Genomic DNA, 70,537 nt, shown 5'->3' on the forward strand with positions numbered 1-70,537 from the left:
CAGAGGCCTCGCTGGTGACAGGGGGGACAGCAGGCAGTGACAGGCCCGGGGCTGACAGGCTCCCCCTCCCCTAGCGGGCGCTCGGCTCCCACACCCAGCTGACGTAGAACCTTTGTCACAATGCCCGCTACCGTGGTGAGGATGCGGGCACTCTGCAGGTGACAGGGACCCAGCAGGACTTGCTGTCAGCTCAGCAATTGCTCAGTTCCCCAAAGAAGCTGAATTCTGCAAATTGCTGCTTTTGCTCTTGAAATGATGTCATCAGGTGGGTGTTTTGGTGTAATACACTGAAAACCAGAGCAGAAATGCTGAAATATTCCCATGATATGCATGGTCTCTGCACCAAACCACCATGTCTCAGCCTAAGTATGTCTGCCGCTTGTTCTTTTGTACTGCCAGCTGATTGTGGAAGTACAGTATAAAAACCATCTTTATGGAGAGATCTTTCTGGTTTAGGCTTAGTCTAAGTGTCTCAAGTAGCCGGGGCTTTTGTTTGGGCCTAATCCATATGGTCTGATGGCTTTCCTCTCATCTCAAGATGAATGTGGTAGAAAATATAAATCAAAGAAACGTCCTTTGGCCTAGCCTTGCCTTGCCTTGCCTTATTTCCTTCTCATCCTGTTCTCTGTCCCAGCCTCTCTCACTAACCCCTCGTCTGGCTGCATGTCTCTTCTTTCCTCTCTCCTTTTCTCAAACTCTCCTGCTTCCTGGCTTTCGTCTTTCAATTCCTCCATTTCACTCCTGCCGCCCGGCACTACTTATTTCTCTTGCCTCCCTTGGGCCTGCTCCCTTGGCTTTCTCCCTCTCTTCCATATCCTTCTTCCCGACTTGTCTCTTGGAGACTTTTGGCCACTTTGGAGCCAAGTCTGGGGATGTTTTGAAACTTTTCAGAGGCCTCGCTGGTGACAGGGGGGACAGCAGGCAGTGACAGGCCCGGGGCTGACAGGCTCCTTCTCCCCTAGCGGGCGCTCGGCTGCCACACCCAGCTGACGTAGAACCTTTGTCACAATGCCCGCTACCGTGGTGAGGATGCGGGCACTCTGCAGGTGACAGGGACCCAGCAGGACTTGCTGTCAGCTCAGCAATTGCTCAGTTCCCCAAAGAAGCTGAATTCTGCAAATTGCTGCTTTTGCTCTTGAAATGATGTCATCAGGTGGGTGTTTTGGTGTAATACACTGAAAACCAGAGCAGAAATGCTGAAATATTCCCATGATATGCATGGTCTCTGCACCAAACCACCATGTCTCAGCCTAAGTATGTCTGCCGCTTGTTCTTTTGTACTGCCACCTGATTGTGGAAGTACAGTATAAAAACCATCTTTATGGAGAGATCTTTCTGGTTTAGGCTTAGTCTAAGTGTCTCAAGTAGCCGGGGCTTTTGTTTGGGCCTAATCCATATGGTCTGATGGCTTTCCTCTCATCTCAAGATGAATGTGGTAGAAAATATAAATCAAAGAAACGTCCTTTGGCCTAGCCTTGCCTTGCCTTATTTCCTTCTCATCCTGTTCTCTGTCCCAGCCTCTCTCACTAAGCCCTCGTCTGGCTGCATGTCTCTTCTTTCCTCTCTCCTTTTCTCAAACTCTCTTGCTTCCTGGCTTTCGTCTTTCAATTCCTCCATTTCAGTCCTGCAGCCCGGCACTACTTTTTTCTCTTGCCTCCCTTTGGCCTGCTCCCTTGGCTTTCTCCCTCTCTTCCATATCCTTCTTCCCGACTTGTCTCTTGGAGACTTTTGGCCACTTTGGAGCCAAGTCTGGGCATGTTTTGGAAACTTTTCAGAGGCCTCGCTGGTGACAGGGGGGACAGCAGGCAGTGACAGGCCCGGGCCTGACAGGCTCCCCCTCCCCTAGCGGGCGCTCGGCTCCCACACCCAGCTGACGTAGAACCTTTGTCACAATGCCCGCTACCGTGGTGAGGATGCGGGCACTCTGCAGGTGACAGGGACCCAGCAGGACTTGCTGTCAGCTCAGCAATTGCTCAGTTCCCCAAAGAAGCTGAATTCTGCAAATTGCTGCTTTTGCTCTTGAAATGATGTCATCAGGTGGGTGTTTTGGTGTAATACACTGAAAACCAGAGCAGAAATGCTGAAATATTCCCATGATATGCATGGTCTCTGCACCAAACCACCATGTCTCAGCCTAAGTATGTCTGCCGCTTGTTCTTTTGTACTGCCACCTGATTGTGGAAGTACAGTATAAAAACCATCTTTATGGAGAGATCTTTCTGGTTTAGGCTTAGTCTAAGTGTCTCAAGTAGCCGGGGCTTTTGTTTGGGCCTAATCCATATGGTCTGATGGCTTTCCTCTCATCTCAAGATGAATGTGGTAGAAAATATAAATCAAAGAAACGTCCTTTGGCCTAGCCTTGCCTTACCTTATTTCCTTCTCATCCTGTTCTCTGTCCCAGCCTCTCTCACTAAGCCCTCGTCTGGCTGCATGTCTCTTCTTCCCTCTCTCCTTTTCTCAAACTCTCCTGCTTCCTGGCTTTCGTCTTTCAATTCCTCCATTTCAGTCCTGCAGCCCGGCACTACTTTTTCCTCTTGCCTCCCTTTGGCCTGCTCCCTTGGCTTTCTCCCTCTCTTCCATATCCTTCTTCCCGACTTGTCTCTTGGAGACTTTTGACCACTTTGGAGCCAAGTCTGGGGATGTTTTGAAACTTTTCAGAGGCCTCACTTGTGACAGGGGGGACAGCAGGCAGTGACAGGCCCGGGGCTGACAGGCTCCCCCTCCCCTAGCGGGCGCTCGGCTGCCACACCCAGCTGATGTAGAACCTTTGTCACAATGCCCGCTACCGTGGTGAGGATGCGGGCACTCTGCAGGTGACAGGGACCCAGCAGGACTTGCTGTCAGCTCAGCAATTGCTCAGTTCCCCAAAGAAGCTGAATTCTGCAAATTGCTGCTTTTGCTCTTGAAATGATGTCATCAGGTGGGTGTTTTGGTGTAATACACTGAAAACCAGAGCAGAAATGCTGAAATATTCCCATGATATGCATGGTCTCTGCACCAAACCACCATGTCTCAGCCTAAGTATGTCTGCCGCTTGTTCTTTTGTACTGCCAGCTGATTGTGGAAGTACAGTATAAAAACCATCTTTATGGAGAGATCTTTCTGGTTTAGGCTTAGTCTAAGTGTCTCAAGTAGCCGGGGCTTTTGTTTGGGCCTAATCCATATGGTCTGATGGCTTTCCTCTCATCTCAAGATGAATGTGGTAGAAAATATAAATCAAAGAAACGTCCTTTGGCCTAGCCTTGCCTTGCCTTATTTCCTTCTCATCCTGTTCTCTGTCCCAGCCTCTCTCACTAAGCCCTCGTCTGGCTGCATGTCTCTTCTTTCCTCTCTCCTTTTCTCAAACTCTCTTGCTTCCTGGCTTTCGTCTTTCAATTCCTCCATTTCAGTCCTGCAGCCCGGCACTACTTTTTTCTCTTGCCTCCCTTTGGCCTGCTCCCTTGGCTTTCTCCCTCTCTTCCATATCCTTCTTCCCGACTTGTCTCTTGGAGACTTTTGGCCACTTTGGACCCAAGTCTGGGCATGTTTTGGAAACTTTTCAGAGGCCTCGCTGGTGACACGGGGGACAGCAGGCAGTGACAGGCCCGGGGCTGACAGGCTCCCCCTCCCCTAGCGGGCGCTCGGCTGCCACACCCAGCTGACGTAGAACCTTTGTCACAATGCCCGCTACCGTGGTGAGGATGCGGGCACTCTGCAGGTGACAGGGACCCAGCAGGACTTGCTGTCAGCTCAGCAATTGCTCAGTTCCCCAAAGAAGCTGAATTCTGCAAATTGCTGCTTTTGCTCTTGAAATGATGTCATCAGGTGGGTGTTTTGGTGTAATACACTGAAAACCAGAGCAGAAATGCTGAAATATTCCCATGATATGCATGGTCTCTGCACCAAACCACCATGTCTCAGCCTAAGTATGTCTGCCGCTTGTTCTTTTGTACTGACAGAAGATTGTGGAAGTACAGTATAAAAACCATCTTTATGGAGAGATCTTTCTGGTTTAGGCTTAGTCTAAGTGTCTCAAGTAGCCGGGGCTTTTGTTTGGGCCTAATCCATATGGTCTGATGGCTTTCCTCTCATCTCAAGATGAATGTGGTAGAAAATATAAATCAAAGAAACGTCCTTTGGCCTAGCCTTGCCTTGCCTTATTTCCTTCTCATCCTGTTCTCTGTCCCAGCCTCTCTCACTAAGCCCTCGTCTGGCTGCATGTCTCTTCTTTCCTCTCTCCTTTTCTCAAACTCTCCTGCTTCCTGGCTTTCGTCTTTCAATTCCTCCATTTCAGTCCTGCAGCCCGGCACTACTTTTTTCTCTTGCCTCCCTTTGGCCTGCTCCCTTGGCTTTCTCCCTCTCTTCCATATCCTTCTTCCCGACTTGTCTCTTGGAGACTTTTGGCCACTTTGGACCCAAGTCTGGGCATGTTTTGGAAACTTTTCAGAGGCCTCGCTGGTGACAGGGGGGACAGCAGGCAGTGACAGGCCCGGGGCTGACAGGCTCCCCCTCCCCTAGCGGGCGCTCGGCTGCCACACCCAGCTGACGTAGAACCTTTGTCACAATGCCCGCTACCGTGGTGAGGATGCGGGCACTCTGCAGGTGACAGGGACCCAGCAGGACTTGCTGTCAGCTCAGCAATTGCTCAGTTCCCCAAAGAAGCTGAATTCTGCAAATTGCTGCTTTTGCTCTTGAAATGATGTCATCAGGTGGGTGTTTTGGTGTAATACACTGAAAACCAGAGCAGAAATGCTGAAATATTCCCATGATATGCATGGTCTCTGCACCAAACCACCATGTCTCAGCCTAAGTATGTCTGCCGCTTGTTCTTTTGTACTGACAGAAGATTGTGGAAGTACAGTATAAAAACCATCTTTATGGAGAGATCTTTCTGGTTTAGGCTTAGTCTAAGTGTCTCAAGTAGCCGGGGCTTTTGTTTGGGCCTAATCCATATGGTCTGATGGCTTTCCTCTCATCTCAAGATGAATGTGGTAGAAAATATAAATCAAAGAAACGTCCTTTGGCCTAGCCTTGCCTTGCCTTATTTCCTTCTCATCCTGTTCTCTGTCCCAGCCTCTCTCACTAAGCCCTCGTCTGGCTGCATGTCTCTTCTTTCCTCTCTCCTTTTCTCAAACTCTCCTGCTTCCTGGCTTTCGTCTTTCAATTCCTCCATTTCAGTCCTGCAGCCCGGCACTACTTTTTTCTCTTGCCTCCCTTTGGCCTGCTCCCTTGGCTTTCTCCCTCTCTTCCATATCCTTCTTCCCGACTTGTCTCTTGGAGACTTTTGGCCACTTTGGACCCAAGTCTGGGGATGTTTTGGAAACTTTTCAGAGGCCTCGCTGGTGACAGGGGGGACAGCAGGCAGTGACAGGCCCGGGGCTGACAGGCTCCCCCTCCCCTAGCGGGCGCTCGGCTGCCACACCCAGCTGACGTAGAACCTTTGTCACAATGCCCGCTACCGTGGTGAGGATGCGGGCACTCTGCAGGTGACAGGGACCCAGCAGGACTTGCTGTCAGCTCAGCAATTGCTCAGTTCCCCAAAGAAGCTGAATTCTGCAAATTGCTGCTTTTGCTCTTGAAATGATGTCATCAGGTGGGTGTTTTGGTGTAATACACTGAAAACCAGAGCAGAAATGCTGAAATATTCCCATGATATGCATGGTCTCTGCACCAAACCACCATGTCTCAGCCTAAGTATGTCTGCCGCTTGTTCTTTTGTACTGCCAGCTGATTGTGAAAGTACAGTATAAAAACCATCTTTATGGAGAAATCTTTCTGGCTTAGGCCTAGTCTAAGTGTCTCAAGTAGCCGGGGCTTTTGTTTGGGCCTAATCCATATGGTCTGATGGCTTTCCATTCATCTCAAGATGAATGTAGTAGAAAATATAAATCAAAGAAACGTCCTTTGGCCTAGCCTTGCCTTGCCTTGCCTTATTTCCTTCTCATCCTGTTCTCTGTCCCAGCCTCTCTCACTAACCCCTCGTCTGGCTGCATGTCTCTTCTTTCCTCTCTCCTTTTCTCAAACTCTCCTGCTTCCTGGCTTTCCTCTTTCAATTCCTCCATTTCAGTCCTGCAGCCCGGCACTACTTTTTCCTCTTGCCTCCCTTTGGCCTGCTCCCTTGGCATTCTCCCTCTCTTCCATATTCTTCTTCCCGACTTGTCTCTTGGAGACTTTTGGCCACTTTGGACCCAAGTCTGGGCATGTTTTGGAAACTTTTCAGAGGCCTCGCTGGTGACACGGGGGACAGCAGGCAGTGACAGGCCCGGGGCTGACAGGCTCCCCCTCCCCTAGCGGGCGCTCGGCTGCCACACCCAGCTGACGTAGAACCTTTGTCACAATGCCCGCTACCGTGGTGAGGATGCGGGCACTCTGCAGGTGACAGGGACCCAGCAGGACTTGCTGTCAGCTCAGCAATTGCTCAGTTCCCCAAAGAAGCTGAATTCTGCAAATTGCTGCTTTTGCTCTTGAAATGATGTCATCAGGTGGGTGTTTTGGTGTAATACACTGAAAACCAGAGCAGAAATGCTGAAATATTCCCATGATATGCATGGTCTCTGCACCAAACCACCATGACTCAGCCTAAGTACATCTTCCGCTTGTTCTTTTGTACTGCCAGCTGATTGTGGAAGTACAGTATAAAAAACATCTTTATGGAGAGATCTTTCTGGTTTAGGCTTAGTCTAAGTGTCTCAAGTAGCCGGGGCTTTTGTTTGGGCCTAATCCATAAGGTCTGATGGCTTTCCTCCTCATCTCAAGATGAATGTGGTAGAAAATATAAATCAAGGAAACCTTGTTTGGCCTAGCCTTGCCTTGCCTTGCCTTACCTTATTTCCTTCTCATCCTGTTCTCTGTCCCAGCCTCTCTCACTAAGCCCTCGTCTGGCTGCATGTCTCTTCTTCCCTCTCTCCTTTTCTCAAACTCTCCTGCTTCCTGGCTTTCGTCTTTCAATTCCTCCATTTCAGTCCTGCAGCCCGGCACTACTTTTTCCTCTTGCCTCCCTTTGGCCTGCTCCCTTGGCTTTCTCCCTCTCTTCCATATCCTTCTTCCCGACTTGTCTCTTGGAGACTTTTGACCACTTTGGAGCCAAGTCTGGGGATGTTTTGAAACTTTTCAGAGGCCTCACTTGTGACAGGGGGGACAGCAGGCAGTGACAGGCCCGGGGCTGACAGGCTCCCCCTCCCCTAGCGGGCGCTCGGCTGCCACACCCAGCTGATGTAGAACCTTTGTCACAATGCCCGCTACCGTGGTGAGGATGCGGGCACTCTGCAGGTGACAGGGACCCAGCAGGACTTGCTGTCAGCTCAGCAATTGCTCAGTTCCCCAAAGAAGCTGAATTCTGCAAATTGCTGCTTTTGCTCTTGAAATGATGTCATCAGGTGGGTGTTTTGGTGTAATACACTGAAAACCAGAGCAGAAATGCTGAAATATTCCCATGATATGCATGGTCTCTGCACCAAACCACCATGTCTCAGCCTAAGTATGTCTGCCGCTTGTTCTTTTGTACTGCCAGCTGATTGTGGAAGTACAGTATAAAAACCATCTTTATGGAGAGATCTTTCTGGTTTAGGCTTAGTCTAAGTGTCTCAAGTAGCCGGGGCTTTTGTTTGGGCCTAATCCATGTGGTCTGATGGCTTTCCTCTCATCTCAAGATGAATGTGGTAGAAAATATAAATCAAAGAAACGTCCTTTGGCCTAGCCTTGCCTTGCCTTATTTCCTTCTCATCCTGTTCTCTGTCCCAGCCTCTCTCACTAACCCCTCGTCTGGCTGCATGTCTCTTCTTTCCTCTCTCCTTTTCTCAAACTCTCTTGCTTCCTGGCTTTCGTCTTTCAATTCCTCCATTTCAGTCCTGCAGCCCGGCACTACTTTTTTCTCTTGCCTCCCTTTGGCCTGCTCCCTTGGCTTTCTCCCTCTCTTCCATATCCTTCTTCCCGACTTGTCTCTTGGAGACTTTTGGCCACTTTGGACCCAAGTCTGGGCATGTTTTGGAAACTTTTCAGAGGCCTCGCTGGTGACAGGGGGGACAGCAGGCAGTGACAGGCCCGGGGCTGACAGGCTCCCCCTCCCCTAGCGGGCGCTCGGCTGCCACACCCAGCTGACGTAGAACCTTTGTCACAATGCCCGCTACCGTGGTGAGGATGCGGGCACTCTGCAGGTGACAGGGACCCAGCAGGACTTGCTGTCAGCTCAGCAATTGCTCAGTTCCCCAAAGAAGCTGAATTCTGCAAATTGCTGCTTTTGCTCTTGAAATGATGTCATCAGGTGGGTGTTTTGGTGTAATACACTGAAAACCAGAGCAGAAATGCTGAAATATTCCCATGATATGCATGGTCTCTGCACCAAACCACCATGTCTCAGCCTAAGTATGTCTGCCGCTTGTTCTTTTGTACTGACAGAAGATTGTGGAAGTACAGTATAAAAACCATCTTTATGGAGAGATCTTTCTGGTTTAGGCTTAGTCTAAGTGTCTCAAGTAGCCGGGGCTTTTGTTTGGGCCTAATCCATATGGTCTGATGGCTTTCCTCTCATCTCAAGATGAATGTGGTAGAAAATATAAATCAAAGAAACGTCCTTTGGCCTAGCCTTGCCTTGCCTTATTTCCTTCTCATCCTGTTCTCTGTCCCAGCCTCTCTCACTAAGCCCTCGTCTGGCTGCATGTCTCTTCTTTCCTCTCTCCTTTTCTCAAACTCTCCTGCTTCCTGGCTTTCGTCTTTCAATTCCTCCATTTCAGTCCTGCAGACCGGCACTACTTTTTTCTCTTGCCTCCCTTTGGCCTGCTCCCTTGGCTTTCTCCCTCTCTTCCATATCCTTCTTCCCGACTTGTCTCTTGGAGACTTTTGGCCACTTTGGACCCAAGTCTGGGCATGTTTTGGAAACTTTTCAGAGGCCTCGCTGGTGACACGGGGGACAGCAGGCAGTGACAGGCCCGGGGCTGACAGGCTCCCCCTCCCCTAGCGGGCGCTCGGCTGCCACACCCAGCTGACGTAGAACCTTTGTCACAATGCCCGCTACCGTGGTGAGGATGCGGGCACTCTGCAGGTGACAGGGACCCAGCAGGACTTGCTGTCAGCTCAGCAATTGCTCAGTTCCCCAAAGAAGCTGAATTCTGCAAATTGCTGCTTTTGCTCTTGAAATGATGTCATCAGGTGGGTGTTTTGGTGTAATACACTGAAAACCAGAGCAGAAATGCTGAAATATTCCCATGATATGCGTGGTCTCTGCACCAAACCACCATGTCTCAGCCTAAGTATGTCTGCCGCTTGTTCTTTTGTACTGACAGAAGATTGTGGAAGTACAGTATAAAAACCATCTTTATGGAGAGATCTTTCTGGTTTAGGCTTAGTCTAAGTGTCTCAAGTAGCCGGGGCTTTTGTTTGGGCCTAATCCATATGGTCTGATGGCTTTCCTCTCATCTCAAGATGAATGTGGTAGAAAATATAAATCAAAGAAACGTCCTTTGGCCTAGCCTTGCCTTGCCTTATTTCCTTCTCATCCTGTTCTCTGTCCCAGCCTCTCTCACTAAGCCCTCGTCTGGCTGCATGTCTCTTCTTTCCTCTCTCCTTTTCTCAAACTCTCCTGCTTCCTGGCTTTCGTCTTTCAATTCCTCCATTTCAGTCCTGCAGCCCGGCACTACTTTTTTCTCTTGCCTCCCTTTGGCCTGCTCCCTTGGCTTTCTCCCTCTCTTCCATATTCTTCTTCCCGACTTGTCTCTTGGAGACTTTTGGCCACTTTGGACCCAAGTCTGGGGATGTTTTGGAAACTTTTCAGAGGCCTCGCTGGTGACAGGGGGGACAGCAGGCAGTGACAGGCCCGGGGCTGACAGGCTCCCCCTCCCCTAGCGGGCGCTCGGCTGCCACACCCAGCTGACGTAGAACCTTTGTCACAATGCCCGCTACCGTGGTGAGGATGCGGGCACTCTGCAGGTGACAGGGACCCAGCAGGACTTGCTGTCAGCTCAGCAATTGCTCAGTTCCCCAAAGAAGCTGAATTCTGCAAATTGCTGCTTTTGCTCTTGAAATGATGTCATCAGGTGGGTGTTTTGGTGTAATACACTGAAAACCAGAGCAGAAATGCTGAAATATTCCCATGATATGCATGGTCTCTGCACCAAACCACCATGTCTCAGCCTAAGTATGTCTGCCGCTTGTTCTTTTGTACTGCCAGCTGATTGTGAAAGTACAGTATAAAAACCATCTTTATGGAGAGATCTTTCTGGTTTAGGCTTAGTCTAAGTGTCTCAAGTAGCCGGGGCTTTTGTTTGGGCCTAATCCATATGGTCTGATGGCTTTCCATTCATCTCAAGATGAATGTAGTAGAAAATATAAATCAAAGAAACGTCCTTTGGCCTAGCCTTGCCTTGCCTTGCCTTATTTCCTTCTCATCCTGTTCTCTGTCCCAGCCTCTCTCACTAACCCCTCGTCTGGCTGCATGTCTCTTCTTTCCTCTCTCCTTTTCTCAAACTCTCCTGCTTCCTGGCTTTCCTCTTTCAATTCCTCCATTTCAGTCCTGCAGCCCGGCACTACTTTTTCCTCTTGCCTCCCTTTGGCCTGCTCCCTTGGCTTTCTCCCTCTCTTCCATATTCTTCTTCCCGACTTGTCTCTTGGAGACTTTTGGCCACTTTGGACCCAAGTCTGGGCATGTTTTGGAAACTTTTCAGAGGCCTCGCTGGTGACACGGGGGACAGCAGGCAGTGACAGGCCCGGGGCTGACAGGCTCCCCCTCCCCTAGCGGGCGCTCGGCTGCCACACCCAGCTGACGTAGAACCTTTGTCACAATGCCCGCTACCGTGGTGAGGATGCGGGCACTCTGCAGGTGACAGGGACCCAGCAGGACTTGCTGTCAGCTCAGCAATTGCTCAGTTCCCCAAAGAAGCTGAATTCTGCAAATTGCTGCTTTTGCTCTTGAAATGATGTCATCAGGTGGGTGTTTTGGTGTAATACACTGAAAACCAGAGCAGAAATGCTGAAATATTCCCATGATATGCATGGTCTCTGCACCAAACCACCATGTCTCAGCCTAAGTATGTCTGCCTCTTGTTCTTTTGTACTGACAGAAGATTGTGGAAGTACAGTATAAAAACCATCTTTATGGAGAGATCTTTCTGGTTTAGGCTTAGTCTAAGTGTCTCAAGTAGCCGGGGCTTTTGTTTGGGCCTAATCCATATGGTCTGATGGCTTTCCTCTCATCTCAAGATGAATGTGGTAGAAAATATAAATCAAAGAAACGTCCTTTGGCCTAGCCTTGCCTTGCCTTGCCTTATTTCCTTCTCATCCTGTTCTCTGTCCCAGCCTCTCTCACTAAGCCCTCGTCTGGCTGCATGTCTCTTCTTTCCTCTCTCCTTTTCTCAAACTCTCCTGCTTCCTGGCTTTCCTCTTTCAATTCCTCCATTTCAGTCCTGCAGCCCGGCACTACTTTTTCCTCTTGCCTCCCTTTGGCCTGCTCCCTTGGCATTCTCCCTCTCTTCAATATTCTTCTTCCCGACTTGTCTCTTGGAGACTTTTGGCCACTTTGGACCCAAGTCTGGGCATGTTTTGGAAACTTTTCAGAGGCCTCGCTGGTGACACGGGGGACAGCAGGCAGTGACAGGCCCGGGGCTGACAGGCTCCCCCTCCCCTAGCGGGCGCTCGGCTGCCACACCCAGCTGACGTAGAACCTTTGTCACAATGCCCGCTACCGTGGTGAGGATGCGGGCACTCTGCAGGTGACAGGGACCCAGCAGGACTTGCTGTCAGCTCAGCAATTGCTCAGTTCCCCAAAGAAGCTGAATTCTGCAAATTGCTGCTTTTGCTCTTGAAATGATGTCATCAGGTGGGTGTTTTGGTGTAATACACTGAAAACCAGAGCAGAAATGCTGAAATATTCCCATGATATGCATGGTCTCTGCACCAAACCACCATGTCTCAGCCTAAGTATGTCTGCCTCTTGTTCTTTTGTACTGCCAGCTGATTGTGGAAGTACAGTATAAAAACCATCTTTATGGAGAGATCTTTCTGGTTTAGGCTTAGTCTAAGTGTCTCAAGTAGCCGGGGCTTTTGTTTGGGCCTAATCCATATGGTCTGATGGCTTTCCTCTCATCTCAAGATGAATGTGGTAGAAAATATAAATCAAAGAAACGTCCTTTGGCCTAGCCTTGCCTTGCCTTATTTCCTTCTCATCCTGTTCTCTGTCCCAGCCTCTCTCACTAACCCCTCGTCTGGCTGCATGTCTCTTCTTTCCTCTCTCCTTTTCTCAAACTCTCCTGCTTCCTGGCTTTCGTCTTTCAATTCCTCCATTTCAGTCCTGCCGCCCGGCACTACTTTTTTCTCTTGCCTCCCTTTGGCCTGCTCCCTTGGCTTTCTCCCTCTCTTCCATATCCTTCTTCCCGACTTGTCTCTTGGAGACTTTTGGCCACTTTGGACCCAAGTCTGGGCATGTTTTGGAAACTTTTCAGAGGCCTCGCTGGTGACACGGGGGACAGCAGGCAGTGACAGGCCCGGGGCTGACAGGCTCCCCCTCCCCTAGCGGGCGCTCGGCTGCCACACCCAGCTGACGTAGAACCTTTGTCACAATGCCCGCTACCGTGGTGAGGATGCGGGCACTCTGCAGGTGACAGGGACCCAGCAGGACTTGCTGTCACCTCAGCAATTGCTCAGTTCCCCAAAGAAGCTGAATTCTGCAAATTGCTGCTTTTGCTCTTGAAATGATGTCATCAGGTGGGTGTTTTGGTGTAATACACTGAAAACCAGAGCAGAAATGCTGAAATATTCCCATGATATGCATGGTCTCTGCACCAAACCACCATGTCTCAGCCTAAGTATGTCTGCCGCTTGTTCTTTTGTACTGCCAGCTGATTGTGGAAGTACAGTATAAAAACCATCTTTATGGAGAGATCTTTCTGGTTTAGGCTTAGTCTAAGTGTCTCAAGTAGCCGGGGCTTTTGTTTGGGCCTAATCCATGTGGTCTGATGGCTTTCCTCTCATCTCAAGATGAATGTGGTAGAAAATATAAATCAAAGAAACGTCCTTTGGCCTAGCCTTGCCTTGCCTTATTTCCTTCTCATCCTGTTCTCTGTCCCAGCCTCTCTCACTAAGCCCTCGTCTGGCTGCATGTCTCTTCTTTCCTCTTTCCTTTTCTCAAACTCTCTTGCTTCCTGGCTTTCGTCTTTCAATTCCTCCATTTCAGTCCTGCAGCCCTGCACTACTTTTTTCTCTTGCCTCCCTTTGGCCTGCTCCCTTGGCTTTCTCCCTCTCTTCCATATCCTTCTTCCCGACTTGTCTCTTGGAGACTTTTGGCCACTTTGGACCCAAGTCTGGGCATGTTTTGGAAACTTTTCAGAGGCCTCGCTGGTGACACGGGGGACAGCAGGCAGTGACAGGCCCGGGGCTGACAGGCTCCCCCTCCCCTAGCGGGCGCTCGGCTGCCACACCCAGCTGACGTAGAACCTTTGTCACAATGCCCGCTACCGTGGTGAGGATGCGGGCACTCTGCAGGTGACAGGGACCCAGCAGGACTTGCTGTCAGCTCAGCAATTGCTCAGTTCCCCAAAGAAGCCGAATTCTGCAAATTGCTGCTTTTGCTCTTGAAATGATGTCATCAGGTGGGTGTTTTGGTGTAATACACTGAAAACCAGAGCAGAAATGCTGAAATATTCCCATGATATGCATGGTCTCTGCACCAAACCACCATGTCTCATCCTAAGTATGTCTGCCGCTTGTTCTTTTGTACTGCCACCTGATTGTGGAAGTACAGTATAAAAACCATCTTTATGGAGAGATCTTTCTGGTTTAGGCTTAGTCTAAGTGTCTCAAGTAGCCGGGGCTTTTGTTTGGGCCTAATCCATATGGTCTGATGGCTTTCCTCTCATCTCAAGATGAATGTGGTAGAAAATATAAATCAAAGAAACGTCCTTTGGCCTAGCCTTGCCTTGCCTTATTTCCTTCTCATCCTGTTCTCTGTCCCAGCCTCTCTCACTAACCCCTCGTCTGGCTGCATGTCTCTTCTTTCCTCTCTCCTTTTCTCAAACTCTCCTGCTTCCTGGCTTTCGTCTTTCAATTCCTCCATTTCAGTCCTGCCGCCCGGCACTACTTTTTTCTCTTGCCTCCCTTGGGCCTGCTCCCTTGGCTTTCTCCCTCTCTTCCATATCCTTCTTCCCGACTTGTCTCTTGGAGACTTTTGGCCACTTTGGACCCAAGTCTGGGGATGTTTTGGAAACTTTTCAGAGGCCTCGCTGGTGACAGGGGGGACAGCAGGCAGTGACAGGCCCGGGCCTGACAGGCTCCCCCTCCCCTAGCGGGCGCTTGGCGACCACACCCAGCTGACGTAGAACCTTTGTCACAATGCCCGCTACCGTGGTGAGGATGCGGGCACTCTGCAGGTGACAGGGACCCAGCAGGACTTGCTATCAGCTCAGCAATTGCTCAGTTCCCCAAAGAAGCTGAATTCTGCAAATTGCTGCTTTTGCTCTTGAAATGATGTCATCAGGTGGGTGTTTTGGTGTAATACACTGAAAACCAGAGCAGAAATGCTGAAATATTCCCATGATATGCATGGTCTCTGCACCAAACCACCATGTCTCAGCCTAAGTATGTCTGCCGCTTGTTCTTTTGTACTGCCAGCTGATTGTGAAAGTACAGTATAAAAACCATCTTTATGGAGAGATCTTTCTGGTTTAGGCTTAGTCTAAGTGTCTCAAGTAGCCGGGGCTTTTGTTTGGGCCTAATCCTTATGGTCTGATGGCTTTCCTCTCATCTCAAGATGAATGTAGTAGAAAATATAAATCAAAGAAACGTCCTTTGGCCTAGCCTTGCCTTGCCTTGCCTTGCCTTATTTCCTTCTCATCCTGTTCTCTGTCCCAGCCTCTCTCACTAACCCCTCGTCTGGCTGCATGTCTCTTCTTTCCTCTCTCCTTTTCTCAAACTCTCCTGTTTCCTGGCTTTCCTCTTTCAATTCCTCCATTTCAGTCCTGCAGCCCGGCACTACTTTTTCCTCTTGCCTCCCTTTGGCCTACTCCCTTGGCATTCTCCCTCTCTTCCATATTCTTCTTCCCGACTTGTCTCTTGGAGACTTTTGGCCACTTTGGACCCAAGTCTGGGCATGTTTTGGAAACTTTTCAGAGGCCTCGCTGGTGACAGGGGGGACAGCAGGCAGTGACAGGCCCGGGGCTGAGCGGCTCCCCCTCCCCTAGCGGGCGCTTGGCGACCACACCCAGCTGACGTAGAACCTTTGTCACAATGCCCGCTACCGTGGTGAGGATGCGGGCACTCTGCAGGTGACAGGGACCCAGCAGGACTTGCTGTCAGCTCAGCAATTGCTCAGTTCCCCAAAGAAGCTGAATTCTGCAAATTGCTGCTTTTGCTCTTGAAATGATGTCATCAGGTGGGTGTTTTGGTGTAATACACTGAAAACCAGAGCAGAAATGCTGAAATATTCCCATGATATGCATGGTCTCTGCACCAAACCACCATGTCTCAGCCTAAGTATGTCTGCCGCTTGTTCTTTTGTACTGCCAGCTGATTGTGAAAGTACAGTATAAAAACCATCTTTATGGAGAGATCTTTCTGGTTTAGGCCTAGTCTAAGTGTCTCAAGTAGCCGGGGCTTTTGTTTGGGCCTAATCCATATGGTCTGATGGCTTTCCTCTCATCTCAAGATGAATGTAGTAGAAAATATAAATCAAAGAAACGTCCTTTGGCCTAGCCTTGCCTTGCCTTGCCTTGCCTTATTTCCTTCTCATCCTGTTCTCTGTCCCAGCCTCTCTCACTAACCCCTCGTCTGGCTGCATGTCTCTTCTTTCCTCTCTCCTTTTCTCAAACTCTCCTGCTTCCTGGCTTTCCTCTTTCAATTCCTCCATTTCAGTCCTGCAGCCCGGCACTACTTTTTCCTCTTGCCTCCCTTTGGCCTGCTCCCTTGGCATTCTCCCTCTCTTCCATATTCTTCTTCCCGACTTGTCTCTTGGAGACTTTTGGCCACTTTGGACCCAAGTCTGGGCATGTTTTGGAAACTTTTCAGAGGCCTCGCTGGTGACAGGGGGGACAGCAGGCAGTGACAGGCCCGGGGCTGACAGGCTCCCCCTCCCCTAGCGGGCGCTCGGCTGCCACACCCAGCTGACGTAGAACCTTTGTCACAATGCCCGCTACCGTGGTGAGGATGCGGGCACTCTGCAGGTGACAGGGACCCAGCAGGACTTGCTGTCAGCTCAGCAATTGCTCAGTTCCCCAAAGAAGCTGAATTCTGCAAATTGCTGCTTTTGCTCTTGAAATGATGTCATCAGGTGGGTGTTTTGGTGTAATACACTGAAAACCAGAGCAGAAATGCTGAAATATTCCCATGATATGCATGGTCTCTGCACCAAACCACCATGTCTCAGCCTAAGTATGTCTGCCGCTTGTTCTTTTGTACTGCCACCTGATTGTGGAAGTACAGTATAAAAACCATCTTTATGGAGAGATCTTTCTGGTTTAGGCTTAGTCTAAGTGTCTCAAGTAGCCGGGGCTTTTGTTTGGGCCTAATCCATATGGTCTGATGGCTTTCCTCTCATCTCAAGATGAATGTGGTAGAAAATATAAATCAAAGAAACGTCCTTTGGCCTAGCCTTGCCTTGCCTTATTTCCTTCTCATCCTGTTCTCTGTCCCAGCCTCTCTCACTAAGCCCTCGTCTGGCTGCATGTCTCTTCTTTCCTCTCTCCTTTTCTCAAACTCTCCTGCTTCCTGGCTTTCGTCTTTCAATTCCTCCATTTCAGTCCTGCAGCCCGGCACTACTTTTTTCTCTTGCCTCCCTTTGGCCTGCTCCCGTGCCTGTCTCCCTCTGTTCCATATCCTTCTTCCCGACTTGTCTCTTGGAGACTTTTGGCCACTTTGGACCCAAGTCTGGGCATGTTTTGGAAACTTTTCAGAGGCCTCGCTGGTGACACGGGGGACAGCAGGCAGTGACAGGCCCGGGGCTGACAGGCTCCCCCTCCCCTAGCGGGCGCTCGGCTGCCACACCCAGCTGACGTAGAGCCTTTGTCACAATGCCCGCTACTGTGGTGGGGATGCGGGCACTCTGTAGGTGACAGGGACCCAGCAGGACTTGCTGTCAGCTCAGCAATTGCTCAGTTCCCCAAAGAAGTTGAATTTTGCAAATTGCTGCTTTGCTCTTGAAATGATGTCATCAGGTGGGTGTTTTGGTGTAATACACTGAAAACCAGAGCAGAAATGCTGAAATATTCCCATGATATGCATGGTCTCTGCACCAAACCACCATGACTCAGCCTAAGTACATCTTCCGCTTGTTCTTTTGTACTGCCAGTTGATTGTGGAAGTACAGTATAAAAACCATCTTTATGGAGAGATCTTTCTGGTTTAGGCTTAGTCTAAGTGTCTCAAGTAGCCGGGGCTTTTGTTTGGGCCTAATCCATAAGGTCTGATGGCTTTCCTCCTCATCTCAAGATGAATGTGGTAGAAAATATAAATCAAGGAAACCTCGTTTGGCCTAGCCTTGCCTTGCCTTGCCTTGCCTTATTTCCTTCTCATCCTGTTCTCTGTCCCAGCCTCTCTCACTAAGCCCTCGTCTGGCTGCATGTCTCTTCTTTCCTCTCTCCTTTTCTCAAACTCTCCTGCTTCCTGGCTTTCGTCTTTCAATTCCTCCATTTCATTCCTGCAGCCCGGCACTACTTTTTCCTCTTGCCTCCCTTTGGCCTGTTCCCTTGGCTTTCTCCCTCTCTTCCATATCCTTCTTCCCGACTTGTCTCTTGGAGACTTTTGACCACTTTGGAGCCAAGTCTGGGGATGTTTTGAAACTTTTCAGAGGCCTCGCTTGTGACAGGGGGGACAGCAGGCAGTGACAGGCCCGGGGCTGACAGGCTCCCCCTCCCCTAGCGGGCGCTCGGCTGCCACACCCAGCTGTCGTAGAACCTTTGTCACAATGCCCGCTACCGTGGTGAGGATGCGGGCACTCTGCAGGTGACAGGGACCCAGCAGGACTTGCTGTCAGCTCAGCAATTGCTCAGTTCCCCAAAGAAGGTGAATTTTGCAAATTGCTGCTTTGCTCTTGAAATGATGTCATCAGGTGGGTTTTTGGTGTAATACACTGAAAACCAGAGCAGAAATGCTGAAATATTCCCATGATATGCATGGTCTCTGCACCAAACCACCATGACTCAGCCTAAGTACATCTTCCGCTTGTTCTTTTGTACTGCCAGCTGATTGTGGAAGTACAGTATAAAAACCATCTTTATGGAGAGATCTTTCTGGTTTAGGCTTAGTCTAAGTGTCTCAAGTAGCCGGGGCTTTTGTTTGGGCCTAATCCATATGGTCTGATGGCTTTCCTCTCATCTCAAGATGAATGTGGTAGAAAATATAAATCAAAGAAACGTCCTTTGGCCTAGCCTTGCCTTGCCTTGCCTTGCCTTATTTCCTTCTCATCCTGTTCTCTGTCCCAGCCTCTCTCACTAAGCCCTCGTCTGGCTGCATGTCTCTTCTTTCCTCTCTCCTTTTCTCAAACTCTCCTGCTTCCTGGCTTTCGTCTTTCAATTCCTCCATTTCAGTCCTGCAGCCCGGCACTACTTTTTTCTCTTGCCTCCCTTTGGCCTGCTCCCTTGGCTTTCTCCCTCTCTTCCATATCCTTCTTCCCGACTTGTCTCTTGGAGACTTTTGACCACTTTGGACCCAAGTCTGGGCATGTTTTGGAAACTTTTCAGAGGCCTCGCTGGTGACACGGGGGACAGCAGGCAGTGACAGGCCCGGGGCTGACAGGCTCCCCCTCCCCTAGCGGGCGCTCGGCTGCCACACCCAGCTGACATAGAGCCTTTGTCACAATGCCCGCTACCGTGGTGAGGATGCGGGCACTCTGCAGGTGACAGGGACCCAGCAGGACTTGCTGTCAGCTCAGCAATTGCTCAGTTCCCCAAAGAAGTTGAATTTTGCAAATTGCTGCTTTGCTCTTGAAATGATGTCATCAGGTGGGTGTTTTGGTGTAATACACTGAAAACCAGAGCAGAAATGCTGAAATATTCCCATGATATGCATGGTCTCTGCACCAAACCACCATGACTCAGCCTAAGTACATCTTCCGCTTGTTCTTTTGTACTGCCAGCTGATTGTGGAAGTACAGTATAAAAACCATCTTTATGGAGAGATCTTTCTGGTTTAGGCTTAGTCTAAGTGTCTCAAGTAGCCGGGGCTTTTGTTTGGGCCTAATCCATATGGTCTGATGGCTTTCCTCTCATCTCAAGATGAATGTGGTAGAAAATATAAATCAAAGAAACGTCCTTTGGCCTAGCCTTGCCTTGCCTTATTTCCTTCTCATCCTGTTCTCTGTCCCAGCCTCTCTCACTAAGCCCTCGTCTGGCTGCATGTCTCTTCTTTCCTCTCTCCTTTTCTCAAACTCTCCTGCTTCCTGGCTTTCGTCTTTCAATTCCTCCATTTCAGTCCTGCAGCCCGGCACTACTTTTTTCTCTTGCCTCCCTTGGGCCTGCTCCCTTGGCTTTCTCCCTCTCTTCCATATCCTTCTTCCCGACTTGTCTCTTGGAGACTTTTGGCCACTTTGGACCCAAGTCTGGGCATGTTTTGGAAACTTTTCAGAGGCCTCGCTGGTGACACGGGGGACAGCAGGCAGTGACAGGCCCGGGGCTGACAGGCTCCCCCTCCCCTAGCGGGCGCTCGGCTGCCACACCCAGCTGACGTAGAACCTTTGTCACAATGCCCGCTACCGTGGTGAGGATGCAGGCACTCTGCAGGTGACAGGGACCCAGCAGGACTTGCTGTCAGCTCAGCAATTGCTCAGTTCCCCAAAGAAGCTGAATTCTGCAAATTGCTGCTTTTGCTCTTGAAATGATGTCATCAGGTGGGTGTTTTGGTGTAATACACTGAAAACCAGAGCAGAAATGCTGAAATATTCCCATGATATGCATGGTCTCTGCACCAAACCACCATGTCTCATCCTAAGTATGTCTGCCGCTTGTTCTTTTGTACTGACAGAAGATTGTGGAAGTACAGTATAAAAACCATCTTTATGGAGAGATCTTTCTGGTTTAGGCTTAGTCTAAGTGTCTCAAGTAGCCGGGGCTTTTGTTTGGGCCTAATCCATATGGTCTGATGGCTTTCCTCTCATCTCAAGATGAATGTGGTAGAAAATATAAATCAAAGAAACGTCCTTTGGCCTAGCCTTGCCTTGCCTTGCCTTGCCTTATTTCCTTCTCATCCTGTTCTCTGTCCCAGCCTCTCTCACTAAGCCCTCGTCTGGCTGCATGTCTCTTCTTTCCTCTCTCCTTTTCTCAAACTCTCCTGCTTCCTGGCTTTCGTCTTTCAATTCCTCCATTTCAGTCCTGCAGCCCGGCACTACTTTTTTCTCTTGCCTCCCTTTGGCCTGCTCCCTTGGCTTTCTCCCTCTCTTCCATATCCTTCTTCCCGACTTGTCTCTTGGAGACTTTTGGCCACTTTGGACCCAAGTCTGGGCATGTTTTGGAAACTTTTCAGAGGCCTCGCTGGTGACACGGGGGACAGCAGGCAGTGACAGGCCCGGGGCTGACAGTCTCCCCCTCCCCTAGCGGGCGCTCCGCTGCCACACCCAGCTGACATAGAGCCTTTGTCACAATGCCCGCTACCGTGGTGAGGATGCGGGCACTCTGCAGGTGACAGGGACCCAGCAGGACTTGCTGTCAGCTCAGCAATTGCTCAGTTCCCCAAAGAAGTCGAATTTTGCAAATTGCTGCTTTGCTCTTGAAATGATGTCATCAGGTGGGTTTTTGGTGTAATACACTGAAAACCAGAGCAGAAATGCTGAAATATTCCCATGATATGCATGGTCTCTGCACCAAACCACCATGACTCAGCCTAAGTACATCTTCCGCTTGTTCTTTTGTACTGCCAGCTGATTGTGGAAGTACAGTATAAAAACCATCTTTATGGAGAGATCTTTGTGGTTTAGGCTTAGTCTAAGTCTCTCAAGTAGCCGGGGCTTTTGTTTGGGCCTAATCCATAAGGTCTGATGGCTTTCCTCCTCATCTCAAGATGAATGTGGTAGAAAATATAAATCAAGGAAACCTCGTTTGGCCTAGCCTTGCCTTGCCTTGCCTTGCCTTATTTCCCTCTCATCCTGTTCTCTGTCCCAGCCTCTCTCACTAAGCCCTCGTCTGGCTGCATGTCTCTTCTTTCCTCTCTCCTTTTCTCAAACTCTCCTGCTTCCTGGCTTTCGTCTTTCAATTCCTCCATTTCAGTCCTGCAGCCCGGCACTACTTTTTCCTCTTGCCTCCCTTTGACCTGCTCCCTTGGCTTTCTCCCTCTCTTCCATATCCTTCTTCCCGACTTGTCTCTTGGAGACTTTTGACCACTTCGGAGCCAAGTCTGGGGATGTTTTGAAACTTTTCAGAGGCCTCGCTTGTGGCAGGGGGGACAGCAGGCAGTGACAGGCCCGGGGCTGACAGGCTCCCCCTCCCCTAGCGGGCGCTCGGCTGCCACACCCAGTTGACGTAGAACCTTTGTCACAATGCCCGCTACCGTGGTGAGGATGCGGGCACTCTGCAGGTGACAGGGACCCAGCAGGACTTGCTGTCAGCTCAGCAATTGCTCAGTTCCCCAAAGAAGCTGAATTCTGCAAATTGCTGCTTTTGCTCTTGAAATGATGTCATCAGGTGGGTGTTTTGGTGTAATACACTGAAAACCAGAGCAGAAATGCTGAAATATTCCCATGATATGCATGGTCTCTGCACCAAACCACCATGTCTCAGCCTAAGTATGTCTGCCGCTTGTTCTTTTGTACTGCCAGCTGATTGTGGAAGTACAGTATAAAAACCATCTTTATGGAGAGATCTTTCTGGTTTAGTCTTAGTCTAAGTGTCTCCAGTAGCCGGGGCTTTTGTTTGGGCCTAATCCATATGGTCTGATGGCTTTCCTCTCATCTCAAGATGAATGTGGTAGAAAATATAAATCAAAGAAACGTCCTTTGGCCTAGCCTTGCCTTGCCTTATTTCCTTCTCATCCTGTTCTCTGTCCCAGCCTCTCTCACTAACCCCTCGTCTGGCTGCATGTCTCTTCTTTCCTCTCTCCTTTTCTGAAACTCTCCTGCTTCCTGGCATTCGTCTTTCAATTCCTCCATTTCACTCCTGCCGCCCGGCACTACTTTTTTCTCTTGCCTCCCTTGGGCCTGCTCCCTTGGCTTTCTCCCTCTCTTCCATATCCTTCTTCCCGACATGTCTCTTGGAGACTTTTGGCCACTTTGGAGCCAAGTCTGGGGATGTTTTGGAAACTTTTCAGAGGCCTCGCTTGTGGCAGGGGGGACAGCAGGCAGTGACAGGCCCGGGGCTGACAGGCTCCCCCTCCCCTAGCGGGCGCTCGGCTGCCACACCCAGCTGACATAGAACCTTTGTCACAATGCCCGCTACCGTGGTGAGGATGCGGGCACTCTGCAGGTGACAGGGACCCAGCAGGACTTGCTGTCAGCTCAGCAATTGCTCAGTTCCCCAAAGAAGTTGAATTTTGCAAATTGCTGCTTTGCTCTTGAAATGATGTCATCAGGTGGGTTTTTGGTGTAATACACTGAAAACCAGAGCAGAAATGCTGAAATATTCCCATGATACGCATGGTCTCTGCACCAAACCACCATGTCTCAGCCTAAGTACATCTTCCGCTTGTTCTTTTGTACTGCCAGCTGATTGTGGAAGTACAGTATAAAAACCATCTTTATGGAGAGATCTTTCTGGTTTAGGCTTAGTCTAAGTGTCTCAAGTAGCTGGTGCTTTTGTTTGGGCCTAATCCATAAGGTCTGATGGCTTTCCTCCTCATCTCAAGATGAATGTGGTAGAAAATATAAATCAAGGAAACCTCGTTTGGCCTAGCCTTGCCTTGCCTTGCCTTGCCTTATTTCCTTCTCATCCTGTTCTCTGTCCCAGCCTCTCTCACTAAGCCCTCGTCTGGCTGCATGTCTCTTCTTTCCTCTCTCCTTTTCTCAAACTCTCCTGCTTCCTGGCTTTCGTCTTTCAATTCCTCCATTTCAGTCCTGCAGCCCGGCACTACTTTTTTCTCTTGCCTCCCTTTGGCCTGCTCCCTTGGCTTTCTCCCTCTCTTCCATATCCTTCTTCCCGACTTGTCTCTTGGAGACTTTTGGCCACTTTGGACCCAAGTCTGGGCATGTTTTGGAAACTTTTCAGAGGCCTCGCTGGTGACACGGGGGACAGCAGGCAGTGACAGGCCCGGGGCTGACAGGCTCCCCCTCCCCTAGCGGGCGCTCGGCTGCCACACCCAGCTGACATAGAGCCTTTGTCACAATGCCCGCTACCGTGGTGAGGATGCGGGCACTCTGCAGGTGACAGGGACCCAGCAGGACTTGCTGTCAGCTCAGCAATTGCTCAGTTCCCCAAAGAAGCTGAATTCTGCAAATTGCTGCTTTTGCTCTTGAAATGATGTCATCAGGTGGGTGTTTTGGTGTAATACACTGAAAACCAGAGCAGAAATGCTGAAATATTCCCATGATATGCATGGTCTCTGCACCAAACCACCATGTCTCAGCCTAAGTATGTCTGCCGCTTGTTCTTTTGTACTGACAGAAGATTGTGGAAGTACAGTATAAAAACCATCTTTATGGAGAGATCTTTCTGGTTTAGGCTTAGTCTAAGTGTCTCAAGTAGCCGGGGCTTTTGTTTGGGCCTAATCCATATGGTCTGATGGCTTTCCTCTCATCTCAAGATGAATGTGGTAGAAAATATAAATCAAAGAAACGTCCTTTGGCCTAGCCTTGCCTTGCCTTATTTCCTTCTCATCCTGTTCTCTGTCCCAGCCTCTCTCACTAACCCCTCGTCTGGCTGCATGTCTCTTCTTTCCTCTCTCCTTTTCTCAAACTCTCCTGCTTCCTGGCTTTCGTCTTTCAATTCCTCCATTTCACTCCTGCCGCCCGGCACTACTTATTTCTCTTGCCTCCCTTGGGCCTGCTCCCTTGGCTTTCTCCCTCTCTTCCATATCCTTCTTCCCGACTTGTCTCTTGGAGACTTTTGGCCACTTTGGAGCCAAGTCTGGGGATGTTTTGGAAACTTTTCAGAGGCCTCGCTGCTGACAGGGGGGACAGCAGGCAGTGACAGGCCCGGGGCTGACAGGCTCCCCCTCCCCTAGCGGGCGCTTGGCTGCCACACCCAGCTGACGTAGAACCTTTGTCACAATGCCCGCTACCGTGGTGAGGATGCGGGCACTCTGCAGGTGACAGGGACCCAGCAGGACTTGCTGTCAGCTCAGCAATTGCTCAGTTCCCCAAAGAAGCTGAATTCTGCAAATTGCTGCTTTTGCTCTTGAAATGATGTCATCAGGTGGGTGCTTTGGTGTAATACACTGAAAACCAGAGCAGAAATGCTGAAATATTCCCATGATATGCATGGTCTCTGCACCAAACCACCATGTCTCAGCCTAAGTATGTCTGCCGCTTGTTCTTTTGTACTGCCAGCTGATTGTGGAAGTACAGTATAAAAACCATCTTTATGGAGAGATCTTTCTGGTTTAGGCTTAGTCTAAGTGTCCCAAGTAGCCGGGGCTTTTGTTTGGGCCTAATCCATAAGGTCTGATGGCTTTCCTCCTCATCTCAAGATGAATGTGGTAGAAAATATAAATCAAGGAAACCTCGTTTGGCCTAGCCTTGCCTTGCCTTGCCTTGCCTTATTTCCTTCTCATCCTGTTCTCTGTCCCAGCCTCTCTCACTAAGCCCTCGTCTGGCTGCATGTCTCTTCTTTCCTCTCTCCTTTTCTCAAACTCTCCTGCTTCCTGGCTTTCGTCTTTCAATTCCTCCATTTCAGTCCTGCAGCCCGGCACTACTTTTTTCTCTTGCCTCCCTTTGGCCTGCTCCCTTGGCTTTCTCCCTCTCTTCCATATCCTTCTTCCCGACTTGTCTCTTGGAGACTTTTGACCACTTTGGAGCCAAGTCTGGGGATGTTTTGAAACTTTTCAGAGGCCTCGCTTGTGACAGGGGGGACAGCAGGCAGTGACAGGCCCGGGGCTGACAGGCTCCCCCTCCCCTAGCGGGCGCTTGGCTGCCACACCCAGCTGACGTAGAACCTTTGTCACAATGCCCGCTACCGTGGTGAGGATGCGGGCACTCTGCAGGTGACAGGGACCCAGCAGGACTTGCTGTCAGCTCAGCAATTGCTCAGTTCCCCAAAGAAGTCGAATTTTGCAAATTGCTGCTTTGCTCTTGAAATGATGTCATCAGGTGGGTGTTTTGGTGTAATACACTGAAAACCAGAGCAGAAATGCTGAAATATTCCCATGATATGCATGGTCTCTGCACCAAACCACCATGTCTCAGCCTAAGTATGTCTGCTGCTTGTTCTTTTGTACTGCCAGCTGATTGTGGAAGTACAGTATAAAAACCATCTTTATGGAGAGATCTTTCTGGTTTAGGCTTAGTCTAAGTGTCTCAAGTAGCCGGGGCGTTTGTTTGGGCCTAATCCATATGGTCTGATGGCTTTCCTCTCATCTCAAGATGAATGTGGTAGAAAATATAAATCAAAGAAACGTCCTTTGGCCTAGCCTTGCCTTGCCTTATTTCCTTCTCATCCTGTTCTCTGTCCCAGCCTCTCTCACTAAGCCCTCGTCTGGCTGCATGTCTCTTCTTTCCTCTCTCCTTTTCTCAAACTCTCCTGCTTCCTGGCTTTCGTCTTTCAATTCCTCCATTTCAGTCCTGCAGCCCGGCACTACTTTTTTCTCTTGCCTCCCTTGGGCCTGCTCCCTTGGCTTTCTCCCTCTCTTCCATATCCTTCTTCCCGACTTGACTCTTGGAGACTTTTGGCCACTTTGGACCCAAGTCTGGGCATGTTTTGGAAACTTTTCAGAGGCCTCGCTGGTGACACGGGGGACAGCAGGCAGTGACAGGCCCGGGGCTGACAGGCTCCCCCTCCCCTAGCGGGCGCTCGGCTGCCACACCCAGCTGACGTAGAACCTTTGTCACAATGCCCGCTACCGTGGGGAGGATGCGGGCACTCTGCAGGTGACAGGGACCCAGCAGGACTTGCTGTCAGCTCAGCAATTGCTCAGTTCCCCAAAGAAGCTGAATTCTGCAAATTGCTGCTTTTGCTCTTGAAATGATGTCATCAGGTGGGTGTTTTGGTGTAATACACTGAAAACCAGAGCAGAAATGCTGAAATATTCCCATGATATGCATGGTCTCTGCACCAAACCACCATGTCTCATCCTAAGTATGTCTGCCGCTTGTTCTTTTGTACTGACAGAAGATTGTGGAAGTACAGTATAAAAACCATCTTTATGGAGAGATCTTTCTGGTTTAGGCTTAGTCTAAGTGTCTCAAGTAGCCGGGGCTTTTGTTTGGGCCTAATCCATATGGTCTGATGGCTTTCCTCTCATCTCAAGATGAATGTGGTAGAAAATATAAATCAAAGAAACGTCCTTTGGCCTAGCCTTGCCTTGCCTTGCCTTGCCTTATTTCCTTCTCATCCTGTTCTCTGTCCCAGCCTCTCTCACTAAGCCCTCGTCTGGCTGCATGTCTCTTCTTTCCTCTCTCCTTTTCTCAAACTCTCCTGCTTCCTGGCTTTCGTCTTTCAATTCCTCCATTTCAGTCCTGCAGCCCGGCACTACTTTTTCCTCTTGCCTCCCTTTGGCCTGCTCCCTTGGCATTCTCCCTCTCTTCCATATCCTTCTTCCCGACTTGTCTCTTGGAGACTTTTGGCCACTTTGGAGCCAAGTCTGGGGATGTTTTGGAAACTTTTCAGAGGCCTCGCTGGTGACAGGGGGGACAGCAGGCAGTGACAGGCCCGGGGCTGAGAGGCTCCCCCTCCCCTAGCGGGCGCTCGGCTGCCACACCCAGCTGACGTAGAACCTTTGTCACAATGCCCGCTACCGTGGTGAGGATGCAGGCACTCTGCAGGTGACAGGGACCCAGCAGGACTTGCTGTCAGCTCAGCAATTGCTCAGTTCCCCAAAGAAGCTGAATTCTGCAAATTGCTGCTTTTGCTCTTGAAATGATGTCATCAGGTGGGTGTTTTGGTGTAATACACTGAAAACCAGAGCAGAAATGCTGAAATATTCCCATGATATGCATGGTCTCTGCACCAAACCACCATGTCTCAGCCTAAGTATGTCTGCCGCTTGTTCTTTTGTACTGCCACCTGATTGTGGAAGTACAGTATAAAAACCATCTTTATGGAGAGATCTTTCTGGTTTAGGCTTAGTCTAAGTGTCTCAAGTAGCCGGGGCGTTTGTTTGGGCCTAATCCATAAGGTCTGATGGCTTTCCTCCTCATCTCAAGATGAATGTGGTAGAAAATATAAATCAAGGAAACCTCGTTTGGCCTAGCCTTGCCTTGCCTTGCCTTGCCTTATTTCCTTCTCATCCTGTTCTCTGTCCCAGCCTCTCTCACTAAGCCCTCGTCTGGCTGCATGTCTCTTCTTTCCTCTCTCCTTTTCTCAAACTCTCCTACTTCCTGGCTTTCGTCTTTCAATTCCTCCATTTCAGTCCTGCAGCCCGGCACTACTTTTTTCTCTTGCCTCCCTTTGGCCTGCTCCCTTGGCTTTCTCCCTCTCTTCCATATCCTTCTTCCCGACTTGTCTCTTGGAGACTTTTGGCCACTTTGGACCCAAGTCTGGGCATGTTTTGGAAACTTTTCAGAGGCCTCGCTGGTGGCAGGGGGGACAGCAGGCAGTGACAGGCCCGGGGCTGACAGGCTCCCCCTCCCCTAGCGGGCGCTCGGCTGCCACACCCAGCTGACGTAGAGCCTTTGTCACAATGCCCGCTACCGTGGTGAGGATGCGGGCACTCTGCAGGTGACAGGGACCCAGCAGGACTTGCTGTCAGCTCAGCAATTGCTCAGTTCCCCAAAGAAGTTGAATTTTGCAAATTGCTGCTTTGCTCTTGAAATGATGTCATCAGGTGGGTGTTTTGGTGTAATACACTGAAAACCAGAGCAGAAATGCTGAAATATTCCCATGATATGCATGGTCTCTGCACCAAAACACCATGACTCAGCCTAAGTACATCTTCCGCTTGTTCTTTTGTACTGCCAGCTGATTGTGGAAGTACAGTATAAAAACCATCTTTATGGAGAGATCTTTCTGGTTTAGGCTTAGTCTAAGTGTCTCAAGTAGCCGGGGCTTTTGTTTGGGCCTAATCCATAAGGTCTGATGGCTTTCCTCCTCATCTCAAGATGAATGTGGTAGAAAATATAAATCAAGGAAACCTCGTTTGGCCTAGCTTTGCCTTGCCTTGCCTTGCCTTATTTCCTTCTCATCCTGTTCTCTGTCCCAGCCTCTCTCACTAAGCCCTCGTCTGGCTGCATGTCTCTTCTTTCCTGTCTCCTTTTCTCAAACTCTCCTGCTTCCTGGCTTTCGTCTTTCAATTCCTCCATTTCAGTCCTGCAGCCCGGCACTACTTTTTCCTCTTGCCTCCCTTTGGCCTGCTCCCTTGGCATTCTCCCTCTCTTCCATATCCTTCTTCCCGACTTGTCTCTTGGAGACTTTTGACCACTTTGGAGCCAAGTCTGGGGATGTTTTGAAACTTTTCAGAGGCCTCGCTTGTGGCAGGGGGGACAGCAGGCAGTGACAGGCCCAGGGCTGAGAGGCTCCCCCTCCCCTAGCGGGCGCTCGGCTGCCACACCCAGCTGACGTAGAACCTTTGTCACAATGCCCGCTACCGTGGTGAGGATGCGGGCACTCTGCAGGTGACAGGGACCCAGCAGGACTTGCTGTCAGCTCAGCAATTGCTCAGTTCCCCAAAGAAGCTGAATTCTGCAAATTGCTGCTTTTGCTCTTGAAATGATGTCATCAGGTGGGTGTTTTGGTGTAATACACTGAAAACCAGAGCAGAAATGCTGAAATATTCCCATGATATGCATGGTCTCTGCACCAAACCACCATGTCTCAGCCTAAGTATGTCTGCCGCTTGTTCTTTTGTACTGCCACCTGATTGTGGAAGTACAGTATAAAAACCATCTTTATGGAGAGATCTTTCTGGTTTAGGCTTAGTCTAAGTGTCTCAAGTAGCCGGGGCTTTTGTTTGGGCCTAATCCATATGGTCTGATGGCTTTCCTCTCATCTCAAGATGAATGTGGTAGAAAATATAAATCAAAGAAACGTCCTTTGGCCTAGCCTTGCCTTGCCTTGCCTTGCCTTATTTCCTTCTCATCCTGTTCTCTCTCCCAGCCTCTCTCACTAAGCCCTCATCTGGCTGCATGTCTCTTCTTTCCTCTCTCCTTTTCTCAAACTCTCCTGCTTCCTGGCTTTCGTCTTTCAATTCCTCCATTTCAGTCCTGCAGACCGGCACTACTTTTTTCTCTTGCCTCCCTTTGGCCTGCTCCCTTGGCTTTCTCCCTCTCTTCCATATCCTTCTTCCCGACTTGTCTCTTGGAGACTTTTGGCCACTTTGGACCCAAGTCTGGGCATGTTTTGGAAACTTTTCAGAGGCCTCGCTGGTGACACGGGGGACAGCAGGCAGTGACAGGCCCGGGGCTGACAGGCTCCCCCTCCCCTAGCGGGCGCTCGGCTGCCACACCCAGCTGACATAGAGCCTTTGTCACAATGCCCGCTACCGTGGTGAGGATGCGGGCACTCTGCAGGTGACAGGGACCCAGCAGGACTTGCTGTCAGCTCAGCAATTGCTCAGTTCCCCAAAGAAGCTGAATTCTGCAAATTGCTGCTTTTGCTCTTGAAATGATGTCATCAGGTGGGTGTTTTGGTGTAATACACTGAAAACCAGAGCAGAAATGCTGAAATATTCCCATGATATGCATGGTCTCTGCACCAAACCACCATGTCTCAGCCTAAGTATGTCTGCCGCTTGTTCTTTTGTACTGACAGAAGATTGTGGAAGTACAGTATAAAAACCATCTTTATGGAGAGATCTTTCTGGTTTAGGCTTAGTCTAAGTGTCTCAAGTAGCCGGGGCTTTTGTTTGGGCCTAATCCATATGGTCTGATGGCTTTCCTCTCATCTCAAGATGAATGTGGTAGAAAATATAAATCAAAGAAACGTCCTTTGGCCTAGCCTTGCCTTGCCTTATTTCCTTCTCATCCTGTTCTCTGTCCCAGCCTCTCTCACTAACCCCTCGTCTGGCTGCATGTCTCTTCTTTCCTCTCTCCTTTTCTCAAACTCTCCTGCTTCCTGGCTTTCGTCTTTCAATTCCTCCATTTCACTCCTGCCGCCCGGCACTACTTATTTCTCTTGCCTCCCTTGGGCCTGCTCCCTTGGCTTTCTCCCTCTCTTCCATATCCTTCTTCCCGACTTGTCTCTTGGAGACTTTTGGCCACTTTGGACCCAAGTCTGGGGATGTTTTGGAAACTTTTCAGAGGCCTCGCTGCTGACAGGGGGGACAGCAGGCAGTGACAGGCCCGGGGCTGACAGGCTCCCCCTCCCCTAGTGGGCGCTTGGCTGCCACACCCAGCTGACGTAGAACCTTTGTCACAATGCCCGCTACCGTGGTGAGGATGCGGGCACTCTGCAGGTGACAGGGACCCAGCAGGACTTGCTGTCAGCTCAGCAATTGCTCAGTTCCCCAAAGAAGCTGAATTCTGCAAATAGCTGCTTTTGCTCTTGAAATGATGTCATCAGGTGGGTGCTTTGGTGTAATACACTGAAAACCAGAGCAGAAATGCTGAAATATTCCCATGATAAGCATGGTCTCTGCACCAAACCACCATGACTCAGCCTAAGTACATCTTCCGCTTGTTCTTTTGTACTGCCAGCTGATTGTGGAAGTACAGTATAAAAACCATCTTTATGGAGAGATCTTTCTGGTTTAGGCTTAGTCTAAGTGTCTCAAGTAGCCAGGGCTTTTGTTTGGGCCTAATCCATAAGGTCTGATGGCTTTCCTCCTCATCTCAAGATGAATGTGGTAGAAAATATAAATCAAGGAAACCTCGTTTGGCCTAGCCTTGCCTTGCCTTGCCTTGCCTTATTTCCTTCTCATCCTGTTCTCTGTCCCAGCCTCTCTCACTAAGCCCTCGTCTGGCTGCATGTCTCTTCTTTCCTCTCTCCTTTTCTCAAACTCTCCTGCTTCCTGGCTTTCGTCTTTCAATTCCTCCATTTCAGTCCTGCAGACCGGCACTACTTTTTTCTCTTGCCTCCCTTTGGCCTGCTCCCTTGGCTTTCTCCCTCTCTTCCATATCCTTCTTCCCGACTTGTCTCTTGGAGACTTTTGGCCACTTTGGACCCAAGTCTGGGCATGTTTTGGAAACTTTTCAGAGGCCTCGCTGGTGACACGGGGGACAGCAGGCAGTGACAGGCCCGGGGCTGACAGGCTCCCCCTCCCCTAGCGGGCGCTCGGCTGCCACACCCAGCTGACATAGAGCCTTTGTCACAATGCCCGCTACCGTGGTGAGGATGCGGGCACTCTGCAGGTGACAGGGACCCAGCAGGACTTGCTGTCAGCTCAGCAATTGCTCAGTTCCCCAAAGAAGCTGAATTCTGCAAATTGCTGCTTTTGCTCTTGAAATGATGTCATCAGGTGGGTGTTTTGGTGTAATACACTGAAAACCAGAGCAGAAATGCTGAAATATTCCCATGATATGCATGGTCTCTGCACCAAACCACCATGTCTCAGCCTAAGTATGTCTGCCGCTTGTTCTTTTGTACTGACAGAAGATTGTGGAAGTACAGTATAAAAACCATCTTTATGGAGAGATCTTTCTGGTTTAGGCTTAGTCTAAGTGTCTCAAGTAGCCGGGGCTTTTGTTTGGGCCTAATCCATATGGTCTGATGGCTTTCCTCTCATCTCAAGATGAATGTGGTAGAAAATATAAATCAAAGAAACGTCCTTTGGCCTAGCCTTGCCTTGCCTTATTTCCTTCTCATCCTGTTCTCTGTCCCAGCCTCTCTCACTAACCCCTCGTCTGGCTGCATGTCTCTTCTTTCCTCTCTCCTTTTCTCAAACTCTCCTGCTTCCTGGCTTTCGTCTTTCAATTCCTCCATTTCACTCCTGCCGCTCGGCACTACTTATTTCTCTTGCCTCCCTTGGGCCTGCTCCCTTGGCTTTCTCCCTCTCTTCCATATCCTTCTTCCCGACTTGTCTCTTGGAGACTTTTGGCCACTTTGGACCCAAGTCTGGGGATGTTTTGGAAACTTTTCAGAGGCCTCGCTGCTGACACGGGGGACAGCAGGCAGTGACAGGCCCGGGGCTGACAGGCTCCCCCTCCCCTAGCGGGCGCTTGGCTGCCACACCCAGCTGACGTAGAACCTTTGTCACAATGCCCGCTACCGTGGTGAGGATGCGGGCACTCTGCAGGTGACAGGGACCCAGCAGGACTTGCTGTCAGCTCAGCAATTGCTCAGTTCCTCAAAGAAGCTGAATTCTGCAAATTGCTGCTTTTGCTCTTGAAATGATGTCATCAGGTGGGTGCTTTGGTGTAATACACTGAAAACCAGAGCAGAAATGCTGAAATATTCTCATGATATGCGTGGTCTCTGCACCAAACCACCATGTCTCAGCCTAAGTATGTCTGCCGCTTGTTCTTTTGTACTGCCAGCTGATTGTGGAAGTACAGTATAAAAACCATCTTTATGGAGAGATCTTTCTGGTTTAGGCTTAGTCTAAGTGTCTCAAGTAGCCGGGGCTTTTGTTTGGGCCTAATCCATATGGTCTGATGGCTTTCCTCTCATCTCAAGATGAATGTGGTAGAAAATATAAATCAAAGAAACGTCCTTTGGCCTAGCCTTGCCTTGCCTTGCCTTGCCTTATTTCCTTCTCATCCTGTTCTCTGTCCCAGCCTCTCTCACTAACCCCTCGTCTGGCTGCATGTCTCTTCTTTCCTCTCTCCTTTTCTCAAACTCTCCTGCTTCCTGGCTTTCGTCTTTCAATTCCTCCATTTCACTCCTGCCGCCCGGCACTACTTATTTCTCTTGCCTCCCTTGGGCCTGCTCCCTTGGCTTTCTCCCTCTCTTCCATATCCTTCTTCCCGACTTGTCTCTTGGAGACTTTTGGCCACTTTGGACCCAAGTCTGGGGATGTTTTGGAAACTTTTCAGAGGCCTCGCTGCTGACAGGGGGGACAGCAGGCAGTGACAGGCCCGGGGCTGACAGGCTCCCCCTCCCCTAGCGGGCGCTTGGCTGCCACACCCAGCTGACGTAGAACCTTTGTCACAATGCCCGCTACCGTGGTGAGGATGCGGGCACTCTGCAGGTGACAGGGACCCAGCAGGACTTGCTGTCAGCTCAGCAATTGCTCAGTTCCCCAAAGAAGCTGAATTCTGCAAATAGCTGCTTTTGCTCTTGAAATGATGTCATCAGGTGGGTTTTTGGTGTAATACACTGAAAACCAGAGCAGAAATGCTGAAATATTCCCATGATATGCATGGTCTCTGCACCAAACCACCATGACTCAGCCTAAGTACATCTTCCGCTTGTTCTTTTGTACTGCCAGCTGATTGTGGAAGTACAGTATAAAAACCATCTTTATGGAGAGATCTTTCTGGTTTAGGCTTAGTCTAAGTGTCTCAAGTAGCCAGGGCTTTTGTTTGGGCCTAATCCATAAGGTCTGATGGCTTTCCTCCTCATCTCAAGATGAATGTGGTAGAAAATATAAATCAAGGAAACCTCGTTTGGCCTAGCCTTGCCTTGCCTTGCCTTGCCTTATTTCCTTCTCATCCTGTTCTCTGTCCCAGCCTCTCTCACTAAGCCCTCGTCTGGCTGCATGTCTCTTCTTTCCTCTCTCCTTTTCTCAAACTCTCCTGCTTCCTGGCTTTCGTCTTTCAATTCCTCCATTTCAGTCCTGCAGCCCGGCACTACTTTTTCCTCTTGCCTCCCTTGGGCCTGCTCCCTTGGCTTTCTCCCTCTCTTCCATATCCTTCTTCCCGACTTGTCTCTTGGAGACTTTTGACCACTTTGGACCCAAGTCTGGGCATGTTTTGGAAACTTTTCAGAGGCCTCCCTGGTGACAGGGGGGACAGCAGGCAGTGACAAGCCCGGGGCTGACAGGCTCCCCCTCCCCTAGCGGGCGCTCGGCTGCCACACCCAGCTGACGTAGAACCTTTGTCACAATGCCCGCTACCGTGGTGAGGATTCGGGCACTCTGCAGGTGACAGGGACCCAGCAGGACTTGCTGTCAGCTCAGCAATTGCTCAGTTCCCCAAAGAAGCTGAATTCTGCAAATTGCTGCTTTTGCTCTTGAAATGATGTCATCAGGTGGGTGTTTTGGTGTAATACACTGAAAACCAGAGCAGAAATGCTGAAATATTCCCATGATATGCATGGTCTCTGCACCAAACCACCATGTCTCAGCCTAAGTATGTCTGCCGCTTGTTCTTTTGTACTGCCAGCTGATTGTGGAAGTACAGTATAAAAACCATCTTTATGGAGAGATCTTTCTGGTTTAGGCTTAGTCTAAGTGTCTCAAGTAGCCGGGGTTTTTGTTTGGGCCTAATCCATATGGTCTGATGGCTTTCCTCTCATCTCAAGATGAATGTGGTAGAAAATATAAATCAAAGAAACGTCCTTTGGCCTAGCCTTGCCTTGCCTTGCCTTGCCTTATTTCCTTCTCATCCTGTTCTCTGTCCCAGCCTCTCTCACTAAGCCCTCGTCTGGCTGCATGTCTCTTCTTTCCTCTCTCCTTTTCTCAAACTCTCCTGCTTCCTGGCTTTCGTCTTTCAATTCCTCCATTTCAGTCCTGCAGCCCGGCACTACTTTTTTCTCTTGCCTCCCTTTGGCCTGCTCCCTTGGCTTTCTCCCTCTCTTCCATATCCTTCTTCCCGACTTGTCTCTTGGAGACTTTTGGCCACTTTGGACCCAAGTCTGGGCATGTTTTGGAAACTTTTCAGAGGCCTCGCTGGTGACACGGGGGACAGCAGGCAGTGACAGGCCCGGGGCTGACAGGCTCCCCCTCCCCTAGCGGGCGCTCGGCTGCTACACCCAGCTGACGTAGAGCCTTTGTCACAATGCCCGCTACCGTGGTGAGGATGCGGGCACTCTGCAGGTGATAGGGACCCAGCAGGACTTGCTGTCAGCTCAGCAATTGCTCAGTTCCCCAAAGAAGTTGAATTTTGCAAATTGCTGCTTTGCTCTTGAAATGATGTCATCAGGTGGGTGTTTTGGTGTAATACACTGAAAACCAGAGCAGAAATGCTGAAATATTCCCATGATATGCATGGTCTCTGCACCAAACCACCATGACTCAGCCTAAGTACATCTTCCGCTTGTTCTTTTGTACTGACAGAAGATTGTGGAAGTACAGTATAAAAACCATCTTTATGGAGAGATCTTTGTGGTTTAGGCTTAGTCTAAGTGTCTCAAGTAGCCGGGGCTTTTGTTTGGGCCTAATCCATAAGGTCTGATGGCTTTCCTCCTCATCTCAAGATGAATGTGGTAGAAAATATAAATCAAGGAAACCTCGTTTGGCCTAGCCTTGCCTTGCCTTGCCTTGCCTTATTTCCTTCTCATCCTGTTCTCTGTCCCAGCCTCTCTCACTAAGCCCTCGTCTGGCTGCATGTCTCTTCTTTCCTCTCTCCTTTTCTCAAACTCTCCTGCTTCCTGGCTTTCGTCTTTCAATTCCTCCATTTCATTCCTGCAGCCCGGCACTACTTTTTTCTCTTGCCTCCCTTTGGCCTGCTCCCTTGGCTTTCTCCCTCTCTTCCATATCCTTCTTCCCGACTTGTCTCTTGGAGACTTTTGACCACTTTGGAGCCAAGTCTGGGGATGTTTTGAAACTTTTCAGAGGCTTCGCTTGTGACAGGGGGGACAGCAGGCAGTGACAGGCCCGGGGCTGACAGGCTCCCCCTCCCCTAGCGGGCGCTCGGCTGCCACACCCAGCTGACGTAGAACCTTTGTCACAATGCCCGCTACCGTGGTGAGGATGCGGGCACTCTGCAGGTGACAGGGACCCAGCAGGACTTGCTGTCAGCTCAGCAATTGCTCAGTTCCCCAAAGAAGCTGAATTCTGCAAATTGCTGCTTTGCTCTTGAAATGATGTCATCAGGTGGGTGTTTTGGTGTAATACACTGAAAACCAGAGCAGAAATGCTGAAATATTCCCATGATATGCATGGTCTCTGCACCAAACCACCATGACTCAGCCTAAGTACATCTTCCGCTTGTTCTTTTGTACTGCCAGCTGATTGTGGAAGTACAGTATAAAAACCATCTTTATGGAGAGATCTTTCTGGTTTAGGCTTAGTCTAAGTGTCTCAAGTAGCCGGGGCTTTTGTTTGGGCCTAATCCATAACGTCTGATGGCTTTCCTCTCATCGCAAGATGAATGTGGTAGAAAATATAAATCAAAGAAACGTCCTTTGGCCTAGCCTTGCCTTGCCTTGCCTTGCCTTATTTCCTTCTCATCCTGTTCTCTGTCCCAGCCTCTCTCACTAAGCCCTCGTCTGGCTGCATGTCTCTTCTTTCCTCTCTCCTTTTCTCAAACTCTCCTGCTTCCTGGCTTTCGTCTTTCAATTCCTCCATTTCAGTCCTGCAGCCCGGCACTACTTTTTTCTCTTGCCTCCCTTTGGCCTGCTCCCTTGGCTTTCTCCCTCTCTTCCATATCCTTCTTCCTGACTTGTCTCTTGGAGACTTTTGGCCACTTTGGACCCAAGTCTGGGCATGTTTTGGAAACTTTTCAGAGGCCTCGCTGGTGACACGGGGGACAGCAGGCAGTGACAGGCCCGGGGCTGACAGGCTCCCCCTCCCCTAGCGGGCGCTCGGCTGCCACACCCAGCTGACGTAGAACCTTTGTCACAACGCCCGCTACCGTGGTGAGGATGCGGGCACTCTGCAGGTGACAGGGACCCAGCAGGACTTGCTGTCAGCTCAGCAATTGCTCAGTTCCCCAAAGAAGCTGAATTCTGCAAATTGCTGCTTTGCTCTTGAAATGATGTCATCAGGTGGGTTTTTGGTGTAATACACTGAAAACCAGAGCAGAAATGCTGAAATATTCCCATGATATGCATGGTCTCTGCACCAAACCACCATGACTCAGCCTAAGTACATCTTCCGCTTGTTCTTTTGTACTGCCAGCTGATTGTGGAAGTACAGTATAAAAACCATCTTTATGGAGAGATCTTTCTGGTTTAGGCTTAGTCTAAGTGTCTCAAGTAGCCGGGGCTTTTGTTTGGGCCTAATCCATAAGGTCTGATGGCTTTCCTCCTCATCTCAAGATCAATGTGGTAGAAAATATAAATCAAGGAAACCTCGTTTGGCCTAGCCTTGCCTTGCCTTGCCTTGCCTTATTTCCTTCTCATCCTGTTCTCTGTCCCAGCCTCTCTCACTAAGCCCTCGTCTGGCTGCATGTCTCTTCTTTCCTCTCTCCTTTTCTCAAACTCTCCTGCTTCCTGGCTTTCGTCTTTCAATTCCTCCATTTCATTCCTGCAGCCTGGCACTACTTTTTCCTCTTGCCTCCCTTTGGCCTGCTCCCTTGGCTTTCTCCCTCTCTTCCATATCCTTCTTCCCGACTTGTCTCTTGGAGACTTTTGACCACTTTGGAGCCAAGTCTGGGGATGTTTTGAAACTTTTCAGAGGCCTCGCTTGTGACAGGGGGGACAGCAGGCAGTGACAGGCCCGGGGCTGACAGGCTCCCCCTCCCCTAGCGGGCGCTCGGCTGCCACACCCAGCTGACGTAGAACCTTTGTCACAATGCCCGCTACCGTGGTGAGGATGCGGGCACTCTGCAGGTGACAGGGACCCAGCAGGACTTGCTGTCAGCTCAGCAATTGCTCAGTTCCTCAAAGAAGTTGAATTTTGCAAATTGCTACTTTGCTCTTGAAATGATGTCATCAGGTGGGTGTTTTGGTGTAATACACTGAAAACCAGAGCAGAAATGCTGAAATATTCCCACGATATGCATGGTCTCTGCACCAAACCACCATGTCTCAGCCTAAGTATGTCTGCCGCTTGTTCTTTTGTACTGACAGAAGATTGTGGAAGTACAGTATAAAAACCATCTTTATGGAGAGATCTTTCTGGTTCAGGCTTAGTCTAAGTGTCTTAAGTAGCCGGGGCTTTTGTTTGGGCCTAATCCATATGGTCTGATGGCTTTCCTCTCATCTCAAGATGAATGTGGTAGAAAATATAAATCAAAGAAACGTCCTTTGGCCTAGCCTTGCCTTGTCTTATTTCCTTCTCATCCTATTCTCTGTCCCAGCCTCTCTCACTAAGCCCTCGTCTGGCTGCATGTCTCTTCTTTCCTCTCTCCTTTTCTCAAACTCTCCTGCTTCCTGGCTTTCGTCTTTCAATTCCTCCATTTCAGTCCTGCAGCCCGGCACTACTTTTTTCTCTTGCCTCCCTTTGGCCTGCTCCCTTGGCTTTCTCCCTCTCTTCCATATTCTTCTTCCCGACTTGTCTCTTGGAGACTTTTGGCCACTTTGGACCCAAGTCTGGGCATGTTTTGGAAACTTTTCAGAGGCCTCGCTGGTGACAGGGGGGACAGCAGGCATTGACAGGCCCGGGGCTGACAGGCTCCCCCTCCCCTAGCGGGCGCTCGGCTGCCACACCCAGCTGACATAGAACCTTTGTCACAATGCCCGCTACCGTGGTGAGGATGCGGGCACTCTGCAGGTGACAGGGACCCAGCAGGACTTGCTGTCAGCTCAGCAATTGCTCAGTTCCCCAAAGAAGTTGAATTTTGCAAATTGCTGCTTTGCTCTTGAAATGATGTCATCAGGTGGGTGTTTTGGTGTAATACACTGAAAACCAGAGCAGAAATGCTGAAATATTCCCATGATATGCATGGTCTCTGCACCAAACCACCATGACTCAGCCTAAGTACATCTTCCGCTTGTTCTTTTGTACTGCCAGCTGATTGTGGAAGTACAGTATAAAAACCATCTTTATGGAGAGATCTTTGTGGTTTAGGCTTAGTCTAAGTGTCTCAAGTAGCCGGGGCTTTTGTTTGGGCCTAATCCATAAGGTCTGATGGCTTTCCTCCTCATCTCAAGATGAATGTGGTAGAAAATATAAATCAAGGAAACCTCGTTTGGCCTAGCCTTGCCTTGCCTTGCCTTGCCTTATTTCCTTCTCATCCTGTTCTCTGTCCCAGCCTCTCTCACTAAGCCCTCGTCTGGCTGCATGTCTCTTCTTTCCTCTCTCCTTTTCTCAAACTCTCCTGCTTCCTGGCTTTCCTCTTTCAATTCCTCCATTTCAGTCCTGCAGCCCGACACTACTTTTTTCTCTTGCCTCCCTTGGGCCTGCTCCCTTGGCTTTCTCCCTCTCTTCCATATCCTTCTTCCTGACTTGTCTCTTGGAGACTTTTGGCCACTTTGGACCCAAGTCTGGGCATGTTTTGGAAACTTTTCAGAGGCCTCGCTGGTGACAGGGGGGACAGCAGGCAGGGACAGGCCCGGGGCTGACAGGCTCCCCCTCCCCTAGCGGGCGCTCGGCTGCCACACCCAGCTGACGTAGAACCTTTGTCACAATGCCCGCTACCGTGGTGAGGATGCGGGCACTCTGCAGGTGACAGGGACCCAGCAGGACTTGCTGTCAGCTCAGCAATTGCTCAGTTCCCCAAAGAAGCTGAATTCTGCAAATTGCTGCTTTTGCTCTTGAAATGATGTCATCAGGTGGGTGTTTTGGTGTAATACACTGAAAACCAGAGCAGAAATGCTGAAATATTCCCATGATATGCATGGTCTCTGCACCAAACCACCATGTCTCAGCCTAAGTATGTCTGCCGCTTGTTCTTTTGTACTGCCAGCTGATTGTGGAAGTACAGTATAAAAACCATCTTTATGGAGAGATCTTTCTGGTTTAGGCTTAGTCTAAGTGTCTCAAGTAGCCGGGGCGTTTGTTTGGGCCTAATCCTTATGGTCTGATGGCTTTCCTCTCATCTCAAGATGAATGTGGTAGAAAATATAAATCAAAGAAACGTCCTTTGGCCTAGCCTTGCCTTGCCTTATTTCCTTCTCATCCTGTTCTCTGTCCCAGCCTCTCTCACTAAGCCCTCGTCTGGCTGCATGTCTCTTCTTTCCTCTCTCCTTTTCTCAAACTCTCCTGCTTCCTGGCTTTCGTCTTTCAATTCCTCCATTTCAGTCCTGCAGCCCGGCACTACTTTTTTCTCTTGCCTCCCTTGGGCCTGCTCCCTTGGCTTTCTCCCTCTCTTCCATATCCTTCTTCCCGACTTGTCTCTTGGAGACTTTTGGCCACTTTGGACCCAAGTCTGGGCATGTTTTGGAAACTTTTCAGAGGCCTCGCTGGTAGACACGGGGGACAGCAGGCAGTGACAGGCCCGGGGCTGACAGGCTCCCCCTCCCCTAGCGGGCGCTCGGCTGCCACACCCAGCTGACGTAGAACCTTTGTCACAATGCCCGCTACCGTGGGGAGGATGCGGGAACTCTGCAGGTGACAGGGACCCAGCAGGACTTGCTGTCAGCTCAGCAATTGCTCAGTTCCCCAAAGAAGCTGAATTCTGCAAATTGCTGCTTTTGCTCTTGAAATGATGTCATCAGGTGGGTGTTTTGGTGTAATACACTGAAAACCAGAGCAGAAATGCTGAAATATTCCCATGATATGCATGGTCTCTGCACCAAACCACCATGTCTCAGCCTAAGTATGTCTGCCGCTTGTTCTTTTGTACTGACAGAAGATTGTGGAAGTACAGTATAAAAACCATCTTTATGGAGAGATCTTTCTGGTTTAGGCTTAGTCTAAGTGTCTCAAGTAGCCGGGGCTTTTGTTTGGGCCTAATCCATATGGTCTGATGGCTTTCCTCTCATCTCAAGATGAATGTGGTAGAAAATATAAATCAAGGAAACCTCGTTTGGCCTAGCCTTGCCTTGCCTTGCCTTGCCTTATTTCCTTCTCATCCTGTTCTCTGTCCCAGCCTCTCTCACTAAGCCCTCGTCTGGCTGCATGTCTCTTCTTTCCTCTCTCCTTTTCTCAAACTCTCCTGCTTCCTGGCTTTCGTCTTTCAATTCCTCCATTTCAGTCCTGCAGCCCGGCACTACTTTTTCCTCTTGCCTCCCTTTGGCCTGCTGCCTTGGCTTTCTCCCTCTCTTCCATATCCTTCTTCCCGACTTGTCTCTTGGAGACTTTTGGCCACTTTGGAGCCAAATCTGGGCAGGTTTTGGAAACTTTTCAGAGGCCTCGCTGGTGACAGGGGGGACAGCAGGCAGTGACAGGCCCGGGGCTGACAGGCTCCCCCTCCCCTAGCGGGCGCTCGGCTGCCACACCCAGCTGACATAGAACCTTTGTCACAATGCCCGCTATCGTGGTGAGGATGCGGGCACTCTGCAGGTGACAGGGACCCAGCAGGACTTGCTGTCAGCTCAGCAATTCCTTAGTTCCCCAAAGAAGCTGAATTCTGCAAATTGCTGCTTTTGCTCTTGAAATGATGTCATCAGGTGGGTGTTTTGGTGTAATACACTGAAAACCAGAGCAGAAATGCTGAAATATTCCCATGATATGCATGGTCTCTGCACCAAACCACCATGTCTCAGCCTAAGTATGTCTGCCGCTTGTTCTTTTGTACTGACAGAAGATTGTGGAAGTACAGTATAAAAACCATCTTTATGGAGAGATCTTTCTGGTTCAGGCTTAGTCTAAGTGTCTCAAGTAGCCGGGGCTTTTGTTTGGGCCTAATCCATATGGTCTGATGGCTTTCCTCTCATCTCAAGATGAATGTGGTAGAAAATATAAATCAAAGAAACGTCCTTTGGCCTAGCCTTGCCTTGCCTTATTTCCTTCTCATCCTGTTCTCTGTCCCAGCCTCTCTCACTAAGCCCTCGTCTGGCTGCATGTCTCTTCTTTCCTCTCTCCTTTTCTCAAACTCTCCTGCTTCCTGGCTTTCGTCTTTCAATTCCTCCATTTCAGTCCTGCAGCCCGGCACTACTTTTTTCTCTTGCCTCCCTTGGGCCTGCTCCCTTGGCTTTCTCCCTCTCTTCCATATCCTTCTTCCCGACTTGTCTCTTGGAGACTTTTGGCCACTTTGGACCCAAGTCTGGGGATGTTTTGGAAACTTTTCAGAGGCCTCGCTGGTGACAGGGGGGACAGCAGGCAGTGACAGGCCCGGGGCTGACAGGCTCCCCCTCCCCTAGCGGGCGCTCGGCTGCCACACCCAGCTGACGTAGAACCTTTGTCACAATGCCCGCTACCGTGGTGAGGATGCGGGCACTCTGCAGGTGACAGGGACCCAGCAGGACTTGCTGTCAGCTCAGCAATTGCTCAGTTCCCCAAAGAAGCTGAATTCTGCAAATTGCTGCTTTTGCTCTTGAAATGATGTCATCAGGTGGGTGTTTTGGTGTAATACACTGAAAACCAGAGCAGAAATGCTGAAATATTCCCATGATATGCATGGTCTCTGCACCAAACCACCATGTCTCAGCCTAAGTATGTCTGCCGCTTGTTCTTTTGTACTGACAGAAGATTGTGGAAGTACAGTATAAAAACCATCTTTATGGAGAGATCTTTCTGGTTTAGGCTTAGTCTAAGTGTCTCAAGTAGCCGGGGCTTTTGTTTGGGCCTAATCCATATGGTCTGATGGCTTTCCTCTCATCTCAAGATGAATGTGGTAGAAAATATAAATCAAAGAAACGTCCTTTGGCCTAGCCTTGCCTTGCCTTATTTCCTTCTCATCCTGTTCTCTGTCCCAGCCTCTCTCACTAAGCCCTCGTCTGGCTGCATGTCTCTTCTTTCCTCTCTCCTTTTCTCAAACTCTCCTGCTTCCTGGCTTTCGTCTTTCAGTTCCTCCATTTCAGTCCTGCAGCCCGGCACTACTTTTTCCTCTTGCCTCCCTTGGGCCTGCTCCCTTGGCTTTCTCCCTCTCTTCCATATCCTTCTTCCCGACTTGTCTCTTGTAGACTTTTGGCCACTTTGGACCCAAGTCTGGGGATGTTTTGGAAACTTTTCAGAGGCCTCGCTGGTGACACGGGGGACAGCAGGCAGTGACAGGCCCGGGGCTGATAGGCTCCCCCTCCCCTAGCGGGCGCTCGGCTGCCACACCCAGCTGACGTAGAACCTTTGTCACAATGCCCGCTACCGTGGGGAGGATGCGGGCACTCTGCAGGTGACAGGGACCCAGCAGGACTTGCTGTCAGCTCAGCAATTGCTCAGTTCCCCAAAGAAGCTGAATTCTGCAAATTGCTGCTTTTGCTCTTGAAATGATGTCATCAGGTGGGTTTTTGGTGTAATACACTGAAAACCAGAGCAGAAATGCTGAAATATTCCCATGATATGCATGGTCTCTGCACCAAACCACCATGACTCAGCCTAAGTATGTCTGCCGCTTGTTCTTTTGTACTGCCAGCTGATTGTGGAAGTACAGTATAAAAACCATCTTTATGGAGAGATCTTTCTGGTTTAGGCTTAGTCTAAGTGTCTCAAGTAGCCGGGGCTTTTGTTTGGGCCTAGTCCATAAGGTCTGATGGCTTTCCTCTCATCTCAAGATGAATGTGGTAGAAAATATAAATCAAAGAAACGTCCTTTGGCCTAGCCTTGCCTTGCCTTATTTCCTTCTCATCCTGTTCTCTGTCCCAGCCTCTCTCACTAAGCCCTCGTCTGGCTGCATGTCTCTTCTTTCCTCTCTCCTTTTCTCAAACTCTCCTGCTTCCTGGCTTTCGTCTTTCAATTCCTCCATTTCAGTCCTGCCGCCCGGCACTACTTTTTTCTCTTGCCTCCCTTGGGCCTGCTCCCTTGGCTTTCTCCCTCTCTTCCATATCCTTCTTCCCGACTTGTCTCTTGGAGACTTTTGGCCACTTTGGACCCAAGTCTGGGCATGTTTTGGAAACTTTTCAGAGGCCTCGCTGGTGACACGGGGGACAGCAGGCAGTGACAGGCCCGGGGCTGACAGGCTCCCCCTCCCCTAGCGGGCGCTCGGCTGCCACACCCAGCTGACGTAGAACCTTTGTCACAATGCCCGCTACCGTGGTGAGGATGCGGGCACTCTGCAGGTGACAGGGACCCAGCAGGACTTGCTGTCAGCTCAGCAATTGCTCAGTTCCCCAAAGAAGCTGAATTCTGCAAATTGCTGCTTTTGCTCTTGAAATGATGTCATCAGGTGGGTGTTTTGGTGTAATACACTGAAAACCAGAGCAGAAATGCTGAAATATTTCCATGATACGCATGGTCTCTGCACCAAACCACCATGTCTCAGCCTAAGTATGTCTGCCGCTTGTTCTTTTGTACTGCCAGCTGATTGTGGAAGTACAGTATAAAAACCATCTTTATGGAGAGATCTTTCTGGTTTAGGCTTAGTCTAAGTGTCTCCAGTAGCCGGGGCTTTTGTTTGGGCCTAATCCATATGGTCTGATGGCTTTCCTCTCATCTCAAGATGAATGTGGTAGAAAATATAAATCAAAGAAACGTCCTTTGGCCTAGCCTTGCCTTGCCTTGCCTTGCCTTATTTCCTTCTCATCCTATTCTCTGTCCCAGCCTCTCTCACTAAGCCCTCGTCTGGCTGCATGTCTCTTCTTTCCTCTCTCCTTTTCTCAAACTCTCCTGCTTCCTGGCTTTCGTCTTTCAATTCCTCCATTTCAGTCCTGCAGCCCGGCACTACTTTTTTCTCTTGCCTCCCTTGGGCCTGCTCCCTTGGCTTTCTCCCTCTCTTCCATATCCTTCTTCCTGACTTGTCTCTTGGAGACTTTTGGCCACTTTGGACCCAAGTCTGGGCATGTTTTGGAAACTTTTCAGAGGCCTCGCTGGTGACACGGGGGACAGCAGGCAGTGACAGGCCCGGGGCTGACAGGCTCCCCCTCCCCTAGCGGGCGCTCGGCTGCCACACCCAGCTGACGTAGAACCTTTGTCACAATGCCCGCTACCGTGGTGAGGATGCGGGCACTCTGCAGGTGACAGGGACCCAGCAGAACTTGCTGTCAGCTCAGCAATTGCTCAGTTCCCCAAAGAAGCTGAATTCTGCAAATTGCTGCTTTTGCTCTTGAAATGATGTCATCAGGTGGGTGTTTTGGTGTAATACACTGAAAACCAGAGCAGAAATGCTGAAATATTCCCATGATATGCATGGTCTCTGCACGAAACCACCATGTCTCAGCCTAAGTATGTCTGCCGCTTGTTCTTTTGTACTGACAGAAGATTGTGGAAGTACAGTATAAAAACCATCTTTATGGAGAGATCTTTCTGGTTTAGGCTTAGTCTAAGTGTCTCAAGTAGCCGGGGCTTTTGTTTGGGCCTAATCCATATGGTCTGATGGCTTTCCTCTCATCTCAAGATGAATGTGGTAGAAAATATAAATCAAAGAAACGTCCTTTGGCCTAGCCTTGCCTTGCCTTATTTCCTTCTCATCCTGTTCTCTGTCCCAGCCTCTCTCACTAAGCCCTCGTCTGGCTGAATGTCTCTTCTTTCCTCTCTCCTTTTCTCAAACTCTCCTGCTTCCTGGCTTTCGTCTTTCAATTCCTCCATTTCAGTCCTGCAGCCCGGCACTGCTTTTTACTCTTGCCTCCCTTGGGCCTGCTCCCTTGGCTTTCTCCCTCTCTTCCATATCCTTCTTCCCGACTTGTCTCTTGGAGACTTTTGGCCACTTTGGACCCAAGTCTGGGCATGTTTTGGAAACTTTTCAGAGGCCTCGCTGGTGACACGGGGGACAGCAGGCAGTGACAGGCCCGGGGCTGACAGGCTCCCCCTCCCCTAGCGGGCGCTCGGCTGCCACACCCAGCTGACGTAGAACCTTTGTCACAATGCCCGCTACCGTGGTGAGGATGCGGGCACTCTGCAGGTGACAGGGACCCAGCAGGACTTGCTGTCAGCTCAGCAATTGCTCAGTTCCCCAAAGAAGCTGAATTCTGCAAATTGCTGCTTTTGCTCTTGAAATGATGTCATCAGGTGGGTGTTTTGGTGTAATACACTGAAAACCAGAGCAGAAATGCTGAAATATTCCCATGATATGCATGGTCTCTGCACCAAACCACCATGACTCAGCCTAAGTACATCTTCCGCTTGTTCTTTTGTACTGCCAGCTGATTGTGGAAGTACAGTATAAAAACCATCTTTATGGAGAGATCTTTCTGGTTTAGGCTTAGTCTAAGTGTCTCAAGTAGGCGGGGCTTTTGTTTGGGCCTAGTCCATAAGGTCTGATGGCTTTCCTCTCATCTCAAGATGAATGTGGTAGAAAATATAAATCAAAGAAACGTCCTTTGGCCTAGCCTTGCCTTGCCTTATTTCCTTCTCATCCTGTTCTCTGTCCCAGCCTCTCTCACTAAGCCCTCGTCTGGCTGCATGTCTCTTCTTTCCTCTCTCCTTTTCTCAAACTCTCCTGCTTCCTGGCTTTCGTCTTTCAATTCCTCCATTTCAGTCCTGCAGCCCGGCACTACTTTTTCCTCTTGCCTCCCTTGGGCCTGCTCCCTTGGCTTTCTCCCTCTCTTCCATATTCTTCTTCCCGACTTGTCTCTTGGAGACTTTTGGCCACTTTGGAGCCAAATCTGGGGAGGTTTTGGAAACTTTTCAGAGGCCTCGCTGGTGACAGGGGGGACAGCAGGCAGTGACAGGCCCGGGGCTGACAGGCTCCCCCTCCCCTAGCGGGCGCTTTGCTGCCACACCCAGCTGACATAGAACCTTTGTCACAATGCCCGCTACCGTGGTGAGGATGCGGGCACTCTGCAGGTGACAGGGACCCAGCAGGACTTGCTGTCAGCTCAGCAATTGCTCAGTTCCCCAAAGAAGCTGAATTCTGCAAATTGCTGCTTTTGCTCTTGAAATGATGTCATCAGGTGGGTGTTTTGGTGTAATACACTGAAAACCAGAGCAGAAATGCTGAAATATTCCCATGATACGCATGGTCTCTGCACCAAACCACCATGTCTCAGCCTAAGTATGTCTGCCGCTTGTTCTCTTGTACTGCCAGCTGATTGTGGAAGTACAGTATAAAAACCATCTTTATGGAGAGATCTTTCTGGTTTAGGCTTAGTCTAAGTGTCTCCAGTAGCCGGGGCTTTTGTTTGGGCCTAATCCATATGGTCTGATGGCTTTCCTCTCATCTCAAGATGAATGTGGTAGAAAATATAAATCAAAGAAACGTCCTTTGGCCTAGCCTTGCCTTGCCTTGCCTTGCCTTATTTCCTTCTCATCCTGTTCTCTGTCCCAGCCTCTCTCACTAAGCCCTCGTCTGGCTGCATGTCTCTTCTTTCCTCTCTCCTTTTCTCAAACTCTCCTGCTTCCTGGCTTTCGTCTTTCAATTCCTCCATTACAGTCCTGCAGCCCCGCACTACTTTTTTCTCTTGCCTCCCTTTGGCCTGCTCCCTTGGCTTTCTCCCTCTCTTCCATATCCTTTTCCCGACTTGTCTCTTGGAGACTTTTGGCCACTTTGGACCCAAGTCTGGGGATGTTTTGGAAACTTTTCAGAGGCCTCGCTGGTGACACGGGGGACAGCAGGCAGTGACAGGCCCGGGGCTGACAGGCTCCCCCTCCCCTAGCGGGTGCTCCGCTGCCACACCCAGCTGACATAGAACCTTTGTCACAATGCCCGCTACCGTGGAGAGGATGCGGGCACTCTGCAGGTGACAGGGACCCAGCAGGACTTGCTGTCAGCTCAGAAATTGCTCAGTTGCCCAAAGAAGTTGAATTTTGCAAATTGCTGCTTTGCTCTTGAAATGATGTCATCAGGTGGGTGTTTTGGTGTAATACACTGAAAACCAGAGCAGAAATGCTGAAATATTCCCATGATATGCATGGTCTCTGCACCAAACCACCATGACTCAGCCTAAGTACATCTTCCGCTTGTTCTTTTGTACTGCCAGCTGATTGTGGAAGTACAGTATAAAAACCATCTTTATGGAGAGATCTTTCTGGTTTAGGCTTAGTCTAAGTGTCTCAAGTAGCTGGGGCTTTTGTTTGGGCCTAGTCCATAAGGTCTGATGGCTTTCCTCTCATCTCAAGATGAATGTGGTAGAAAATATAAATCAAAGAAACGTCCTTTGGCCTAGCCTTGCCTTGCCTTATTTCCTTCTCATCCTGTTCTCTGTCCCAGCCTCTCTCACTAAGCCCTCGTCTGGCTGCATGTCTCTTCTTTCCTCTCTCCTTTTCTCAAACTCTCCTGCTTCCTGGCTTTCGTCTTTCAATTCCTCCATTTCAGTCCTGCAGCCCGGCACTACTTTTTTCTCTTGCCTCCCTTGGGCCTGCTCCCTTGGCTTTCTCCCTCTCTTCCATATCCTTCTTCCCGACTTGTCTCTTGGAGACTTTTGGCCACTTTGGACCCAAGTCTGGGCATGTTTTGGAAACTTTTCAGAGGCCTCGCTGGTGACACGGGGGACAGCAGGCAGTGACAGGCCCGGGGCTGACAGGCTCCCCCTCCCCTAGCGGGCGCTCGGCTGCCACACCCAGCTGACGTAGAACCTTTGTCACAATGCCCGCTACCGTGGTGAGGATGCGGGCACTCTGCAGGTGACAGGGACCCAGCAGGACTTGCTGTCAGCTCAGCAATTGCTCAGTTCCCCAAAGAATCTGAATTCTGCAAATTGCTGCTTTTGCTCTTGAAATGATGTCATCAGGTGGGTTTTTGGTGTAATACACTGAAAACCAGAGCAGAAATGCTGAAATATTCCCATGATATGCATGGTCTCTGCACCAAACCACCATGACTCAGCCTAAGTACATCTTCCGCTTGTTCTTTTGTACTGCCAGCTGATTGTGGAAGTACAGTATAAAAACCATCTTTATGGAGAGATCTTTCTGGTTTAGGCTTAGTCTAAGTGTCTCAAGTAGCCGGGGCTTTTGTTTGGGCCTAATCCATATGGTCTGATGGCTTTCCTCTCATCTCAAGATGAATGTGGTAGAAAATATAAATCAAAGAAACTTCCTTTGGCCTAGCCTTGCCTTGCCTTGCCTTGCCTTATTTCCTTCTCATCCTGTTCTCTGTCCCAGCCTCTCTCACTAAGCCCTCGTCTGGCTGCATGTCTCTTCTTTCCTCTCTCCTTTTCTCAAACTCTCCTGCTTCCTGGCTTTCGTCTTTCAATTCCTCCATTTCAGTCCTGCAGCCCGGCACTACTTTTTCCTCTTGCCTCCCTTGGGCCTGCTCCCTTGGCTTTCTCCCTCTCTTCCATATTCTTCTTCCCGACTTGTCTCTTGGAGACTTTTGGCCACTTTGGAGCCAAATCTGGGGAGGTTTTGGAAACTTTTCAGAGGCCTCGCTGGTGACAGGGGGGACAGCAGGCAGTGACAGGCCCGGGGCTGACAGGCTCCCCCTCCCCTAGCGGGCGCTCGGCTGCCACACCCAGCTGACATAGAACCTTTGTCACAATGCCCGCTACCGTGGTGAGGATGCGGGCACTCTGCAGGTGACAGGGACCCAGCAGGACTTGCTGTCAGCTCAGCAATTGCTCAGTTCCCCAAAGAAGCTGAATTCTGCAAATTGCTGCTTTTGCTCTTGAAATGATGTCATCAGGTGGGTGTTTTGGTGTAATACACTGAAAACCAGAGCAGAAATGCTGAAATATTCTTATGATACGCATGGTCTCCGCACCAAACCACCATGTCTCAGCCTAAGTATGTCTGCCGCTTGTTCTTTTGTACTGCCAGCTGATTGTGGAAGTACAGTATAAAAACCATCTTTATGGAGAGATCTTTCTGGTTTAGGCTTAGTCTAAGTGTCTCCAGTAGCCGGGGCTTTTGTTTGGGCCTAATCCATATGGTCTGATGGCTTTCCTCTCATCTCAAGATGAATGTGGTAGAAAATATAAATCAAAGAAACGTCCTTTGGCCTAGCCTTGCCTTGCCTTGCCTTGCCTTATTTCCTTCTCATCCTGTTCTCTGTCCCAGCCTCTCTCACTAAGCCCTCGTCTGGCTGAATGTCTCTTCTTTCCTCTCTCCTTTTCTCTAACTCTCCTGCTTCCTGGCTTTCGTCTTTCAATTCCTCCATTTCAGTCCTGCAGCCCCGCACTACTTTTTCCTCTTGCCTCCCTTGGGCCTGCTCCCTTGGCTTTCTCCCTCTCTTCCATATCCTTCTTCCCGACTTGTCTCTTGGAGACTTTTGGCCACTTTGGACCCAAGTCTGGGCATGTTTTGGAAACTTTTCAGAGGCCTCGCTTGTGACACGGGGGACAGCAGGCAGTGACAGGCCCGGGGCTGACAGGCTCCCCCTCCCCTAGCGGGCGCTCGGCTGCCACACCCAGCTGACGTAGAACCTTTGTCACAATGCCCGCTACCGTGGGGAGGATGCGGGCACTCTGCAGGTGACAGGGACCCAGCAGGACTTGCTGTCAGCTTAGCAATTGCTCAGTTCCCCAAAGAAGCTGAATTCTGCAAATTGCTGCTTTTGCTCTTGAAATGATGTCATCAGGTGGGTGTTTTGGTGTAATACACTGAAAACCAGAGCAGAAATGCTGAAATATTCCCATGATATGCATGGTCTCTGCACCAAACCACCATGTCTCAGCCTAAGTATGTCTGCCGCTTGTTCTTTTGTACTGACAGAAGATTGTGGAAGTACAGTATAAAAACCATCTTTATGGAGAGATCTTTCTGGTTTAGGCTTAGTCTAAGTGTCTCAAGTAGCCGGGGCTTTTGTTTGGGCCTAGTCCATAAGGTCTGATGGCTTTCCTCTCATCTCAAGATGAATGTGGTAGAAAATATAAATCAAAGAAACGTCCTTTGGCCTAGCCTTGCCTTGCCTTATTTCCTTCTCATCCTGTTCTCTGTCCCAGCCTCTCTCACTAAGCCCTCGTCTGGCTGCATGTCTCTTCTTTCCTCTCTCCTTTTCTCAAACTCTCCTGCTTCCTGGCTTTCCTCTTTCAATTCCTCCATTTCAGTCCTGCAACCCGGCACTACTTTTTCCTCTTGCCTCCCTTGGGCCTGCTCCCTTGGCTTTCTCCCTCTCTTCCATATTCTTCTTCCCGACTTGTCTCTTGGAGACTTTTGGCCACTTTGGACCCAAGTCTGGGGAGGTTTTGGAAACTTTTCAGAGGCCTCGCTGGTGACACGGGGGACAGCAGGCAGTGACAGGCCCGGGGCTGACAGGCTCCCCCTCCCCTAGCGGGCGCTCGGCTGCCACACCCAGCTGACGTAGAACCTTTGTCACAATGCCCGCTACCGTGGTGAGGATGCGGGCACTCTGCAGGTGACAGGGACCCAGCAGGACTTGCTGTCAGCTCAGCAATTGCTCAGTTCCCCAAAGAAGCTGAATTCTGCAAATTGCTGCTTTTGCTCTTGAAATGATGTCATCAGGTGGGTGTTTTGGTGTAATACACTGAAAACCAGAGCAGAAATGCTGAAATATTCCCATGATACGCATGGTCTCTGCACCAAACCACCATGACTCAGCCTAAGTACATCTTCCGCTTGTTCTTTTGTACTGGCAGCTGATTGTGGAAGTACAGTATAAAAACCATCTTTATGGAGAGATCTTTCTGGTTTAGGCTTAGTCTAAGTGTCTCAAGTAGCCGGGGCTTTTGTTTGGGCCTAATCCATATGGTCTGATGGCTTTCCTCTCATCTCAAGATGAATGTGGTAGAAAATATAAATCAAAGAAACGTCCTTTGGCCTAGCCTTGCCTTGCCTTGCCTTGCCTTATTTCCTTCTCATCCTGTTCTCTGTCCCAGCCTCTCTCACTAAGCCCTCGTCTGGCTGCATGTCTCTTCTTTCCTCTCTCCTTTTCTCAAACTCTCCTGCTTCCTGGCTTTCGTCTTTCAATTCCTCCATTTCAGTCCTGCAACCCGGCACTACTTTTTTCTCTTGCCTCCCTTTGGCCTGCTCCCTTGGCTTTCTCCCTCTCTTCCATATCCTTCTTCCCGACTTGTCTCTTGGAGACTTTTGGCCACTTTGGACCCAAGTCTGGGCATGTTTTGGAAACTTTTCAGAGGCCTCGCTGGTGACACGGGGGACAGCAGGCAGTGACAGGTCCGGGGCTGACAGGCTCCCCCTCCCCTAGCGGGCGCTCGGCTGCCACACCCAGCTGACGTAGAACCTTTGTCACAATGCCCGCTACCGTGGTGAGGATGCGGGCACTCTGCAGGTGACAGGGACCCAGCAGGACTTGCTGTCAGCTCAGCAATTGCTCAGTTCCCCAAAGAAGCTGAATTCTGCAAATTGCTGCTTTTGCTCTTGAAATGATGTCATCAGGTGGGTGTTTTGGTGTAATACACTGAAAACCAGAGCAGAAACGCTGAAATATTCCCATGATACGCATGGTCTCTGCACCAAACCACCATGTCTCAGCCTAAGTACGTCTGCCGCTTGTTCTTTTGTACTGCCAGCTGATTGTGGAAGTACAGTATAAAAACCATCTTTATGGAGAGATCTTTCTGGTTTAGGCTTAGTCTAAGTGTCTCCAATAGCCGGGGCTTTTGTTTGGCCCTAATCCATATGGTCTGATGGCTTTCCTCTCATATCAAGATGAATGTGGTAGAAAATATAAATCAAAGAAACGTCCTTTGGCCTAGCCTTGCCTTGCCTTGCCTTGCCTTATTTCCTTCTCATCCTGTTCTCTGTCCCAGCCTCTCTCACTAAGCCCTCGTCTGGCTGCATGTCTCTTCTTTCCTCTCTCCTTTTCTCTAACTCTCCTGCTTCCTGGCTTTCGTCTTTCAATTCCTCCATTTCAGTCCTGCAGCCCGGCACTACTTTTTCCTCTTGCCTCCCTTGGGCCTGCTCCCTTGGCTTTCTCCCTCTCTTCCATATCCTTCTTCCCGACTTGTCTCTTGGAGACTTTTGGCCACTTTGGACCCAAGTCTGGGCATGTTTTGGAAACTTTTCAGAGGCCTCGCTTGTGACACGGGGGACAGCAGGCAGTGACAGGCCCGGGGCTGACAGGCTCCCCCTCCCCTAGCGGGCGCTCGGCTGCCACACCCAGCTGACGTAGAACCTTTGTCACAATGCCCGCTACCGTGGGGAGGATGCGGGCACTCTGCAGGTGACAGGGACCCAGCAGGACTTGCTGTCAGCTTAGCAATTGCTCAGTTCCCCAAAGAAGCTGAATTCTGCAAATTGCTGCTTTTGCTCTTGAAATGATGTCATCAGGTGGGTGTTTTGGTGTAATACACTGAAAACCAGAGCAGAAATGCTGAAATATTCCCATGATATGCATGGTCTCTGCACCAAACCACCATGTCTCAGCCTAAGTATGTCTGCCGCTTGTTCTTTTGTACTGCCAGCTGATTGTGGAAGTACAGTATAAAAACCATCTTTATGGAGAGATCTTTCTGGTTTAGGCTTAGTCTAAGTGTCTCAAGTAGCCGGGGCTTTTGTTTGGGCCTAGTCCATAAGGTCTGATGGCTTTCCTCTCATCTCAAGATGAATGTGGTAGAAAATATAAATCAAAGAAACGTCCTTTGGCCTAGCCTTGCCTTGCCTTGCCTTATTTCCTTCTCATCCTGTTCTCTGTCCCAGCCTCTCTCACTAAGCCCTCGTCTGGCTGCATGTCTCTTCTTTCCTCTCTCCTTTTCTCAAACTCTCCTGCTTCCTGGCTTTCGTCTTTCAATTCCTCCATTACAGTCCTGCAGCCCCGCACTACTTTTTTCTCTTGCCTCCCTTTGGCCTACTCCCTTGGCTTTCTCCCTCTCTTCCATATCCTTTTCCCGACTTGTCTCTTGGAGACTTTTGGCCACTTTGGACCCAAGTCTGGGGATGTTTTGGAAACTTTTCAGAGGCCTCGCTGGTGACAGGGGGGACAGCAGGCAGTGACAGGCCCGGGGCTGACAGGCTCCCCCTCCCCTAGCGGGTGCTCGGCTGCCACACCCAGCAGACGTAGAACCTTTGTCACAATGCCCGCTACCGTGGTGAGGATGCGGGCACTCTGCAGGTGACAGGGACCCAGCAGGACTTGCTGTCAGCTCAGCAATTGCTCAGTTCCCCAAAGAAGTTGAATTCTGCAAATTGCTGCTTTGCTCTTGAGATGATGTCATCAGGTGGGTGTTTTGGTGTAATACACTGAAAACCAGAGCAGAAATGCTGAAATATTCCCATGATATGCATGGTCTCTGCACCAAACCACCATGACTCAGCCTAAGTACATCTGCCGCTTGTTCTTTTGTACTGCCAGCTGATTGTGGAAGTACAGTATAAAAACCATCTTTATGGAGAGATCTTTCTGGTTTAGGCTTAGTCTAAGTGTCTCAAGTAGCCGGGGCTTTTGTTTGGGCCTAGTCCATAAGGTCTGATGGCTTTCCTCTCATCTCAAGATGAATGTGGTAGAAAATATAAATCAAAGAAACGTCCTTTGGCCTAGCCTTGCCTTGCCTTATTTCCTTCTCATCCTGTTCTCTGTCCCAGCCTCTCTCACTAAGCCCTCGTCTGGCTGCATGTCTCTTCTTTCCTCTCTCCTTTTCTCAAACTCTCCTGCTTCCTGGCTTTCGTCTTTCAATTCCTCCATTTCAGTCCTGCAACCCGGCACTACTTTTTTCTCTTGCCTCCCTTTGGCCTGCTCCCTTGGCTTTCTCCCTCTCTTCCATGTCCTTCTTCCCGACTTGTCTCTTGGAGACTTTTGGCCACTTTGGACCCAAGTCTGGGGATGTTTTGGAAACTTTTCAGAGGCCTCGCTGGTGACACGGGGGACAGCAGGCAGTGACAGGCCCGGGGCTCACAGGCTCCCCCTCCCCTAGCGGGTGCTCGGCTGCCACACCCAGCAGACGTAGAACCTTTGTCACAATGTCCGCTACCGTGGTGAGGATGCGGGCACTCTGCAGGTGACAGGGACCCAGCAGGACTTGCTGTCAGCTCAGCAATTGCTCAGTTACCCAAAGAAGTTGAATTCTGCAAATTGCTGCTTTTGCTCTTGAAATGATGTCATCAGGTGGGTGTTTTGGTGTAATACACTGAAAACCAGAGCAGAAATGCTGAAATATTCCCATGATACGCATGGTCTCTGCACCAAACCACCATGACTCAGCCTAAGTACATCTTCCGCTTGTTCTTTTGTACTGGCAGCTGATTGTGGAAGTACAGTATAAAAACCATCTTTATGGAGAGATCTTTCTGGTTTAGGCTTAGTCTAAGTGTCTCCAGTAGCCGGGGCTTTTGTTTGGGCCTAATCCATATGGTCTGATGGCTTTCCTCTCATCTCAAGATGAATGTGGTAGAAAATATAAATCAAAGAAACGTCCTTTGGCCTAGCCTTGCCTTGCCTTGCCTTGCCTTATTTCCTTCTCATCCTGTTCTCTGTCCCAGCCTCTCTCACTAAGCCCTCGTCTGGCTGCATGTCTCTTCTTTCCTCTCTCCTTTTCTCAAACTCTCCTGCTTCCTGGCTTTCGTCTTTCAATTCCTCCATTACAGTCCTGCAGCCCCGCACTACTTTTTTCTCTTGCCTCCCTTTGGCCTGCTCCCTTGGCTTTCTCCCTCTCTTCCATATCCTTTTCCCGACTTGTCTCTTGGAGACTTTTGGCCACTTTGGACCCAAGTCTGGGGATGTTTTGGAAACTTTTCAGAGGCCTCGCTGGTGACAGGGGGGACAGCAGGCAGTGACAGGCCCGGGGCTGACAGGCTCCCCCTCCCCTAGCGGGTGCTCGGCTGCCACACCCAGCAGACGTAGAACCTTTGTCACAATGCCCGCTACCGTGGTGAGGATGCGGGCACTCTGCAGGTGACAGGGACCCAGCAGGACTTGCTGTCAGCTCAGCAATTGCTCAGTTCCCCAAAGAAGTTGAATTCTGCAAATTGCTGCTTTGCTCTTGAGATGATGTCATCAGGTGGGTGTTTTGGTGTAATACACTGAAAACCAGAGCAGAAATGCTGAAATATTCCCATGATATGCATGGTCTCTGCACCAAACCACCATGACTCAGCCTAAGTACATCTTCCGCTTGTTCTTTTGTACTGCCAGCTGATTGTGGAAGTACAGTATAAAAACCATCTTTATGGAGAGATCTTTCTGGTTTAGACTTAGTCTAAGTGTCTCAAGTAGCCGGGGCTTTTGTTTGGGCCTAGTCCATAAGGTCTGATGGCTTTCCTCTCATCTCAAGATGAATGTGGTAGAAAATATAAATCAAAGAAACGTCCTTTGGCCTAGCCTTGCCTTGCCTTATTTCCTTCTCATCCTGTTCTCTGTCCCAGCCTCTCTCACTAAGCCCTCGTCTGGCTGCATGTCTCTTCTTTCCTCTCTCCTTTTCTCAAACTCTCCTGCTTCCTGGCTTTCGTCTTTCAATTCCTCCATTACAGTCCTGCAACCCGGCACTACTTTTTTCTCTTGCCTCCCTTTGGCCTGCTCCCTTGGCTTTCTCCCTCTCTTCCATATCCTTCTTCCCGACTTGTCTCTTGGAGACTTTTGGCCACTTTGGACCCAAGTCTGGGGATGTTTTGGAAACTTTTCAGAGGCCTCGCTGGTGACACGGGGGACAGCAGGCAGTGACAGGCCCGGGGCTGACAGGCTCCCCCTCCCCTAGCGGGTGCTCGGCTGCCACACCCAGCAGACGTAGAACCTTTGTCACAATGCCCGCTACCGTGGTGAGGATGCGGGCACTCTGCAGGTGACAGGGACCCAGCAGGACTTGCTGTCAGCTCAGCAATTGCTCAGTTCCCCAAAGAAGTTGAATTTTGCAAATTGCTGCTTTGCTCTTGAAATGATGTCATCAGGTGGGTGTTTTGGTGTAATACACTGAAAACCAGAGCAGAAATGCTGAAATATTCCCATGATATGCATGGTCTCTGCACCAAACCACCATGACTCAGCCTAAGTACATCTGCCGCTTGTTCTTTTGTACTGCCAGCTGATTGTGGAAGTACAGTATAAAAACCATCTTTATGGAGAGATCTTTCTGGTTTAGGCTTAGTCTAAGTGTCTCAAGTAGCCGGGGCTTTTGTTTGGGCCTAGTCCATAAGGTCTGATGGCTTTCCTCTCATCTCAAGATGAATGTGGTAGAAAATATATAAATCAAAGAAACGTCCTTTGGCCTAGCCTTGCCTTGCCTTATTTCCTTCTCATCCTGTTCTCTGTCCCAGCCTCTCTCACTAAGCCCTCGTCTGGCTGCATGTCTCTTCTTTCCTCTCTCCTTTTCTCAAACTCTCCTGCTTCCTGGCTTTCGTCTTTCAATTCCTCCATTTCAGTCCTGCAACCCAGCACTACTTTTTTCTCTTGCCTCCCTTTGACCTGCTCCCTTGGCTTTCTCCCTCTCTTCCATATCCTTCTTCCCGACTTGTCTCTTGGAGACTTTTGGCCACTTTGGACCCAAGTCTGGGCATGTTTTGGAAACTTTTCAGAGGCCTCGCTGGTGACACGGGGGACAGCAAGCAGTGACAGGTCCGGGGCTGACAGGCTCCCCCTCCCCTAGCGGGCGCTCGGCTGCCACACCCAGCTGACGTAGAACCTTTGTCACAATGCCCGCTACCGTGGTGAGGATGCGGGCACTCTGCAGGTGACAGGGACCCAGCAGGACTTGCTGTCAGCTCAGCAATTGCTCAGTTCCCCAAAGAAGCTGAATTCTGCAAATTGCTGCTTTTGCTCTTGAAATGATGTCATCAGGTGGGTGTTTTGGTGTAATACACTGAAAACCAGAGCAGAAATGCTGAAATATTCCCATGATATGCATGGTCTCTGCACCAAACCACCATGTCTCAGCCTAAGTATGTCTGCCGCTTGTTCTTTTGTACTGCCAGCTGATTGTGGAAGTACAGTATAAAAACCATCTTTATGGAGAGATCTTTCTGGTTTAGGCTTAGTCTAAGTGTCTCCAGTAGCCGGGGCTTTTGTTTGGGCCTAATCCATATGGTCTGATGGCTTTCCTCTCATCTCAAGATGAATGTGGTAGAAAATATAAATCAAAGAAACGTCCTTTGGCCTAGCCTTGCCTTGCCTTATTTCCTTCTCATCCTGTTCTCTGTCCCAGCCTCTCTCACTAAGCCCTCGTCTGGCTGCATGTCTCTTCTTTCCTCTCTCCTTTTCTCAAACTCTCCTGCTTCCTGGCTTTCGTCTTTCAATTCCTCCATTTCAGTCCTGCAACCCAGCACTACTTTTTTCTCTTGCCTCCCTTTGACCTGCTCCCTTGGCTTTCTCCCTCTCTTCCATATCCTTCTTCCCGACTTGTCTCTTGGAGACTTTTGGCCACTTTGGACCCAAGTCTGGGCATGTTTTGGAAACTTTTCAGAGGCCTCGCTGGTGACACGGGGGACAGCAGGCAGTGACAGGTCCGGGGCTGACAGGCTCCCCCTCCCCTAGCGGGCGCTCGGCTGCCACACCCAGCTGACGTAGAACCTTTGTCACAATGCCCGCTACCGTGGTGAGGATGCGGGCACTCTGCAGGTGACAGGGACCCAGCAGGACTTGCTGTCAGCTCAGCAATTGCTCAGTTCCCCAAAGAAGCTGAATTCTGCAAATTGCTGCTTTTGCTCTTGAAATGATGTCATCAGGTGGGTGTTTTGGTGTAATACACTGAAAACCAGAGCAGAAATGCTGAAATATTCCCATGATAAGCATGGTCTCTGCAGCAAACCACCATGTCTCAGCCTAAGTATGTCTGCCGCTTGTTCTTTTGTACTGCCAGCTGATTGTGGAAGTACAGTATAAAAACCATCTTTATGGAGAGATCTTTCTGGTTTAGGCTTAGTCTAAGTGTCTCAAGTAGCCGGGGCTTTTGTTTGGGCCTAATCCATAAGGTCTGATGGCTTTCCTCTCATCTCAAGATGAATGTGGTAGAAAATATATAAATCAAAGAAACGTCCTTTGGCCTAGCCTAGCCTTGCCTTGCTTTGCCTTATTTCCTTCTCATCCTGTTCTCTGTCCCAGCCTCTCTCACTAAGCCCTCGTCTGGCTGCATGTCTCTTCTTTCCTCTCTCCTTTTCTCAAACTCTCCTGCTTCCTGGCTTTCGTCTTTCAATTCCTCCATTTCATTCCTGCAGCCCCTCACTAGTTTTTCCTCTTGCCTCCCTTGGGCCTGCTCCCTTGGCTTTCTCTCTCTCTTCCATATCCTTCTTCCCGACTTGTCTCTTGGAGACTTTTGGCCACTTTGGACCCAAGTCTGGGCATGTTTTGGAAACTTTTCAGAGGCCTCGCTGGTGACACGGGGGACAGCAGGCAGTGACAGGCCCGGGGCTGACAGGCTCCCAATCCCCTAGCGGGCGCTCCGCTGCCACACCCAGCTGACATAGAACCTTTGTCACAATGCCCGCTACCGTGGGGCGGATGCGGGCACTCTGCAGGTGACAGGGACCCAGCAGGACTTGCTGTCATCTCAGGAATTGCTCAGTTCCCCAAAGAAGTTGAATTCTGCAAATTGCTGCTTTGCTTTTGAAATGATGTCATCAGGTGGGTGTTTTGGTGTAATACACTGAAAACCAAAGCAGAAATGCTGAAATATTCCCATGATATGCATGGTCTCTGCACCAAACCACCATGACTCAGCCTAAGTACATCTGCCGCTTGTTCTTTTGTACTGCCAGCTGATTGTGAAAGTACAGTACAAAAACCATCTTTATGGTAAGATCTTTGTGGTTTAGACTTAGTCTAAGTGTCTCAAGCAGCCGGGGCTTTTGTTTGGGCCTAATCCATAAGGTCTGATGGCTTTCCTCCTCATCTCAAGATGAATGTGGTAGAAAATATAAATCAAAGAAACGTCCTTTGGCCTAGCCTTGCCTTGCCTTGCCTTATTTCCTTCTCATCCTGTTCTCTGTCCCAGCCTCTCTCACTAAGCCCTCGTCTGGCTGCATGTCTCTTCTTTCCTCTCTCCTTTTCTCAAACTCTCCTGCTTCCTGGCTTTCCTCTTTCAATTCCTCCATTTCAGTCCTGCAGCCCCTCACTAGTTTTTCCTCTTGCCTCCCTTTGGCCTGCTCCCTTGGCTTTCTCCCTCTCTTCCATATCCTTCTTCCCGACTTGTCTCTTGGAGACTTTTGGCCACTTTGGACCCAAGTCTGGGCATGTTTTGGAAACTTTTCAGAGGCCTCGCTGGTGACACGGGGGACAGCAGGCAGTGACAGGCCCGGGGCTGACAGGCCCCCCCTCCCCTAGCGGGCACTCCGCTGCCACACCCAGCTGACGTAGAACCTTTGTCACAATGCCCGCTACCGTGGGGAGGATGCGGGCACTCTGCAGGTGACAGGGACCCAGCAGGACTTGCTGTCAGCTCAGCAATTGCTCAGTTCCCCAAAGAAGTTGAATTCTGCAAATTGCTGCTTTGCTTTTGAAATGATGTCATCAGGTGGGTGTTTTGGTGTAATACACTGAAAACCAAAGCAGAAATGCTGAAATATTCCCATGATATGCATGGTCTCTGCACCAAACCACCATGACTCAGCCTAAGTACATCTGCCGCTTGTTCTTTTGTACTGCCAGCTGATTGTGAAAGTACAGTACAAAAACCATCTTTATGGTAAGATCTTTGTGGTTTAGACTTAGTCTAAGTGTCTCAAGCAGCCGGGGCTTTTGTTTGGGCCTAATCCATAAGGTCTGATGGCTTTCCTCCTCATCTCAAGATGAATGTGGTAGAAAATATAAATCAGGGAAACCTCGTTTGGCCTAGCCTTGCCTTGCCTTGCCTTGCCTTATTTCCTTCTCATCCTGTTCTCTGTCCCAGCCTCTCTCACTAAGCCCTCGTCTGGCTGCATGTCTCTTCTTTCCTCTCTCCTTTTCTCAAACTCTCCTGCTTCCTGGCTTTCCTCTTTCAATTCCTCCATTTCAGTCCTGCAGCCCCGCACTACTTTTTTCTCTTGCCTCCCTTTGGCCTGCTCCGTTGGCTTTCTCCCTCTCTTCCATATCCTTCTTCCCGACTTGTCTCTTGGAGACTTTTGGCCACTTTGGAGCCAAGTCTGGGCATGTTTTGGAAACTTTTCAGAGGTCTCGCTGGTGACACGGGGGACAGCAGGCAGTGACAGGCCCGGGGCTGACAGGCTCCCCCTCCCCTAGCGGGCGCTCGGCTGCAACACCCAGCTGACATAGAATCTTTGTCACAATGCCCGCTGCTGTGGTGAGGATGCGGGCACTCTGTAGGTGACAGGGACCCAGCAGGACTTGCTGTCAGCTCAGCAATTGCTCAGTTCCCCAAAGAAGTTGAATTTTGCAAATTGCTGCTTTGCTCTTGAAATGATGTCATCAGGTGGGTGTTTTGGTGTAATACACTGAAAACCAGAGCAGAAATGCTGAAATATTCCCATGATATGCATGGTCTCTGCACCAAACCACCATGACTCAGCCTAAGTACATCTACCGCTTGTTCTTTTGTACTGCCAGCTGATTGTGAAAGTACAGTATAAAAACCATCTTTATGGTAAGGTCTTTGTGGTTTAGACTTAGTCTAAGTGTCTCAAGTAGCCGGGGCTCTTGTTTGGGCCTAATCCATAAGGTCTGATGGCTTTCCTCCTCATCTCAAGATGAATGTGGTAGAAAATATAAATCAGGGAAACCTCGTTTGGCCTAGCCTTGCCTTGCCTTGCCTTGCCTTATTTCCTTCTCATCCTGTTCTCTGTCCCAGCCTCTCTCACTAAGCCCTCGTCTGGCTGCATGTCTCTTCTTTCCTCTCTCCTTTTCTCAAACTCTCCTGCTTCCTGGCTTTCCTCTTTCAATTCCTCCATTTCAGTCCTGCAGCCCCTCAATAGTTTTTCTTCTTGCCTCCCTTTGGCCTGCTCCCTTGGCTTTCTCCCTCTCTTCCATATCCTTCTTCCCGACTTGTCTCTTGGAGACTTTTGGCCACTTTGGACCCAAGTCTGGGCATGTTTTGGAAACTTTTCAGAGGCCTCGCTGGTGACACGGGGGACAGCAGGCAGTGACAGGCCCGGGGCTGACAGGCTCCCCCTCCCCTAGCGGGCGCTCGGCTGCCACACCCAGCTGACATAGAACCTTTGTCACAATGCCCGCTACCGTGGTGAGGATGCGGGCACTCTGCAGGTGACAGGGACCCAGCAGGACTTGCTGTCAGCTCAGCAATTGCTCACTTCCCCAAAGAAGTTGAATTTTGCAAATTGCTGCTTTGCTCTTGAAATGATGTCATCAGGTGGGTGTTTTGGTGTAATACACTGAAAACCAGAGCAGAAATGCTGAAATATTCCCATGATATGCATGGTCTCTGCACCAAACCACCATGACTCAGCCTAAGTACATCTACCGCTTGTTCTTTTGTACTGCCAGCTGATTGTGAAAGTACAGTATAAAAACCATCTTTATGGTAAGATCTTTGTGGTTTAGACTTAGTCTAAGTGTCTCAAGTAGCCGGGGCTTTTGTTTGGGCCTAATCCATAACGTCTGATGGCTTTCCTCCTCATCTCAAGATGAATGTGGTAGAAAATATAAATCAGGGAAACCTCACTTGGCCTAGCCTTGCCTTGCCTTGCCTTGCCTTATTTCCTTCTCATCCTGTTCTCTGTCCCAGCCTCTCTCACTAACCCCTCGTCTGGCTGCATGTCTCTTCTTTCCTCTCTCCTTTTCTCAAACTCTCCTGCTTCCTGGCTTTCCTCTTTCAATTCCTCCATTTCAGTCCTGCAGCCCCGCACTACTTTTTTCTCTTGCCTCCCTTTGGCCTGCTCCGTTGGCTTTCTCCCTCTCTTCCATATCCTTCTTCCCGACTTGTCTCTTGGAGACTTTTGGCCACTTTGGACCCAAGTCTGGGCATGTTTTGGAAACTTTTCAGAGGCCTCACTGGTGACACGGGGGACAGCAGGCAGTGACAGGCCCGGGGCTGACAGGCTCCCCCTCCCCTAGCGGGCGCTCGGCTGCCACACCCAGCTGACATAGAACCTTTGTCACAATGCCCACTACTGTGGTGAGGATGCGGGCACTCTGCAGGTGACAGGGACCCAGCAGGACTTGCTGTCAGCTCAGCAATTGCTCAGTTCCCCAAAGAAGTTGAATTTTGCAAATTGCTGCTTTGCTCTTGAAATGATGTCATCAGGTGGGTGTTTTAGTGTAATACACTGAAAAGCAGAGCAGAAATGCTGAAATATTCCCATGATAAGCATGGTCTCTGCACCAAACCACCATGACTCAGCCTAAGTACATCTGCCGCTTGTTCTTTTGTACTGCCAGCTGATTGTGGAAGTACAGTATAAAAACCATCTTTATGGAGAGATCTTTCTGGTTTAGGCTTAGTCTAAGTGTCTCAAGTAGCCGGGGCTTTTGTTTGGGCCTAATCCATAACGTCTGCTGGCTTTCCTCTCATCTCAAGATGAATGTGGTAGAAAATATAAATCAAAGAAACGTCCTTTGGCCTAGCCTTGCCTTGCCTTGCCTTATTTCCTTCTCATCCTGTTCTCTGTCCCAGCCTCTCTCACTAAGCCCTCGTCTGGCTGCATGTCTCTTCTTTCCTCTCTCCTTTTCTCAAACTCTCCTGCTTCCTGGCTCTCCTCTTTCAATTCCTCCATTTCAGTCCTGCAGCCCCACACTACTTTTTTCTCTTGCCTCCCTTTGGCCTGCTCCCTTGGCTTTCTCCCTCTCTTCCATATCCTTCTTCCCGACTTGTCTCTTGGAGACTTTTGGCCACTTTGGACCCAAGTCTGGGCATGTTTTGGAAACTTTTCAGAGGCCTCGCTGGTGACACGGGGGACAGCAGGCAGTGACAGGCTCGGGGCTGACAGGCTCCCCCTCCCGTAGCGGGCGCTCCGCTGCCACACCCAGCTGACATAGAACCTTTGTCACAATGCCCGCTGCTGTGGTGAGGATGCGGGCACTCTGCAGGTGACAGGGACCCAGCAGGACTTGCTGTCAGCTCAGCAATTGCTCAGTTCCCCAAAGAAGCTGAATTCTGCAAATTGCTGCTTTTGCTCTTGAAATGATGTCATCAGGTGGGTGTTTTGGTGTAATACACTGAAAACCAGAGCAGAAATGCTGAAATATTCCCATGATATGCATGGTCTCTGCACCAAACCACCATGACTCAGCCTAAGTACATCTACCGCTTGTTCTTTTGTACTGCCAGCTGATTGTGAAAGTACAGTATAAAAACCATCTTTATGGTAAGATCTTTGTGGTTTAGACTTAGTCTAAGTGTCTCAAGTAGCCGGGGCTTTTGTTTGGGCCTAATCCATAAGGTCTGATGGCTTTCCTCCTCATCTCAAGATGAATGTGGTAGAAAATATAAATCAGGGAAACCTCGTTTGGCCTAGCCTTGCCTTGCCTTGCCTTGCCTTATTTCCTTCTCATCCTGTTCTCTGTCCCAGCCTCTCTCACTAAGCCCTCGTCTGGCTGCATGTCTCTTCTTTCCTCTCTCCTTTTCTCAAACTCTCCTGCTTCCTGGCTTTCGTCTTTCAATTCCTCCATTTCAGTCCTGCAGCCCGGCACTACTTTTTTCTCTTGCCTCCCTTTGGCCTGCTCCCTTGGCTTTCTTCCTCTCTTCCATATCCTTCTTCCCGACTTGTCTCTTGGAGACTTTTGGCCACTTTGGACCCAAGTCTGGGCATGTTTTGGAAACTTTTCAGAGGCCTCGCTGCTGACAGGGGGGACAGCAGGCAGTGACAGGCCCGGGGCTGACAGGCTCCCCCTCCCGTAGCGGGCGCTCGGCTGCCACACCCAGCTGACATAGAACCTTTGTCACAATGCCCGCTACCGTGGTGAGGATGCGGGCACTCTGCAGGTGACAGGGACCCAGCAGGACTTGCTGTCAGCTCAGCAATTGCTCAGTTCCCCAAAGAAGCTGAATTCTGCAAATTGCTGCTTTTGCTCTTGAAATGATGTCATCAGGTGGGTGTTTTGGTGTAATACACTGAAAACCAGAGCAGAAATGCTGAAATACGCCCATGATATGCATGGTCTCTGCACCAAACCACCATGACTCAGCCTAAGTACATCTGCCGCTTGTTCTTTTGTACTGCCAGCTGATTGTGGAAGTACAGTATAAAAACCATCTTTATGGAGAGATCTTTGTGGTTTAGGCTTAGTCTAAGTGTCTCAAGTAGCCGGGGCTTTTGTTTGGGCCTAATCCATAACGTCTGATGGCTTTCCTCTCATCTCAAGATGAATGTGGTAGAAAATATAAATCAAAGAAACGTCCTTTGGCCTAGCCTTGCCTTGCCTTGCCTTATTTCCTTCTCATCCTGTTCTCTGTCCCAGCCTCTCTCACTAAGCCCTCGTCTGGCTGCATGTCTCTTCTTTCCTCTCTCCTTTTCTCAAACTCTCCTGCTTCCTGGCTTTCGTCTTTCAATTCCTCCATTTCAGTCCTGCAGCCCGGCACTACTTTTTTCTCTTGCCTCCCTTTGGCCTGCTCCCTTGGCTTTCTCCCTCTCTTCCATATCCTTCTTCCCGACTTGTCTCTTGGAGACTTTTGGCCACTTTGGAGCCAAGTCTGGGCATGTTTTGGAAACTTTTCAGAGGCCTCGCTGGTGACAGGGGGGACAGCAGGCAGTGACAGGCCCGGGGCTGACAGGCTCCCCCTCCCCTAGCGGGCGCTCGGCTGCACACCCAGCTGACATAGAACCTTTGTCACAATGCCCGCTACCGTGGTGAGGATGCGGGCACTCTGTAGGTGACAGGGACCCAGCAGGACTTGCTGTCAGCTCAGCAATTGCTCAGTTCCCCAAAGAAGCTGAATTCTGCAAATTGCTGCTTTGCTCTTGAAATGATGTCATCAGGTGGGTGTTTTGGTGTAATACACTGAAAACCAGAGCAGAAATGCTGAAATATTCCCATGATATGCATGGTCTCTGCACCAAACCACCATGACTCAGCCTAAGTACATCTACCGCTTGTTCTTTTGTACTGGCAGCTGATTGTGAAAGTACAGTATAAAAACCATCTTTATGGTAAGATCTTTGTGGTGTAGACTTAGTCTAAGTGTCTCAAGTAGCCGGGGCTTTTGTTTGGGCCTAATCCATAAGGTCTGATGGCTTTCCTCTCATCTCAAGATGAATGTGGTAGAAAACATAAATCAGGGAAACCTCGTTTGGCCTAGCCTTGCCTTGCCTTGCCTTGCCTTATTTCTTTCGCATCCTGTTCTCTGTCCCAGCCTCTCTCACTAACCCCTCGTCTGGCTGCATGTCTCTTCTTTCCTCTCTCCTTTTCTCAAACTCTCCTGCTTCCTGGCTTTCCTCTTTCAATTCCTCCATTTCAGTCCTGCAGCCCCGCACTACTTTTTTCTCTTGCCTCCCTTTGGCCTGCTCCCTTGGCTTTCTCCCTCTCTTCCATATCCTTCTTCCCGACTTGTCTCTTGGAGACTTTTGGCCACTTTGGACCCAAGTCTGGGCATGTTTTGGAAACTTTTCAGAGGCCTCGCTGCTGACAGGGGGGACAGCAGGCAGTGACAGGCCCGGGGCTGACAGGCTCCCCCTCCCGTAGCGGGCGCTCGGCTGCCACACCCAGCTGACATAGAACCTTTGTCACAATGCCCGCTACCGTGGTGAGGATGCGGGCACTCTGCAGGTGACAGGGACCCAGCAGGACTTGCTGTCAGCTCAGCAATTGCTCAGTTCCCCAAAGAAGCTGAATTCTGCAAATTGCTGCTTTTGCTCTTGAAATGATGTCATCAGGTGGGTGTTTTGGTGTAATACACTGAAAACCAGAGCAGAAATGCTGAAATACGCCCATGATATGCATGGTCTCTGCACCAAACCACCATGACTCAGCCTAAGTACATCTGCCGCTTGTTCTTTTGTACTGCCAGCTGATTGTGGAAGTACAGTATAAAAACCATCTTTATGGAGAGATCTTTGTGGTTTAGGCTTAGTCTAAGTGTCTCAAGTAGCCGGGGCTTTTGTTTGGGCCTAATCCATAACGTCTGATGGCTTTCCTCTCATCTCAAGATGAATGTGGTAGAAAATATAAATCAAAGAAACGTCCTTTGGCCTAGCCTTGCCTTGCCTTGCCTTATTTCCTTCTCATCCTGTTCTCTGTCCCAGCCTCTCTCACTAAGCCCTCGTCTGGCTGCATGTCTCTTCTTTCCTCTCTCCTTTTCTCAAACTCTCCTGCTTCCTGGCTTTCGTCTTTCAATTCCTCCATTTCAGTCCTGCAGCCCGGCACTACTTTTTTCTCTTGCCTCCCTTTGGCCTGCTCCCTTGGCTTTCTCCCTCTCTTCCATATCCTTCTTCCCGACTTGTCTCTTGGAGACTTTTGGCCACTTTGGAGCCAAGTCTGGGCATGTTTTGGAAACTTTTCAGAGGCCTCGCTGGTGACAGGGGGGACAGCAGGCAGTGACAGGCCCGGGGCTGACAGGCTCCCCCTCCCCTAGCGGGCGCTCGGCTGCACACCCAGCTGACATAGAACCTTTGTCACAATGCCCGCTACCGTGGTGAGGATGCGGGCACTCTGTAGGTGACAGGGACCCAGCAGGACTTGCTGTCAGCTCAGCAATTGCTCAGTTCCCCAAAGAAGCTGAATTCTGCAAATTGCTGCTTTGCTCTTGAAATGATGTCATCAGGTGGGTGTTTTGGTGTAATACACTGAAAACCAGAGCAGAAATGCTGAAATATTCCCATGATATGCATGGTCTCTGCACCAAACCACCATGACTCAGCCTAAGTACATCTACCGCTTGTTCTTTTGTACTGGCAGCTGATTGTGAAAGTACAGTATAAAAACCATCTTTATGGTAAGATCTTTGTGGTGTAGACTTAGTCTAAGTGTCTCAAGTAGCCGGGGCTTTTGTTTGGGCCTAATCCATAAGGTCTGATGGCTTTCCTCTCATCTCAAGATGAATGTGGTAGAAAACATAAATCAGGGAAACCTCGTTTGGCCTAGCCTTGCCTTGCCTTGCCTTGCCTTATTTCTTTCGCATCCTGTTCTCTGTCCCAGCCTCTCTCACTAACCCCTCGTCTGGCTGCATGTCTCTTCTTTCCTCTCTCCTTTTCTCAAACTCTCCTGCTTCCTGGCTTTCCTCTTTCAATTCCTCCATTTCAGTCCTGCAGCCCCGCACTACTTTTTTCTCTTGCCTCCCTTTGGCCTGCTCCCTTGGCTTTCTCCCTCTCTTCCATATCCTTCTTCCCGACTTGTCTCTTGGAGACTTTTGGCCACTTTGGACCCAAGTCTGGGCATGTTTTGGAAACTTTTCAGAGGCCTCGCTGGTGACAGGGGGGACAGCAGGCAGTGACAGGCCCGGGGCTGACAGGCTCCCCCTCCCCTAGCGGGCGCTCGGCTGCCACACCCAGCTGACATAGAACCTTTGTCACAATGCCCGCTACTGTGGTGAGGATGCGGGCACTCTGCAGGTGACAGGGACCCAGCAGGACTTGCTGTCAGCTCAGCAATTGCTCAGTTCCCCAAAGAAGTTGAATTTTGCAAATTGCTGCTTTGCTCTTGAAATGATGTCATCAGGTGGGTTTTTGGTGTAATACACTGAAAACCAGAGCAGAAATGCTGAAATATTCCCATGATATGCATGGTCTCTGCACCAAACCACCATGACTCAGCCTAAGTACATCTGCCGCTTGTTCTTTTGTACTGCCAGCTGATTGTGAAAGTACAGTATAAAAACCATCTTTATGGTAAGATCTTTGTGGTTTAGACTTAGTCTAAGCGTCTCAAGTAGCCGGGGCTTTTGTTTGGGCCTAATCCATATGGTCTGATGGCTTTCTTCTCATCTCAAGATGAATGTGGTAGAAAATACAAATCAAAGAAACGTCCTCTGGCCTAGCCTTGCCTTGCCTTGCCTTATTTCCTTCTCATCCTGTTCTCTGTCCCAGCCTCTCTCACTAAGCCCTCGTCTGGCTGCATGTCTCTTCTTTCCTCTCTCCTTTTCTCAAACTCTCCTGCTTCCTGGCTTTCCTCTTTCAATTCCTCCATTTCATTCCTGCAGCCCGGCACTACTTTTTTCTCTTGCCTCCCTTTGGCCTGCTCCCTTGGCTTTCTCACACTCTTCCATAATCTTCTTCCCGACTTGTCTCTTGGAGACTTTTGGCCACTTTGGAGCCAAGTCTGAGCATGTTTTGGAAACTTTTCAGAGGCCTCGCTGGTGACACGGGGGACAGCAAGCAGTGACAGGCCCGGGGCGGACAGGCTCCCCCTCCCCTAGCGGGCGCTCGGCTGCCACACCCAGCTGACATAGAACCTTTGTCACAATGCCCGCTACCGTGGTGAGGATGCGGGCACTCTGCAGGTGACAGGGACCCAGCAGGACTTGCTGTCAGCTCAGCAATTGCTCAGTTCCCCAAAGAAGCTGAATTCTGCAAATTGCTGCTTTTGCTCTTGAAATGATGTCATCAGGTGGGTGTTTTGGTGTAATACACTGAAAACCAGAGCAGAAATGCTGAAATATTCCCATGATAAGCATGGTCTCTGCACCAAACCACTATGTCTCAGCCTAAGTATGTCTGCCGCTTGTTCTTTTGTACTGCCAGCTGATTGTGGAAGTACAGTATAAAAACCATCTTTATGGAGAGATCTTTCTGGTTTAGGCTTAGTCTAAGTGTCTCAAGTAGCCGGGGATTTGTTTGGGCCTAATCCATAACGTCTGATGGCTTTCCTCTCATCTCAAGATGAATGTGGTAGAAAATATAAATCAAAGAAACGTCCTTTGGCCTAGCCTTGCCTTGCCTTGCCTTATTTCCTTCTCATCCTGTTCTCTGTCCCAGCCTCTCTCACTAAGCCCTCGTCTGGCTGCATGTCTCTTCTTTCCTCTCTCCTTTTCTCAAACTCTCCTGCTTCCTGGCTTTCGTCTTTCAATTCCTCCATTTCAGTCCTGCAGCCCGGCACTACTTTTTTCTCTTGCCTCCCTTTGGCCTGCTCCCTTGGCTTTCTTCCTCTCTTCCATATCCTTCTTCCCGACTTGTCTCTTGGAGACTTTTGGCCACTTTGGACCCAAGTCTGGGCATGTTTTGGAAACTTTTCAGAGGCCTCGCTGCTGACAGGGGGGACAGCAGGCAGTGACAGGCCCGGGGCTGACAGGCTCCCCCTCCCGTAGCGGGCGCTCGGCTGCCACACCCAGCTGACATAGAACCTTTGTCACAATGCCCGCTACCGTGGTGAGGATGCGGGCACTCTGCAGGTGACAGGGACCCAGCAGGACTTGCTGTCAGCTCAGCAATTGCTCAGTTCCCCAAAGAAGCTGAATTCTGCAAATTGCTGCTTTTGCTCTTGAAATGATGTCATCAGGTGGGTGTTTTGGTGTAATACACTGAAAACCAGAGCAGAAATGCTGAAATATTCCCATGATAAGCATGGTCTCTGCACCAAACCACCATGACTCAGCCTAAGTACATCTGCCGCTTGTTCTTTTGTACTGCCAGCTGATTGTGGAAGTACAGTATAAAAAACATCTTTATGGAGAGATCTTTCTGGTTTAGGCTTAGTCTAAGTGTCTCAAGTAGCCGGGGCTTTTGTTTGGGCCTAATCCATAACGTCTGATGGCTTTCCTCTCATCTCAAGATGAATGTGGTAGAAAATATAAATCAAAGAAACGTCCTTTGGCCTAGCCTTGCCTTGCCTTGCCTTATTTCCTTCTCATCCTGTTCTCTGTCCCAGCCTCTCTCACTAAGCCCTCGTCTGGCTGCATGTCTCTTCTTTCCTCTCTCCTTTTCTCAAACTCTCCTGCTTCCTGGCTTTCCTCTTTCAATTCCTCCATTTCAGTCCTGCAGCCCCGCACTACTTTTTTCTCTTGCCTCCCTTTGGCCTGCTCCCTTGGCTTTCTCCCTCTCTTCCATATCCTTCTTCCCGACTTGTCTCTTGGAGACTTTTGGCCACTTTGGACCCAAGTCTGGGCATGTTTTGGAAACTTTTCAGAGGCCTCGCTGGTGACAGGGGGGACAGCAGGCAGTGACAGGCCCGGGGCTGACAGGCTCCCCCTCCCCTAGCGGGCGCTCGGCTGCCACACCCAGCTGACATAGAACCTTTGTCACAATGCCCGCTACTGTGGTGAGGATGCGGGCACTCTGTAGGTGACAGGGACCCAGCAGGACTTGCTGTCAGCTCAGCAATTGCTCAGTTCCCCAAAGAAGTTGAATTTTGCAAATTGCTGCTTTGCTCTTGAAATGATGTCATCAGGTGGGTGTTTTGGTGTAATACACTGAAAACCAGAGCAGAAAT

This window comes from Patagioenas fasciata, unplaced genomic scaffold (genome assembly GCF_037038585.1).
Source record: "Patagioenas fasciata isolate bPatFas1 unplaced genomic scaffold, bPatFas1.hap1 Unplaced_2, whole genome shotgun sequence".
Classification (NCBI taxonomy): Eukaryota; Metazoa; Chordata; class Aves; order Columbiformes; family Columbidae; genus Patagioenas; species Patagioenas fasciata.